The sequence below is a fragment of the Sorex fumeus genome, unplaced genomic scaffold, assembly GCF_029834395.1.
Source record: "Sorex fumeus unplaced genomic scaffold, SorFum_2.1 ptg000006l, whole genome shotgun sequence".
NCBI lineage: Eukaryota > Metazoa > Chordata > Mammalia > Eulipotyphla > Soricidae > Sorex > Sorex fumeus.
In genome coordinates, this window is record NW_026606063.1 from 58342145 (window position 1) to 58393158 (window position 51014).

The following is a 51014-nucleotide window of genomic DNA, read 5'->3' on the forward strand; positions in this document are numbered from 1 at the left end:
TCTTAGCTCATACAAAATCTGGGTTTGATTCTGTTTGCTCACTTTCTTTCTTTCTTTTCTTTCTTTCTATTTTCTCTCTCTTCCTTTCTACTTCCTTCCTTTCTCCTTCCTTTTTTCCTTCCTTCCCTTCCTTCCTCCTTTCTTCTTTCTTTCTCTTTCTATCTATCTTTCTTTCTTTCTTTCTTTTTTTCTTTCTTTCATTTTTGGGTCACACCTGGTGATGCTCAGGGATTACTCCTGGCTCTACACTCAAGAATTACTCCTGGAGGTTTCCAGGGACCATATAGGTTGTCAGGAACCATATAGGATGTCAGGAATCAAACCTGGGTCGACTGCATGCAAGGCAAGCATCCTACCTGCTCTACTATCTCTCTGGCCCACTAGGATGTATTCTTGAACCCATCTGCAGTCTATTCCTCTTGTGCTTCTGAAGGCTAATATGATTCAACTAGGTCAATCCACCTAACCTAGGACCATCCAGTGTGACCCAACTGATTGGTAGCCTCAATGGCATCTGCAAAATCGCATTTGGGGAATAAAGAAACAGATGCACATTCCCAGAGATTAAAATATGGAATCCTTTGAGTGGACATCATTCTGCTCACCATAGACCAGAGTCTGGACCTTGCCAGTGTGACTCCTGATGAATCACCCATAGGGATACTTTGCCTTTTCCCAGGTGACCCAGCTCAATTCCACCATGCTCATACTCTTCTTCCTCTGGGAGGTGCTAGAGAAGTTAGTCCTGAAGACCAGTTTTACCTGCCACAATGGCCCAGACCCATCTAAAGAATTTGCCTGCTGGAGCTGATGAGATAGTGCAGAGAATAAGGCACTTGCCTTGCTCGCAGCTGACGTGGGTTCTATACTGAGCATCTAATACGGTACCTTGAGTCCTGCCTGGCGTGACCCCTGAGCACAGAGCCAGAAGTAAGTCTTGAGCACAGCTGGGTGTGACAGGGGAAAAACTGCCTACAATGGTTGTTATTATCATCTTGCTTTTTGGGTCATACCCAGCAGTGTTCAGGGCTACCTACTTGACTCTGCGCTCAGGGATCACTCCTGGTTGGCTTTGGGAACCATATTTAGTGCTCGGGATTCAACCCGGGGTCAACCACACACAAGGCAAATGCCTAAACTGTACTACCTCTCTCTGGCCTCGCTAATTATTTTATTTATTTATTATTTTAAATTCACTACCAACATTTAAAAAATCAGTCTCTTGAAAAATCTATATTTCTACTTTGTCGATAGCACAGCAGTAGAGTGTTTGCCTTGCACGAGGCCAGCCCAGACGACCCAGGTTCGAGTCCTCGCCCCTCTCAAAGAGCCCCGCAAGCTACCAAGAGTATCTCGCCCTCACGGCAAATCCTGGCAAGCTACCCGAGATAGATATGCCAAAAACAGTAACAACAAGTCTCACAATGGAGACGTTACTCAGCCTGCTTGAGCAAATCGATGAACAACGGGAGATCAGTGACAGCGACAGTGATACTTTGTCTTGAAAAATTAGCAGCTCTAATAATCCCTAAATTCCCGGCCAGGCAGCATCTGGGTGCGCCCACCACATTCAGTCCTTTGAAGCTCTGTTCCCTAGTGTCAGCCCTTGGGACCCCGAATCTGAACCACGCGCTGTCCCAGGGCTCCAGTAACCGGGGAGGAAACCAGCAAGGACTGGGCACCCTCCCCGCCTTTGCGCCCCATCACCGCGCCACGGCTGTCACCGACGGTGCGGCCACTCATCCCAGCCCGGCGCGCAGCTGTAGGACGCGCGTCCCTGCTCTCCGCTGCCCGCGCGAGTCCCGTCGGCGCCCGGAGCCGGGGCCCGGCCGGGCTCGCCCCTCCGCCCGCCCCGGATCCGGCGCGCCCCCGGCTATCCACGTCACGGCCGCGCTCCCGCACCCGCACCCGCTCCCGGCCCGGCGCTCGCACCCGCCGCCCGCAGCATGCCCGCGGCGCCACGCCCGCAGCCCCTGGAGGAGCCGCTGCGCCAGGAGGTAAGGGGCCGCCCGACGGCCGGTGGCCGCGCGTCCACGCCAGGGTCTCGGCCCCGCGAGGTGGCCTGTCCCAGCAGAAAGGACTGCTGGGAACCAGGCCGGGTGCGAGGGACGCGCGCGATGAGCCCCCCCGGGGCTCGGTGCCCGGCGCGCTGCGCCCAGGAGTCCTTCGGGCAGGACGCACGCTCGAGCCCTGGAGCTGTCAATGCGCGCCTCGGAGGCCTGCGTGCGGCCGCTGCTGTCGCGGGGCTGGGGAGGGTCTGTCTCGTCCGGCAGCCGGGAGTCCCTGCAGCAGTTCCGAGCAGCCCCGTTTAGTTGTGGGACTCCAGTCCCGAGCTGCAGCCCCGGGCAGGGGTCCAGTCCCGTTCTGGCGCCGCGTCCCGGGGAGGCCGGAAAAGCGGGGCTCGCGTGTCCGGGGAACGCCCGGGAAGAGGCTGCAGGATGTGGGAGAGCTGAGGCTGCTCAGCTGCCTGCTCGCCCAGCTCGGTTTTCGCTTGGGCCTGAGCGTCGGAAGACGGCGAAAGTTGGAGCTGCCCAACTGTGCTTCTTGGGCCTCTTCTTTTCCTGAGCAAGAGTCCAGGGAGTGGGAAGGGAGGCGGCCCCTACGGATCTGAAGCCTCCGACTCTGATGCCGAGATCTTATCTGTGAATCTCCTGACCATTGGGCCTGTCACCTCGGGGGGATGGTAAACAACACAACTTGGGGGCAACACAGTGCTCTGGGCCCTCTGGGGATTTTCTCTGTGCTGCAGATGTATGTGAGGTTAGGAAAAGGGCCGGAGTGCATCCTTCCCCAGCAGCAGATGGTTGGACCACAGAGCACAAGGCCTTGCTGGAGTATCCTCAAAGCACCTCAACTGTGACCCCAAAAGAATGTTCCCTCCCTGTGCTGGAGAAATAGTAAGTGGATAGGGTATTGCGTAAACTCCTTTGGCTCGGATGACGCTATGAGTGGTCACACGTTAACAGATGTTCGAGGGCTCTCCGGGGGCTCTCCCTCGCCCCCGCGTTCAGCGCTCTTGAACCGCTTCCCAACCTAGGATGGTCGTTGACATGGCGCGGGCAGAGGAAGGAGGAAGGAAGGCTAAGCTGGTGGGTGATCAGTTGCCCTATATTCCGTCTCTCATCTCTCCCCAAACTTTCTCCACAACTCTCACAACTCTCTCCCCAACTCGCCCCCAACTCTCTCCCAGCTCTCTCCAACCCTCTCTCTAACTCGCTCCACAATGCTCTCCACCTCTGGCCACATGTCTCTTTCCCCCTGCCACCCTTCTTAACTCTCCTTGCCGCCACCACCTCAACCACCTCTTCTCTAACACGCCTCCCCAACCATGCCTTCCCCAACCCCAACAAGTGCAATCAACAGGTTTATCAAACCTTCCTGACCACCTGCAGTTCACAAGGGCAAAACAGCACTTATGGTGTGTGTCTCCTTTCCTTAAACCTGTAACTTAATTAACACCTTAATTCTACTTCCTAATATTTGCCATTCTGTATGGACACAGTAATAGACACATTTAGGCTTGTAGGGAGACTCCCTGAGGACATCTCACCACAGACTCAGACTACAATACTCAGACCAGATTAATCATTCCTAACCCTAGAAGGGTCCAAATCTAGTTATTACTTTTAAATCATGACAGAATTTGTCCATGGCCATGCTCTTAAATAAGTATTATGGCACTTTGGCCTGGCCCATTTCGATGCCAGGGTAGTTCACAGCTTGCCCTGGGTCCATCCAGTCCCTCATCAGGACTCTGCTTTGGGGGATCTAGGCTTAAGTAGAGAGAGCAGATATCCATGAGGTAATATTATCTGGAATCAATTAACTCCCAAGTTATCTATTTGTCTTATTAACTGTATTCCTGTGTCCATACAAAAGTTAATTGCTCTGAAGTAACTAATCATGCAAAGGACATTAAGGAGAAGAGGAAAACCATATTTACAAGTCAGCAGAGTCTGATTAGGAGACAAAGGTATTAGACAGGTTGGGGGATCAATCAACAGATCCAAGCTCCCTGTGGCCAGGGAGGAAGGGAAAACCAATGTTATCCTACAGGGCATGTGTGTGCCTCGCCTGCAGTTAACCCCGGTTCAATCCCTAGCACTTCCATATGGTCCCTTGCAGCCTGAGCACCACTAGGTGTGACCCAAAAAAGAAAAGGAAAGAAAGAAAAGAGGAAAAAAGAATGTGCTTTCCTATCTTTCTTTGGTAGGGGGCATACCCAGGGTGCTCAGGGCTTGCTCCTTGCTCTTTGCTTAGGGATTTCTTCTGGGGAGAGCATAAGAGGTGTTGGAGAGTAAGCCTGGTTTGATGACTAGCACCGTAACCTCTGTACTAGCTCTGCAACCTCCCATCCTCCACTCTTTATTGAACAGATCTGCAGCTCTCGGCAGCTGCTCATGGCCCCTGCCTCTTTTCATTGGGCTCCTGTATGCTGTTCAAGAGACCCAATCCATTGGCCTCTCGGCCTGATCTTTCCCAGAAGCTGCGACTCCTAGCAAGTTCATTCTACCATGTGCCTGATCTTAGAGGGCTATATGGAGAGCAGTTCAGGTAGTAAGAGAAGGAAGATTCTCAACCCGGAATGCTCACCCTCAGGGCTGTGCTTTCCTCTGAAAAAACAGGGGGCCTGCGATTTCCAGACTTCTGAGCAAAGAAAAAAAAATAATTAACTTGAGTCTGTTGAAGTCCTTCCATGATGAACTTACTGTTGCTTTGTCTAAAAAGAAAAATTGAAGACTGGAGAGATAGTACAGTGGGTAAATGTGTGAATTGCACACAGTTTACACAATTCAATCTCCTGCATCATATATAGTTCCCAGAGCACTACTAGCAGTGACCCCTGAGTGCAGAGCTAGGAGCAAGCCTTGACTGATTTCTGAGCACAGAGTCAGTAGGAAGTCCTAAGCATCACTGGATGTGGCCTCATTTCTCCCTCCTCCCACCCCTGCAAATAAAATTTAAAAGATAAACAAGAGAGGAATCTAAAACTCCATCATTTGGCTTTTATGCTACTTTTTGGATTTGGGGCCATACACATAGTGCTCAGGGTTTATACCTGCTCAGGGTTCTGAACTCAAGGATCACTCCTGGCTGTTCTTGGGAGACCATATGGGATGCCAGAGATCCAAGCCAGTTCATCTGTGTGCAAGGCAAGTGCCCTGCCTTCTGTACTATCTCTCTAGTCTTGAAAATGGATCATTTGATACCAGGCTTCTTCCTGCATGAGTGCTTGATGTCCTGCTCACAGGCTTAGGTATTTATGTCCCAATCTCCTTTAGAGACCTCCCCACTCCTTGGGAAATCGCATAAAAATAGGGAACCTGGTTTCAACAGGTAATCATCTCTGAATCCCAATTTTCTCAGATAATGGCATGATTGAGTCATTGAGCCATGGACCTGGATCCTTGTCCCTTTGGATTCTGTCCTCAGTACTTGGTGGTCTTTGTGACCAGTTAACCTTCTTAGAAGTTAGTTTGGAAGGGAGCACCAAATAGGATGGGAAATGCGTGATGAGAGTAGACTATAGTCCGAACAAGATTGCCACTCAATGTCTCTTGCAAACCACAGCACTCAAAAGGAGAGAGAACAAAAGGGAATGCCCTGCCACAGAGGTAGGGTGGGATGGGGGAAAGGGGGTGGGAGGGATACTGGGACTGGTGGTGGTGGCGAATGGGCACTGGTGGAGGGATGGGTATTCAATCATTGTATAACTGAAACCCAAGCACAAAAATTTGTAAGTCTACAGCTGTACCTTATGGTGTTTCACTAATAAAAATTTAAGGAAAAAAAAGAAGTTAGTTTGGAGCCAATCAAAAAGAAACTGGCTAGTTTCCTGAAATGTGTGCGTGCGTATGTGTGTGTGTATGCATCTATGCATGAGGTATTGGGGATTAATCTCTGGGTCTCATCCATACAAGGTAAATATTGTACTGATGAGTTACATTCCAGCTCTGAAATGCATTTCTAACACCCCTTTCACATATAGTTGAACCCTGAACAATAGCATAGGAAGGGGAGACTAGGGGAATCTACCCACCTCTGCTGTTGAAAATTTGCATATAGCTTTTGTGTTCGTGTGCGTGTGTGTGTGTGTGTGTGTGTGTGTGTGTGGTGTATGTGTGTGACAGTATTGGACCACACCCAGAGATGCTCAGGGATTACTCCACATTGTGTGTCCATGGATCACTCCTGGTGGTGCCGGGGATTGAATCAGGGTCAACAGCATGCAAGACAAGTGCCTTAATCCCTGTACTGTCTCTTGGGTCTTGCATATAACTTTTGATTTCCCCAGTTCACAGATTCTCATGTCCCTATAGTTGGCCATCAGAATTAGTCATTCTGCATTTGTCACACAAACTGTAACAAGTGCATGTGTGGTTGGTTAATCCCGTGAGTGTGGATTTGCTGATATGGAAGGCAACTGTGAGCATTGACAAAAGTCTGCCTGTAAGTGGTCCCACACAGTTCAGACTTGTGCTGTGCAGGGGTCAGTGATAATGTTCTAGCACCTTTTTATGGAGGGTTCTTTTGGTGCTAGTGAGATCATATCTGCTCCTTTGATGCATTCACCAACTTCTTAAACTTTGAAATAAAAACTGTTCAGATTCTCAACTTTGCTATTGGTTAGCATGGCCCAGGGATTTTTAGAAGTGCATTTAGATTGAAATACAGAAATGTGCCTGAGATTCCGATTTAATTTATCTGAATGTGGCTTGGGCAACAGGAGTTTTCAAGTACAGCCAGAGTCGAGAGCCACAGCCTCTGCCTGATCTCCTCTCGATTCCACCTGTGTTTGGGTGGACATGTTCTTATTGTAAACCTTTTCATCAGCTCTTGGATTACCATATGCTGGGATTCTTGGTCTCCTGGTGATTTGCAGAGAAATTCCTTGCAGGAGAAAAATGGCCAGAACTGAAAGGACTTGGGAGTGTGAATTAAATCGAGTGGCCAAAATTGCCACTCGCTACCTGTCTGAATGCAAGGTTCCGTCCCAATGGAAAACCAGCAGGACCGTACTACTGTTCAAGAAGGGAGACATTCATGACATTGGCAACTATCGCCCGATCTGCCTATTGTCTGTCATCTACAAGTTGTTCACTCGAGTCATCCTAAATAGGATTGGCAGAACACTAGATGAAGGATAACCATGCGAGCAAGCCAGGTTCCGCAAAGGATTCAGCACCATCGACCATATCCACACAATAATCAAACTCATTGAGGTTTCTCAGGAGTTCAAGATGCCGCTCTGTTTAACATTCATTGATTTAAAGAAGGCCTTTGATTCTGTTGAGACGGAAGCGGTCATTGAAGCCCTAGCCAATCAGGGCATTCAAGCCCAATACATCAAGATCCTCCGTGAGCTGTATTGAGGATTCACTACCAAGATCTCACCATTCTACAAAGAAATGATCGTTGATGTCAAGAGAGGGGTTCGGCAGGGTGATACCATTTCACCGAAACTCTTCAGTGCCACCCTCGAGAACATCATGTGACGACTGGAATGGGAAGGAATGGGAGTGAAGATAGATGGTTGGCAATTACACCACCTCCGCTTTGCTGATGACATTGTTTTAATAACACCAAACATCAGCCAAGCGGCACAAATGCTGGCCAACTTTGACCATGAGTGTGGAAAGGTAGGACTACAGCTGAATCTTACGAAGACAATGTTTATGAGAAACAGCCTTGTTCCTGACGCCCCATTCGCTCTCAATGGAACGACCATCTCCGAATGCAACAGCTATGTGTACCTAGGTCGAGAAGTCAACATGACAAATGACCTGGCACCTGAGCTGTGCAGGAGGAAGAGAGCGGCTTGGAACGCCTTCAAAAGCTTCGAAGAAATAGCTAAGAGGACGAAGAACCTCCGGCTCTGGGCACATCTCTTTGATTCCACTGTTCTTCCTGCATTAACATATGCCTCAGAGACCTGGGCCCTACGCAAACAGGATGAGAACGCTATTCAGGTCTCCCAAAGAAGAATAGAAAGAGCTATGCCTGGAATATCACGTTTCACTCAAATGAGAGAAAAAATCCGGAGTTCTGACATCCGTTGACGATCAAGAATCAGGGATGCTGTCTCATTTGCCAAGGTGTCTAAAATCAGATGGGCTGGTCACGTAATGAGATTTAAAGACGACCGCTGGACTAGAGCTGTTACTGACTGGATTCCACGGGATGTCAAAAGACCGCGTGGCCGCCCACCTACCAGATGGTCAGACTTCTTTGTCAAGATCATGAACGATAGGTTTGAGGCTCTTCATGTTCCCAGAGCGAACAGATGCCATTGGGCTACACTAGCACGCGACGGGGACAAATGGAGATGTTACTGGCGCCCGCTCGAGCAAATCGACGACTAACGGGAAGTTAAGTGATTAAGTGATTAAGTGGCCAAAGTTGCAAAGCTCAAAGAACAGGGAGCAAGAGAAAAACAGTGACCTGGGTTGGGGGTGGGAAAAGAATTTTGTTGGGGCAGGAGATGCTAGTGTCACTGTCAATGTCACTGTCCCTGTCCTCCCGTTGTTCATCGGTTTGCTGGAGCAGGCCCAGTAACGTCTCCATTGTGACAATTGTTACTGTGTTTGGCATATCGAATATGTCACAGATGGTTTGTAAACTATTTGACAGCAGTAAAAGGTTTCTGAACAGCACTGTGGCCAAAAACGTATTCAAAATCAATATGATAATAGATCTAAAGTGTTTCTGGAATCACTCACCTGTGTTGCATTTCTTGGGTCCAAGGGGCCACAAGTGGGAAGATTTTTAAGAAGCTCTGACTTAGGTTGCACGTTCCCCGTGAAAGGACAGCTTGAAGTGCCCACGTCCATTTGGGGCATTCATTCATCATCGACTGCAAACACAGCTGTGAATTTCAAGGGAAGCATGGGGGCATACCTGTCTCAAGCATTTGGTGGCCGAGAACTGTTCCTTTCCTTGAGCAGCCCACCGCAATGGACAGACAAGGGACCGGGGGAACAGGACACAGGCTGGTCGGTAGACATTTTCTCTCTCCTCCAGGCATAGTCCAATCTCTCCCTTATGGCACAATCATAGTTGTAGTTTTGGTTGTAGTTCCAGTCATCAGAGTTCTATCATCCTAGTCTCCTCATAGACCTCAAAGTCCTCTTTTAGGCCTTATCTTCCTAGTCAGCTCTTTCCCCTTAAAGCATAGTTATATGGAAATCATGAACGGTGGGGGTACATATGGGGGGGTTGAACATTGTCATAAAAAACACTCCTTCAGGGGAAGTTCCAGGAGATTAACTCAAGGACAGAATCTCATCTGAGAGTTCAGCACTCCAGATTATTAGGAGATCCACTCCAGGGCGGGATTCCATCTTGGGTGTATTGCGTTCTTCTTTCCACAGCTAGTAATTCATTTAAACAATCATAGTAAATTTACTTCTTATAATATTTCTAGTCATTTTGTATGAACATCACTGTATCACTGTCATCCTGTTGTTTATCGATTTATTTGAGCGGGCGCCAGTAACATCTCTATTCCTCCCAGCCTTGAGATTTTAGCAGCCTCTCCTTGCTCATCTTTCCCAATGATTGGAGGCTCTTTTAGGGTCAGGGGAATGAGACCTGTTATTGTTACTGTTTTTGGCATATCGAATATGCCAAGGGGAGCTTGCCAGGCTATGCCCATGTGGGCAGGATACTCTCGGTCGCTTGCCGGGCTCTCCAAGATATACATATCTATTTCTCTCTATGATTTGTTGCCTAATGTCTGAACACCATCAAATATGGTGTGGTAATTATGTAAAATGAGTAGAAAGTGTCTTATGATGTGTCTTATGATGGCTTATGGGTGTGACCCCTGGGTCGCCGGAGACTGGGGGAAGCAGGCAGAGGATCTCTGTTCCCGGGTTCCATTGAGCCTAGAGTCTAAGGTCACAAAGTTCCACATTACCTGGGTTCTATGGGACTTCATTCATGCATGAAGCTCAGCCTGAGCATCCTGAAAGCAGCTGTAGTGTGGTGGCGGTTGGGCAGTGGAAGTCGGCTGCTGGGGCTGGGTCCCTTGGGGCAGGGAGGGCTCTCACCCACCCCACTCTGGGGTGCCTCAAGTGAAAACAGCCTGGCATGAAGTTGTATGAACATAGTAATAGTTATATTAAGCTTAAAGGGTGGCTCTTCCTTGGGACATCTCACTATACATTCTAGACCATAGTCCTCAGGCCAGGTTAGTCTTCCCTAACCCCAGCAGGGTCCTTATTCAGTTACTTCTTTTTGGGTCATGACAGAATTTGTTCCGTGACCATGCTCTTATATTTATGGTGCTTAGCTTGTCCCCTTTCAATGCCAGGGTAGCTTACACCTTTCCCTGGGCCCATCCAGTCCCTTTGTTGGGACCCTCCTTTTGGGGGTGTTAGGAAGTAAGGTTAACTAAGGTTTAAGTCAGGTAAATATGATGGGTGTTCAGGAGTAAGTATTATTTGGAGTCAGTTAACTCCCATGTTACAAAAGCATAGCATCAACTGTCTTCCTGTGTCTATACAAAACGCACATTGCTAAATAAACCATGCAGATGACATAAAGGAAATAGAAAAGCAATACAGGATTATTAGTGCTTGATGGAATTGGGCGTGCCTCAGGGGCACTGTTGTGGGAGTAACTCCATAAACCTAAGTTCCCTGTGGGAAGAACGTAGACAATCCAATGTTGTCCAACACACAGCCACAAATTCTTGCCATGCCTGGATACATTCCTCCTTTGAAATGTGCCTTTGCCACTACAGACATCAGGGGTTGTCTGTTTTTCCAACACTGAGATCATTGACCATGATATTTGCTTTGGCCAACGAGATATTAGCAAATGTGACACAATCAAAAGCATTTGTTCTTGACCTCCTGATGCTATTACTTTTGTATGTTTTTTGTTTGTTTGGGGGCCACATAAGGTGTGTTCTCTGGGAATCACTCCTGGTAGTCAGGGGACCATATAGGGTGCCGATGATCAAACCCAAGTGAGCCAGTATAAGGCAGGCGCCCTTCCTGCTCTACTATTCTCTGGCCCATCGCCGCACCCAAGTGCAATGCAATACACATGGCTGAGACATCTGAGTCAGATTGGTCGTCATGCAAGACCAGAAGGGCACTGTCAAACCCACAGAATAAGTGAAACAATGTATTTTTTTGTTTGTTTGGAGGCCAGACCTGGCAATATTCAGGTGTAACTCCTAGCTATGCACTCAAAACTTACTCCTGTCAGTGCTTGGGGGACCATATGGAATGCTGGGGATTGATCCCGGGTTGGCCACATGCAAGGCAAGTGTGCTACATGCTGTAATTTTGTTCTAGCCTCAACAAAGAGTGCTTGTTTAGGTTACTAAGCTTTAGAGTGGGTGGCAAAAGCTTATGGAAATAGTCTGACATTACATGATGTTGTAATCTTTGAAGAGAAGCTAGAAGTTCAAATTTAAAACAAAATTTTAAAGTTAACTTTTATAAGGTAGTTCACATAAATTGATTGCATTCAATATTTTGACACCAATCCCACCACCATTACAAACCTTTCCACCACCACTATTTCAAATTTTCCCACTACTATTCAAAGCTGCCTGGCACAGGCAGATGATAGATGATTTATTTTCTATTACTTATTATGAATATCATGAGAGGTTGTGTGGCTGCAAAAGCAGCAGCTTGCTCTCCTGGAATTGTTAATGATTGGGGTGCAGAGATATCTCTGTAGGGAGTTAGTCCATTTTGAGATATAGGATTAAGGATTAAGGCCATTGATTGCTTAAATGGGGTCCGGAGGCACTTTGTAGGAGTGACAGCCGGGACCCCAAAGGGATGCTGGGACAGGAAGGGATGGGCCATTCCCACCACCATGTCACCTGGAGTCTTCAGTTCCTAGTCCAACGTACCTGGGATTTTCTTCTGGAAGTTTATGGCCACCAGGGGTTCATTTGGAGTGAGTGGGGAGAGGCTATCTGCTCCATCTGGGATGCCCCGTGAAGTCGGCTCGGTGTGGGGTCTGGGATTCAATTGTGAGTCCAGAAGTTCAAATTTTTTTGTGTAAGTTTCCGTTTTGAAAAAAAATTGGAATAAATAGCCAGCATTCATAAAACACTCTCTTGGCCAAACAAAACTCATCTTCCCTTCCCTTGGCTTGGGGGTTTTTCATCTTCCTGCACTAGGGAAGGACATGGACTATGTGAACTAAGCCAAATTAACCTCCATTCTTTCACCCACTTGCCATGATGGCAAGCTTATCCTCACAAGTTGTTTCTTCATGGAATGCCCATAATATACTTCACAGTCTGCTTTTCCTAAGTGACTTTCTGTATGAAAAAAGAAACTACTGGTATTGCCATACTTCACGTAGAATGTGGAATGTAAGTAGGGCCCCTTCTCTCTGGAAGTATTACTCTTGGTTTTGGGTGAGCATGGCATAGAGGTGGGGCAGGTGGGACAATGGACAGTGAGTCCTCCAGTTTGGGCCAGTGAAGAAGCTTCTGTATTATGAAAGCAGTGGACAAAGTTGCAGAGAGAAATGGGGGAGATTGTGGAGTCCCTCCAAATACTAAGCTGGGGATTTTACACTTCATTGTGTGGGCACTCCAGGCTGTGATGTCATTAGAAAATTTTGAGTGTGAGTTGCTTGGGGAAGTCACTTGTCCCTGTACCCCAAGAAAGCAAAGAAGGGAGGCAAGAGAGGCAGCCAGAAATAGAGCATTTGTAGTCATGGAGGGAGACATTGATATGGGGAAGAATTAAACTTAAAACTTGTGATGCCTTTTCTTTATCTTGTTATGGTTAATCATGTTATTGCTCATGGATGCCTCACTGAGACATGGTTTTTTCAAACCACACCTGTCAACAACTTCATCTTCTAAGTTCTTGTTGACTAACTTAAAGGTAAGATCTCTGAAGGGAATTTAGGATTATCTATCCTCATAGGATAGTGGGCAATTTGCTTGGGGAAGAAGTTTTCCTGCTCCCCACTGAGAACATCTGTAATAGATCTGCTTTATCCTCCTTTCAGAGGGTTCTGCCCCCGCACTCCTCAAGGACTTTCTTTTTTTTAATATATTTTGTTCTTTTTGGGTCACACCCGGTGATGCACAGGGGTCACTTCTGGCCCTGCACTCAGGAATTACCCCTGTCAGTGCTCGGGGGAACATATGAGATGCTGAGAATCGAACCCCAGTCAGTGTGTGCAAGGCGAACACCCTAACTGCTGTGCTATCGTTCAAACCCCAAAGGACTTCTAAGTCACTCACCTTCCTTGAAATGACGGCTTGCAAAGTAGGGCAGGCAGGGGAAGAAAACAAAAATAATAAATACTTTTTTTTTTACTTTAAAAATTACTATGGTTTAGGAAGTTACAAGGGCTGGAGCGATAGTACAGCGGGTAGGGCATTTGCCTTGCATGCGGCCAACCCAGCCGACCTGGGTTCAATTCCTCTGCCCCTCTCAGAGAGCCGAGCAAGCTACTGAGAGTATCTCTCCCACAAGGCAAAGCCTGCCAAGCTCCCCTTGACGAATTCAATATGCTAAACACAGTAACAACAAATCTCACAATGGAGACATTACTGGACCCCCTCAAGCAAATCGATGAACAATGGGAGGACAGTGCTACAGTGCTACAGGAAGTTACAATAGTGTTAAAGTTTATGAGATCAAGATAGAAAATTTCTACACCCCCCACCAAAGTGCCTCGGACCCTACACTTTTCCATGAATTTCTTTAGTCTGTTATTTTTTTCAGAATTATTTTTTATTTACTTAAAAAGCTTTTTGTTGTTGTTGTTGAATTACCGCGAGATAGCCCATTACAAAGCTGTTCATGATTGGGTTTCAGTCATACAGTGTTCCAACACCCATGCCTCCAATAGTGTACATTTCTCAGCATCAATGTTATTAAGATTTGTTGCCTCCTACTTTGAACCCCATCAAGTGTGGTGTGGTACTATTGGAGTATGGGTAGGGTGTGTCCTGTGAAGTGTCGTGCACACTAATGCAGCCACGCAGTACAGGAATGGGTTTATTTGTGGGTGAGGCTGAGCCCGAGCGTGCGGAGAGATGTCGCGAGCATGGCAGCAATTAAATTCTGAAGGTTTTTGGCTGCCTGGGCTGGGTCCCTTGGGGCTGATAGTGGTCTCACCCAACCCCCTCCAGGGTGCCCCGAGTGAAACAGCCTGGTACAGGGTCTGGCAGCATGGTTATGGCAAGCGTCATGTTAGGCTCCCTTCCAGGAGAGAACATGCATTCTGAAAGGTGGCCAATGATGATATTATCTGGTGTCATCCAGAGGTGGCTTATGGGTGTGATTGCTGAGTTGCTGGAGACAGGGGAATACGGGAAGCGGATCTCCATTCCTGGTCTCGTAGAACCCAGAGTTCTCAGTCACAAAGTCCCACATGCCCTGGTTTTCTGGGGGATTCACTTAGAGGTGAGGCTTGGCCCGAGCATGTGGAGAGTGGCTGTGAGCATGGTGGTGGTTGAGTTTTAGAGGTTTTTGTCTGCTGGGGCTGGGGATTTTATTATTTTAAATATTTATGTATCTCTAAACAGGAGACATGCCTTGAAAAGTTAGTTTTAAAGTCATGGAAAAAAAGGCTTTTAAAAAAAGAGCCCTTAGGGGATGGGAGGGTGGGAGGGATACTGGGACCTGTGGTGGTGGAAAATGGGAACTGGTGGAGGGATGGGCATTTGATCATTGTATAATTGAAGCCTAAGCACAAAAATTTGTAAGTCTACAACTTTACCTCATGGTGTTTCACTAATAAAAATTTTAAAAAAAAAGAAGAAAGAAAGTAGATAAAGGGTCAAACATGATTACCTTTCAGTATATGTATTGTAAACCATAATGACCCAAAGTAGAGAGAGAGTAAGAAAGAAATTGCCATAGAGGCAGGGGCAGGGGGTGGGCTTGGATGGGGGTAGTGGGAGGGATACTTGGGGACATTGTGGTGGAAAATGCACACTGGTGAAGGAGTGGGTGTTGGATCCTTGTATGACTGTAACTCAATCAATAAAGATTTGTAACTTTAAAAAAATAAATAAAAAATTAAAAAGAGCCCTTAAAATTCCTCTGACTATTCATCAAGTACAAAAAATGCAAATTTGTCTTTTTATATTTGTGTATATGGCAGATATATAAATACACACATACCCTTGTACGTACAGATTCATTCATATATATTATTCAGTGATTTCTTTTTTTCTTTTTTTGAGGGACAGGGCTCTGTCCCTGGTTGGGGCCACACCTGGCAGTGCTCAGTAATTACTCCTGACTCTATGCTCAGGAATCACTCCTGGCGGCGCTACCTGGGCTGGCCACATACACGGCAAGCATTTCACTCTTTGTGTTACCTGTCTCGCCTGTGTTTTCTCCTCTGAAAACCTGTATTTTAATTAAGAATGTTCAGTGGGCTTGAGTGATAGCACAGTGGTAGGGCATTTGCCTTGCAAGCAGTCAACATGGCCGACCCGAGTTCGTTTCCTCCGCCCCTCTTGGAGAGCCCGGCAAGCTACTGAGAGTATCTTGCCCTCATGGCAAAGCCTGGCAAGCTACCCGTGATGTATTCCATATGCTAAACACAGTAACAATGGTCACAATGGAGACGTTACTGGGCCCGCTCGAGCAAATCGATGAACAACGGAAGGACTGTGACAGTGACAGTGAAGAATGTTCAGTACGCCGTGGCCCGTCGCCACTGCAGGATTCCCATTGCCGGGAACACATCTGGATGAGGACTTAGGATTCTTCTAGCTAGAACAGGGACGAGGGAGAGGCAAAAGGAGGCATCCTTGCACACTGGAGACAGGCTTCCAAGACTTCTTAAGACTAAGTGTTCTTTCTGCTCTGACTTTGTTCTCCCCTTCCTCTCTCTCCACTGCCGACAGGACCTTCTCCTGGCAGCTGCCTATGTTTCCGATGCCCAGTACAACAGAAATGTGCCCTTTGAAACATCTCCTCAGGCCATCAGGTGAGTGAGAAACCTGTCCTATACAGCCTTTCACACTTAATATTCTTAAAGTTAGCTGTGAAGATATTTCGTTTCTCCATTGGGAGCTATCTAGGTTTTAGCCCTGTGCTTTGCATAAAATAAAATGCCTTAAACTGGTTTGGAAGCCGGGGCAGCAGCTGAAAAGGCTGGCATGTAGGCCTTGCATGTGTGAAGCCCCCAATTTGAGCCCCAACATGTATGGCTCTCCCATACATGTGTGATTCTGTTGGCTTCCAGCGGCATAGGCCCAAAAACTGAACCATCAGGCCTGCATCAGCGGTCAGACCTTGGGAGTAGCTCCTGGGCCCCTTAAACACTGCTTGGGACACCCTGTACCAACTCCCCGCCGACTGGCTAGGCTACCATCCATGTAATGAGCTCTCTACATGAGCCACTGCCCACAGCCCTCTCAGTGCTCTCACTGTCACCCCCACCCTGTGAGGAGGTACTAATCCTAGCTTGGCACCCTTAAGAGAATGTGTTCATTTTTTTTAATTAAAAAATTAACCACCATAAATTACAAAGCTATTCATGATTGGGTTTCAGGCCTACAATGTTTCAACACTAATCTTTTTACCAGTGTCCACTTCCCTCCACCAATGCCCCCCATTTGCTGCTCACCCACCAGTCTGCTTTTATAAGAGGCACCTGTGTGTGTGTATGTGTGTGCACGTGTGTGTATTGTGGTTTACAGTACTGTTGCTGGTAGGATTTCATGCATTAACACTTGATCACTCTAGATGTTGCCCCTCGCTGTCCTAGTTTTCCCCTCCCTCCATTGTTCCTCCCTGCCCTAAATGGACCTTCCTCTCCCCCTTCATTGAGTGGCATGTTTCCTACTGAGTACTAGTTCTCATGCTCTTTGGTCCCATTACCCTTGGGTATGAAGATATTCTTAATGTTTTTCTATCAGTGTTGTGCTTGGTACCCAGTAGTACCATCTATTAGTGTTCTGTACTACATGCTCAGTTAACATCTGCCCCTTGCTGCCTAGTATCTAAAGGACAGTCGCCAAAGCCTAACCTGTGTGGTGTTTTTTTTTTATATATACTATTGCTATTCTTTTGTTGCCATTGGGAGGGAGAGGTTCCCAAGAGCCCAGAGGATTCTTGGCCAACTAGGTCAGTGTTTCAATGCCAGGGCCTGAGGATGTGGTGTTGCTTGGGGGCTGTGGTGGCAGAGATGACCTACACTAGCCTGATGGTGCTTGGTGGCCTCCAGGGCTATGCCCAGCAGTGTTTGGGGATAATATGTGGTACCGGGGATTGAACCAGGATTGGCCTCATGCAGGACAAGTATCTTAACCTCTGTATTATCTCTGTGGGCCTGATGTTACTAACCTAATGGTAAGTTTGAGTGCTGCTGTCCCCTGCTAAGCACTACTGTTATTTTTCCCTCTTTAGACATTATTATTTGTATAACCACTGGATGATGCGAGTGACCACATATGTCTTTATCTGTGTGAACCTTTCTCTTGCTCTGTTTGAGGAGCCCGCACTGTTTCCACTCCCTTTCTTGGTAAGTTTCAAGCCTAGAATGTCTATGCAGATTTCATCATGGATGGTGAATCAGCCTTACTATTCAGATTTCAGGAAAGGTGGATTTGGGGGTATTTTTATGTGCGAGTGGACTAAGCTGACTAGCTAGGTTGGGTTTCAAAAACACTTTGTTAGTGGCCTGTAGACCACTTTGTTAGTGGCATTGTGGAGTGTGATTTCAGAACTTAACCACCATTCCTGCTTTTCCCTAGTTAAAGTTATTGGAGTATTTACTGGTCCCAACCACTCATCTTAGTGATCTAGTTAAAGACAAGTTAACCAGCTGCTGAAGACCAGTTGTTTGAATAACAACTTAATAATCAGTTCACATGTATCATGCTAAGTGAAATGAGTCAGAAAGAGAGGGACAGACATAAAAGGATTGAACTCATTTGTGGAGTATAAAGTTACATAATAGGAGACTAACACCTAAGGACAGTTAAAATAAGGGTCAGGAGGACTGCCCCACAGCTTGATGGCCAATCTCATGCGCTGGGGGAAAAGGTAGCTGGGATGGAGAGAGGAACACTAAATAAATGATGGTTGGAGGGATCGCTCAGAATAGTAGATGCATGTTGAAAGTAGACTATGGACCAAACATGATGGCTGCTTTTTACCTGTATTGCAAACCATAACACCCAAAAGGACACAGAGGCAGGAGGTGGGAAGGGGTGGGGGTGGGGGGAGGGATACTGGGAACATTGGGGGTGGGGAATGGGCACTGGTGGAGGGGTGGGTACTTGAAAATTGTTTAACTGAAACGCAATCATGAAAGTCTATAAGTCTGTAAATGTACCTCATGATGATTCATTAAAATAAAAAATAAAAAAATTAATCAATTCACATGAATTCTCTACTTGATCCCACCCTCTCCTTTCAGAGTCCCTGTTGCCAAAACTTTGTGGCTTTCAGAGTTACTATCTGGTATAGTTACTATCTGGTATTCAAACAGGTCAAGTTTATCAACCCCAGCTACAAAGAGGAAGCTTTTTATTATCTGGTAAAAAGCCTAAGTGACTTAGGCTTCTCCCAGTGGGTGTGAATATCCAGAAGCAAAGGACTCCAAGTGCAAACACCACTAACCTTGGTTTTCCTGGCACTTGCCAATGCATAGATCATCAGATGCCTCCACCCTAAGTCAGCACAGGATAACTTGACAGAAAGAAGTGTGCCGACTGGGGAACCAGCCAGTTGTGGCCATAGGAACAGGCTCACTGTGGCATGGATCAGTAAAGCCTTTGAGTAGAAATCCTGTAGGCCAGAGACTGGGAAGAAGCCACAGAATGGACCATTCACACACTGCCTGGGAATGAACAAATGTAGCTTTGGGGGTTAATGTCCAGTTAGGGAAACTGACCTCTAGATGTCGCTTTTGAATCCGAGTGTAAGGAGTCTGAGTTTATAGAAAGGGCCTTTCCTTAATATTCTGGGTCCTCTGCCTAGTCATCCTTCCTTTCCCAGCAGTCCCTGCCAATACGTGCAGGGGAGTTGCTGGCTTAGGGGGCAGGTTGCCTTTTGAAAGGAAGAAACCACGCCAGGAGCTGGAGCAATAGTACAGCGGGTAGAGTGTTTGCCTTACACACGGTTGACCCAGGTTTGATCCCTGCATCTCATATAGTTCCCCGCCCCTCCCAGCTCAAGCACCCAAGCACTGCCAGGAGTTATTCCTAAGTGCAAAGCCAGAAGTAACCCCTGAGCATCGCCAGGTGCAATTCAAAAAGCCAAAAATAAATAAATAAATAAATAAATAAATAAAAGAAAGAAAAAAAAGAAACCATGCCAGCCAGTCAAGGAGTTGTCTGTAACTTGCAGTAAAATTAAAGGCCATCACTGATTCTCATGGGGCCCGTAGGGGAAGGGTGGGACCGAGTGGCACCAGTGTGCCATGTGGCAGACACCCAGTGTCTGTGTTCTATGTGCAGGCCACCTCCATGGTAGAAGTGCTCTGTCTGACTGCATTCTTCGGGAGACTTTTACACTTTGCCAAGGTCACACCACAAAAGGTATTCTGGAAGGACACCAAGAACATCTGCATCCTGGTCACCATTGCGGTGAGTGCTGTCCCGAGTCTGTAGGGGCGTGTGGTCAAAGGCAGCAGCGGAGGGGAAAGGGGGTCTCCACTGGAGCTGGTTCAAGGAACACCGGCAGCCATAGCCGAGCAGGTATACCACCAGCACTGCAGACGGCAAATCACAGCAGAAGAACAAGTAAGGCCAGGGAGAACAGCGTAAATATTTCACTGGATTATTTTTTGCTTTTGGGGGAGCCATACCTGGTGGTGTGTAGGAACTCCTGACTCTTTGCCTGGAGGGGTCGGGGAGGTCACATCAGACCAATCTCAGGGGATCACAGGCTCTGCCAGAGTTGGAAAGGACAGTGTGAATTCTTTTTCTTGTTTTGGGGTAACCCTCAGTGGTGCTCAGGGCTTAATCCTGGCTCTGTGCCTGGTGAGGACAGAGCCAGGTGGGACTCGGTGACCTTATATGTTACCTGCAGGGGGCCAGCTTTGGGAAGCTGCTGGGGACACCCAAGAGTGCAAACAGCAGCTGATGTGTCCAGCCCCACACTCAAGATCCGGCCAGTGTCCAGCCCCAGGGTCAGTGTCTGACCCTGGTTTCTTCCAGTGTCCGGCTCCGGGATCAGTATCTGACCTGGTTCCTTCCAGTGTCCGGCTCTGGGGTCAGTGTCTGACCCTTGTTACTTCCAGTGTCTGCCTCCAGGGTCAGGCAGTGTCTGACCACCCACTTCCCTTCCAAGTGTTGGTCTGGAGGTCATTCTCTCAGCTGCTGCCCTTCCAGCTGTCTGTGCTTTCCCTGGCATGCCAGGCTTTGTGGGAGCTTCAGGGACCCCTGCGGGTGGCGCGGATGGGCCAGTGGTACTGTGGTGGGGGTGTCTCTCTGACTCTGGTCTCTGGACCCGCTATGCTGGCTATTTCCACATCTAGATCGTAGCTTGCTCCGGTGGGCCCACCTCACCCATTGTTCCCATGCCTTCCTTTCCTGTGGCTCTCACTGTGCCCCCGCATGCTTCCTCTCCTCAGACTTCCTGTGCAAGTTGCTCTACACCCCAGTTCCCTCTTCTCATCCTTGGACCATGGGCCCATCGCTTGGTCTCTGTTGTGGGTGCCTGTCTCTGCTCTAGGCTCATCTGCTCCCCAGATGAGCTCCAGGGACCTGAACTCTGTTTCCTGGGACCTTGCTAGATGCTACTCATCAGTGCTTTTCCCTTCCTACTCACTCTTCCTCCCATTACTAATGAAGCTTTTGTGTGATTGAGGGGTTGGGGGCACACCTGGTGGTGTTCAGGGCTTGCTCCTGACTCTGCTCAGGGATCACACCTGGTGGGGGCTCAGAGGGACCATATGCAGTGCTGAGGATAGAGCTGGGATTGGTCACATGTCAGCCCAGCTCCTTGCCCACTGTACTATCTCTCCAGCCCTGTCTGGTGGGGCTTCTTTTGCCTGAACTTATGTCCCTGGGCTCTTATGTCCCTTGCTCTAAATATTTGTTCTAACTCATCCCTACATGTCTGCTGAACCCTCAGAATCCACAGAGTACCTGTCCTTCTCTTACTTTTAGAAACATCTTCACCTTCTATGATTAAAAGCGTCATTTGCCAATTTCATGTAAAAGGTAAATGAACCCTTTTGCAATTCCATCCTTAGTACCCTATATGATCCCCACAAATTCCACCAGGAATGATCCCTGAGCACAGCTGGGTATGGCCCCCAAACAACAGCAGCAACAACAATAACAAAATCTTAAAAAAACAAACAACAACAAAAATCAAATAAACAGCTCCCACAGACTTGCTCCGTCTAGGCTGCCAAACAAACTTCATTAGTTTGGCTTCAGTCCTGTGCTCGATGTCCTGTTCTTCCCTTTTCACACCTGGCAGTGCTCAGGGCTTTCTTCTGACTCTGCACTCAAGGTAAGAGTCACCTGGCGAGACCAGGGGACCATGTATGGTGCTGTGGACGGAACCCACATCAACCATGTTCAAGGAAAACCTGCCTTAACACTGGTCTCTCGGGCTGTGGCTTGTTTTAGAATATACTGGGTTCTTTGCCTTGTCTTCAGGTGGGCACCAACCTGATAATAATAACAAGCTAGTAGGAATTTCTGTATTTTCTTTATTCTCACCTCTCTTGAGAGGCTGGCTGTAGCGATAGCTCAGCGGGTAGGGCATTTGCCTTGCACGCGATCGACCTGGGTTCAATTCCTCTGTCCCTCTCAAAGAGCCCGGCAAGCTACCAAGAGTATCCTGCCCACATGGCAGAGCCTGGCAAGCTCCCAGTGACATATTCGATATGCCTAAAACAATAACAACAAGTCTCACAATGGAGACATGACTGGTACCCACTCGAGCAAATCAATGAACAACAGGAGGACAGTGCTACAGTGCCACAGTGCTTGAGAGGCTAGATGGAGTCTTCTTCAATGTTTTCCATGCCTCAACTCCTTTTCTTCTGAGAAATGGTTGAGAGTCTCCAGGTCTATGTAATATCCATGAAGATCAAAGAATTACAGATCATACATAAAAAACTTCTTCCAAAATGAAGTTTTGGCTACATGACCCCAGGTGGAGTCACGGCCTGCAGGTTAAGAAGTTAGTGGCTCTGGGACTGGAGCAATAGCACAGAGGGTAGGGCATTTGCCTTGCACTGGCCGACCTGGGTTCAATTTCCAGCATCCCATATGGTCCTCTGAGCACCACCAGGAGTGACTCCTGAGTGCAGAGCCTGGAGTAACCCCTGTGCATCGCCGGGTGTGACCCAAAAACTAATATATAAATAAAGATTTAAAAAAAAAAAAGAAGAAGAAGTTAGCGGCTCTGCAGCCACTTAATAGTCTTCCTATCTAGTTGAAGACATGGTGAATCAGGACTTGGTCTGGGAGTACTGCACAGTCAGGACTCCGAGGTGAGGCAGAGCTCTGCTGGAGTTCTGCTTTCAGCTGCATCCCTCTGAGCTGTGTGACCAGGGGCTGAACACTCACCCTCTCTGTGCCTCAAGAATCTCCTTGGAAATCCCACCTCCACTTTGGGGTGTGAGATTTGATTGAACTATTGTTGAAATGAATAATTTTTTGTACTCCACAGCTCATAGCAGATACACAAACAGCCGCTTCTCTGTGTGTCAGAGTTTAAAATGAATCAGGCAATTGGGGAGACTTGTTTCTCACATGATGTTCACATGAACCTCTGGAATCAGGTTCAGACACGCCCACGATCCCTGGCTGTCCCTGGGTAGAGCAGCACTGACATGGCCCTCCTGTGTGCCTCACAGTTGACCCTGGTGGACCTGATTATCTATGGATCCCTGGAAGCCATCAACATCCACAGCATCCGCTGGTCCAGGGCCCTGAGGCCCGTCTTCCTGATTAACTGTCCCGAGAGTCGCCAGGTGAGGACTCTGGCCCTTTGCTTTGGCAGAAGGTCCTTGGGCTTCTGGCGCATACAAAGGACCCGTGTCTTCACAGATTCGCAGAGCTTTCCGAAGCATCCGGAAGACCCTGCCCGACATCCTTTATGTCTTCCTCTTGTTCATGTTCAGTATGCTCATTTTCTCCCTGATGGCCCTGAAGCTCTTTGGGGACAGGTAAGCTCACTGCTGTGCACGTTTCTGTGTCCAGGACCCCGGCCTTCCCTGTCTGACCTGTGCCCAGACCCTCTCCTTGTATGGACATCCCAGGAGTGCGCTTGGGAAGCTGGAAGCACAGTTTCATATGTGTGTGTGTGTGTGTGTGTGTGTGTGTGTGTGTGTGTGTATGTTTGGTTCCTCTCCAGGGGCCTTAAGACGGTAGAGGGATCGCGCTACTTTACCAACATCCTGGAGATCGCCTTTGAGCTCTACGTGCTGGTCACCACTGCCAACAGCCCGGATGTGATGTAAGGTGCCACCCAACTCACCATTGAGGGCTGCCATTCACTTGAGTTCATTTTGTACAAACCAGCTATTTTCTACTGCGAGTAAGCAGGGCTGAGAGAGGGAAAGGAGTAATACTCTGCTAAATCTTTTTTATGGTGAATTTATTTTTATTTATTTTTTGGTTTCTTTTTGGGAAGGGCCACACCTGGTGATTCTCAGAGGTTACTCCTGGCTCTGCTTCCAGGAATTACTCCTGGTGGGGCTCCATATGGGATGCCTGGGATCCTATCTGGGTTGGCTGTGTACAAAGCCAATGCCCTACCCACTATACTATCACCGCTGTACTATTTATAGACCCCTTTTATGTTTAATTTTTTTCTTGGTAACATTGTTGAAGAACACAGAGGCACTCACAATAGCCCACCTCCTCTAAGCAGGACAGGCCAGGAATGCAGACCAGGGATATCATGCATGACAGAGTGTATGAGGTGGGTAGGTTTGCTCCCCAGTCTAGGTAAAGTAAAATGTGATAATCTTTTATTTATATTTATGTTTTTATTTATTTATTTATCTTTGCATTCTGGGTCACACCCGGTGATGCTCAGGGGTTACTCCTGGCTCTGCACTCAGGAATCACTCCTGGCGGTGCTTGGGGGACCATTGGGAGGCTGGGAATCAAACCCGGGTTGACCGTGTGCAAGGCAAACACCCTACCTGCTGTGCTATCATTCCAGCCCCTATTCGTGTTTTTAAACTTTAAATACTATGATTTATAGAGTCACTCATAATACAGTTGGTTTAGGGGTGCAAAAAGTGTTCAACACCAGTCTCACCACCAATGTGACTTTCCCTCCACCAATGTCCACAGTTTCTCACCCACCAAGCTTGCTTCCTTAGTAAGGACAAAATAATTTGTTTTATATTTCTTCTTACAAAAAACATCTCACAGTGGTGTTACTAAAGCCATTGTCTGAGGATTGGTTTTCTGAGCTGTTAGGTGCTAGTTGATTCTTCTGGTTTATTGTTTTCACTCATTGAGCTTAGTGAGCTTCTATAGAACTTTCCCATCTAATTTGCTGTGCCCCTACCGGGCAGTCAGTATCATGAAATTATGAGGTGCCTCCTCCAATCCCAAGAAAGCTACAGAAATTTCATCCTGGAGACGAGGCTTTCCTCAGATGATTCGGTGGCAGCAAGATTAGTCCAGAATACATCTTTAAAACAAAAAGCAATAGGAGAACGACAGCTTTCATAATGTCTTGATTGTAAATACTTCAGCAGCCAGATTTCTATTCTGGGATTTTTTTTTTTTGCATCTTAAATGTATGCACTATGGACCTAAGATATGGAAAACCATGAAACTTAACTTTTCTTTCTGGTAGGATGCCTGCCTATGATGCCAATTGGTGGTACTCTCTGTACTTTATCACCTACATCATCATCAACACCTACATCTTCATGTCTGTCTTTCTGGCTGTGGTCTACAACAACTACAGGAAGCACTTAAAGGTAATCCGTGAGAGTGGGATTAGGGTGGGGGACAGGTGCCTGCATTGGGTTATAGTGTCTGGGAGACTACTAAGTGCTTCTGACAGGTCTTTGCAAATGTCCTTTTGCTTTCTGGGGGTGCATCTGTGGACATGCTTGCTGCCTTGTTCTCTTCTGCTGGTCTGCAAAGCTCTGAGTAATGTGTGCACCAGCGGCCCTTGCTTTGCTCCTTGCTTTCAGTACCTCACACAGATGGTGACTCCTTGAGATATTTCTCTAACTGCTCTTTGCAGGAAAGGAAAATTGGTTGTAGCCAGGCTTCCCAGGTCCCCGACCTTTCATCACATAAATATCAGGAAGGAGATAGATAGTGAAAGCTGTACAAATGGGTGAGGAGGGCCTGGGGAGATTCTCAGAACTTTCAGTTTCTTCTCCTGCTCCCAGCCCTTGCCCTGCCCCCCACTGGAAACAGCAACCAGTTTCCACTCACTGGCCCTCCCCATTTCTCCCAGGTCTGGAAAATTCCAGCAGATGTGGGGTGGGGGACGATGTGGACTTTTCAGCCTGGAATCTTTTGGGATACCTCAGCCCTCTCAGCTGCCCTGGGCATGCCCCTTTTTGGGGTGTCTTCTGTTCTGTGCAATTCGGTTCACAGAGAAATGTTTCTTCCTAGGATAAATTTCCTCATGAACAAACCTAGCTTTGGGCCTTTAACCCTTTTGGTTCTGTTGCTCTTGGGCGAGATGGCTCCTATCAGATGCAGTAGGGTTCCCTGGGTGGTTTAGGTGAAGTGGGGAAGAGAGAGGTGAAGACCTCGAGAAAAGCATCTGTTGCTTCCCTCTTTGCCCCCCTCAGTCACCTGGGAAGAGCCTGGACAATCTAGGACTGATGGGAGTCTGTTCTGAGCCTTCCTGTGGTACAGATTTCACATCTCACCAGCCCTGAGAGGCAATTGTCAAACTGCACCTGGTTTCTACTTGGTCTTCCTGGCTTGGGAAATGGCCCCCAACACCTAATTTCTCTGGGAGCTGTGGAACTTAGAGTGGAGTGAAGAAGCACCCTTTGCAGAAAAGGGAAATCGGCCCTAAGTCTTCTTCAGACTTTGTAGGTCTGTGACCTTTCCTCACCTAAACGGGTATCGGGAAGGAGACAGATAGTGAAGGCCTTGCACCTGGTAACTTCAGCTGGCCTTTGTCTTCCCTCTGGAAAGGACAAGGATGCCCCCAAGATCCTGGTCTCTCTCACTACAGGGCAGAACCATGATGTTCCCTTGCTGCCTCTGCATCAGTGGTCTTTGTACTCCCTAAACTGTGTGTCCACAGTGATGACAGAGATACAGTTCAGAATGTTCCAGAGTGCTCAGTGTGGCCAAGTAACCGGCGAGGAGGCAATTCTGATATGGTCTGTCTCTGTTGTAACCAGAGAAATGGCAGTGCAGCAACCCCCTTCTGTCTCCTTTTGTTTCTTTATTTTAATTTGGTTGGGGGCCACTTCTGAATGGGTAGTCTGCAGTACTCGTGGGCATCAGGGCCACACTTAGTACTGAGGGGGCCCTGTAGTGTGGGGAATTGAACCCAGGACCTCGCACTGAGAAGGCAAATACTCCATCACTGAGAGGCACTTCCTCCCACCTTCACAACCTGGTTCCTCCTTCTGGAAGAATCACAGCAGGGCAGATGGTGGCTCTAGGCAGCCTCTGACTTCTCTTCCCCAAAGCCTCTCCATTGAGTTTGGACTCTAATGGCCAATCTGTTCTCTCTCTCCTCTCTCTCCTCTCTCCCTCTCTCCTTGTCCCTCCTCTCTCCCTCTCTCCTTCTCTCTTTTCTCTCTCTCCCTCTCCCTCTCTCCCTCTCTTTTCTCTCCTTCCCTCTCTCCCCTCTCTCCCTCTCTCTCTCCTTCCCTCTCTCCCCTCTCTCCCTCTCCCTCTCTCTCTCCCTCCCTCTCTCCCCTCTTTCCCTCTTCTCTCTCTCCCTCTCTCTCTATGTCTCTATCTCCCCCTCTCTCCCTCTCTCCCTCTCCTCTGTTGCCCCCCCTACTCAGTCAGTGGCAGAGCTTGATTTCTTCTTTTCTGGATTGCCCCCCTTGGGCAGAGCTGAGTCTGGTCTGCGCATTGCTGCTTTCTCTCACCACTCCCACTGACTCTGGGTAAGCTGGGATGGGGCTGAGTTGGGTGGAGCGGGGAGGGACATACCCCATGCTCAGCAGAGCCTGCAGCACTTTCTCTTTGGCCCTTTCAAGACTTTGCAATGTCAGGGGACAAAGATGAGGTTTCTCTGAAACATTGTTCTCAAGCAACCACAATTCTGTTGCGTGCGTGCGTGTGTGCACGTGTGTGTGCGTTTGTGCGTGTGTGTATTTCAAGAATGAGATTCGCACACTGGCCTTCCTGAAGCGCCACAAGATGTTGGAAGCGTTCAGCATTCTGAAAGTCAGCGTGGGTGCAGAGTTTGTGGTTCCCGAGACCCGCTGGAGGCAGCTGGTCAAGCTTGTGGCACCTGACACCAGCAGCTCCCACCTGGAGCTACTTCTCCAGATCTGTGATGAAGACCAGAAGGGATACGTGGGTAAGGACCCCCCTGACCTTTCTCTTCTCTGAATGTCCTAAAAAAAAAAGAGTGTGGACTGGGGGCAAATACTCTGAAATGAACAGGTAGGGGCTGCCAAGCTGGGAGCAGTGGTGGCTAGTTGCAGGCCTTGCATGCACCTGACTCCAGGCTGATCCCCGGCACCACATGGTCCCCACACATCATTATGTATACCCTAGAAGTCCCCAGGCACTGCCTGGGTGGCCTAGGTAACTCCCAGCCGTTTTGCATCCTCAGGCCTTCGAGTTGAACCAGGGTCCTCCTGGTTGGCCACGATGCAGTGGTACCTGGAGCCTCTCCTGTGCTCTAAGAATTGCTGGGACAGTGCCCCCCTCACCCCAAAGAGAAAAGCATCAATAAGAAGAGTGACTGATTTCTGACAGGATACTGTCAGGGCAGGGATTGATGTGCTCCCTTATCTTGTGGGTTTTCCCTGGGAGCTCCAGTTGCCCCACACCCTACTCTGTTCATGTTAGCACCAAAGGTGTGCCTCAGTTGTCCCAGTCAGAGTGAGCAAGGGGGATTGCACCCTGTAGGGGAGGGTCGCCCACTCTTGCACCCTAGGCTGCAAAAACAGGTTCTGCCTATCCTCCCCCCGCACCCCCTGCTACCTGACCTGGAATAAGGGTTTGAAAAATGACGAGATGGATTCAAATGATTGCTAACATAACATTATAAATGTTTTAGGTCTCTATTCAGAAGTTTGCTGATGTTTTTCTGTGACCAAAAACTAATGTGCTAAAATTTGGTTTTGGTACAGTTTGCTTCGTTCTATGTCGGATTGCAGGAACCAATCGATAGCATTGTCAGAACTTACTGTACTGGTTTTTCATATTCTTGAATATGTTTGTAGAAAATTAAAATATATGTGGGTCCCCCCCCGCCGTTGGCCACAATAAACTGGGGCCAGGGGCTTCTGTGCAGTGAGGGGACTTTCCTATGTACAGAGTCACCCTAAAACCCTTGCCAAGGCTGGGAGATAGTTGAGGTGGTCAAGCACATTTCCAGGATGCTCAGAGCCCTGGAACCACATGCTCTACCCTAGCACTGTAGGGTGGAGTCCTGGTGGCGGTGTGCACAGCTGAGTAGGCAGAGCAGTGCTGAGAGAGCCCCATATGGGGAAGAGGAGAAGAAAAAGGCCCTGGCATTCTGCATCTGGGATTCCGTGTGTGGGAGGTCATCCAAAGAAGGGATAAGCCACATTTTAATGAAGGTCTACATTCCATTCAGATTTGAAGGTGAAAGTTTTAAGTAGCTAGATTTTTGTGCTGGGTTTGATAGCTGCCATTACTAATGGTACTTGTCATGTGTGAGGTATTGAGGAGAATCCAAGGTTTAAAATCAGACAGTGTAAAAGCCTGCAATATGGTTCTAGCCTATGTTTAGTTTGTGGGTGGCTGAGGGCAAAGACCAGCCCACAGGAGAAGGAGGGCTGGGACATTCCATTGTTTTGGTCACTTTGGAGGCAAAATCATTTTTATTTTTGTGCAAACCCTGGGTAAAATCAGGTAAAAGATATTATCATCCATTTTTAACCCTAAATTGCCAAACAATGTAACGTTAGTTTCCTTTAATGGTTTTTTTACCCTTTACTGTTTGTTTGTCTGGTGGTTAGTTTGAGGAAGCAGCTATCAGTGCTCAGGGCTTACTCCTGGCTTAGTGCTCAAGGATCACTCCTAGCAGGGCTCAGGAGACCAAATGGGGTGCCTGGAATTGAACCCAGGTTGGCCGACTGCAAGGCATGTGCCTTAACCTCAGTGCTATATCTCCAGATCTAATTTTCAATTCTTTTTTAAAGTTTTTAATTAGATAAAAATACTAATGACATTATGAATGTTAGAATTCCTCATTCCCCTGTGTGTGTGCGTGTTTGCACGCACACGTGAACACGCATGCATGTGTGAGGTTCTGTTGTGGTTAAGCTCTATGACAAAGAATCACAGGCCAACAATATCATTGAGTAATACTTCAAATGTCAGAAATGAATAACTAAAACTTTCAGGTCTTCAAAACAAATTAGAGTATAAAAGTACCATTCAAGTGAATATTTTATCGTCACTTGTATCACTTGTCAACCTGTTGATCTTCGATTTGCTTGAACAGGGTCAGTAGCATCTCCATTCGCCCCTGTCGTATGGTAGTGTAGCCCAATGGCATCTGCATTCAATTAAAAATATTCTTCATCTATTTAAGAAGAATATTTTATTCTTGTATGTAATTTATACTTATGGGGGCCAGACTTTGTAAGTCGGTCTTTTACTTAAAGATGTTATCTACAAGGCATCTCTGTCAAGGAGAAAATAATTTTAGGGCCAGGGCACATGACAAGGTTTTGTTTCAGTAATTTTGGGAGGAAGTCTGCTCTTATAACAAGCAATTTGTGCTTGGTGCAGGTGAGGGGTAGCAGTGCCTCTGGCATTTTTATTTTTCCCTTCATCAGCATTTATGAGTTTTTGAGGCTCACTGGAATTCTGTGAGTACCAAATTGTTCAATTGAAAAGATAAAGTAACCGTGATAGAGCCCAGAATTATGAACAGAGAATGTGGAACTGGCAGCGTGTTCTACCAGGCTCAGCTAACTGAACCATAGAACAAAGAGGGACCTCTGTCTAGTGGAGTATATAAAGTGTTACTGGAACCTTGGCATTTCTCTGCCACTGTTAATGGAATATTTAAATTTACAAACATCCATGCAATCTGATAGCTTCCTCTGTTTCCAGGAATTGCCCCTTGGCTCTGAAATTGTGCATTCCCCACTGGTCTGCATCTAGTTAGGCACATTAGGCTCCCAGAGGGCACATGCCTCTCTTAGGATGGAAAAGGTCCATGCTGCCTCATAGAAGATGGCAGGGATGCATGTGGACCCACCAGTATGGCCAGTTTTGTAATTGGCCAGCCCAGCTAGACTGGATTAGCTTAGCGGAAGACTGGGCTAGCTTAGCAGCCGACCTGGCCACTTTCACTGCCTCACACAGACAAGTGTGCATAGGTAGAGGAAATTCATGCATAAACAGGTTTGGGAACCAGACCAGTGATCCACATCCACCTGCCCCACAGGGAAGAGGTACACAGAGCAGAGACTTGCCTGGTATCCTCGATATCCTGCAGAAATATGGTGTGTCTAAGGTAGCCCACAAAGGGCACATTCTACTTGGATTGAGGATGATGAACATATTATGAATTTGAGTGAGTCTTTGAAAGCTGAGTTAAGAGGCAGATCAGAGGGCAGGATGAAAATGGAAGAGTGGCAGTTGTATTTACCTTGGTGATTGTGTGGTGAGGAAGGAAGCACTTTTTCTTCAAAACTGGAAGGATAAAGTTGACATTGACATCAGCTGATGATAAGAAACACATTTTAGAAAATATGTGGAGAAAAGGACCTCTTGTACACTATTGATTGAAATGTGAACTGGTGCCACCATTATGGAAAGAGTATGAAGAGTCCTGGAACTATCACAAATAGAAATTCCAAGGCAGCTAGAAGAGAGAGCTAAGGCTCTTGTCTTGCATCCTGCCTACATTAGTTTAATCCCTGGCACTGCCTATGGTCCCATAAGTACATCTAGGGGTCACTCCTAACCCTCTCCCACCCCCAAAACATTATATTTGATATGGTTATTTTACTTGTGGGTGTTTATATCAAGGACATGAAAATTTGAAGAGATTAATGTACCTTGTATTGAGTGACTATTTACAATAGTCAAGAGTTGGAACCAACCTTAGTATATAGTGGCAGATGCTTGGATAGAGAAGTTGCAGAATACATACATCATGAATACAACTTGGCTATAAGAAAAGTCCTGCCAGTTACAATCATAAAGAGGGATTGAGAGGATATTTTCAGTGAGATAAGTCAGTTGGAGAAAGAAAAACACCATATGATTTCCCTTATATTTCCTACATAAAGAAAATCAATGAAAGAGCCAAGTAAAATAAGATTTAACTTTCAGACTATGAGACCAAGTTAGTGGTTGCCAAGAGGAAAGGGGAATAAATCAGAGAAAAGGGAACAATTGAATGTGAAGGAGGGAATTGGACTCTTAGTGGGAAGCCCAATACATGAATAGATGATATACAGATATTTATTTATGATGATGCACTCCAGAAAGTGCCATCATGTTCAAGTGCAATGTTGCTTCAATAATGTCTGGAAAAGCAACAATGGCTCCCGTGAGGAAGAAATCAGAGTGGATGGTATTGACATTGACAAATCAGCGCAATCTCATGCTTGAGTTGACTGAGGGTCTGTGTGAAGCTGGGTGGGCTGCTCAGCCCCTCCGGCTCCTTAGCCATGCCCCTTTACCCTCAGGCTCACCGGTGACATGCAAACCCATGCAGCCGTGATATCTTGACTTTGCCCTTTGGGCCTTTGTGTCATGCATGACCCTTGGGGCTATGGGTCTTGGTGTCGTTGCAGACAAAATGAACTTTGTCCGTTTGGCTGACCTCCTCAACATCCAGGTGGTCACCATCAGCATCAGGACACACCCGCTGGAAACCTGGATTCCCCGGGTGTACCAGTCATCTGCAAGCCTCTGGATCCAGAAGATGGTTCGACACAGGCAAGTGGGATGGGATTAATTTTCTTCCAGGCTGCTTTTAAAAACAGAAGAATCCAATTATGCCGTTGAACTGAATGTGTTTAATTCACTGAAGGGATAAACCAACCTGCTCACCACTTTTCGTGTTTCTTAGTGAGGCACTGAAAGGGTTCTGGGCAACTTATACTAGACCTTAGACAAAAGGAAAGGTTTCTACATTTTGTTTCCTTCTGTGATGTTCTCAAATACCCTCAGGGAACACAGCTTAGACCTGTTCCCTGAGCCAAAGAAGTTGAGCACTCTGAATTCTGGAGGTTAAAGCCCCATTATAGTCAATAGAAGTTTTGTTACCAGTTTTTGTATATGCATATTTTATTTACATAAAAGTAGTTGACAATAGTTCATTAAGGTAAAGGTAAAGGCCCTCCAGTTGATCGTCGATTTGCTCAAGCGGGCCCAGTAATGTCTCCATTGGAGACTTTGTTGTTACTGTGTTTGGCATATCGAATACTCTCAGTAGCTTGCCGGGCTCTCTGAGAGGGGCGGAGGAATCGAACTCGGGTCAGCCATGTTAGCTGCTTGTAAGGCGAACGCCCTACCGCTGTGCTATCGCTCCATCAGTTCATTACAGATCATATTCAAACACCAATCTCACCACCAAGCACCTTTCCACCACAAAATGAGGGAAGTGTATGAAGGTTGTATTTCATTCTGGAGCCATTTAAGCCCGAATATAAGAGAATACAAGCAAGAATGTTAAAACCAAACAAATATGTGCTACTTTTGATAACTGAGTGAGATAGAGTGTAAGAGGTTGCATGACCATGAATGCAGCCACGTGCTCCAGGAAATTCTGCGGCACTCTCTTTTGGGAGCTTTGATTTATAGTATTTGCATCTTGGCCATTGATGATATTACATGGTGCCAGGGGCAATTTGTGGGTGTGACTGCCAAGCTACTGGGAAACTGGGGAGCTGGGGGAAGGAGGCCCAGTCCCGATCTGAGCAGGCTTGGAGATCTCAGTCACGAGTTCCCACATGCCTGGATTTTTCTACCAGTCTGCTCTTGAGTAAGGTTCATCCCATCTTGGGTGAGGCTCATCCCCTCTTGGATAGAAGTTTTGTTAAATATGACCCTGTGACTCTTTAAAATATATGATAAGAATGAGAGCAGAGTAGTTTCCAAGAGGAAAGGATTAGACTGTTACTGTACTGTTATGCAGGTTGACTTAATTATTTTACTTTCAAACCAATGATTTCCAGAGTCATTTTTGCTTGGAAGTTTTTAGCACGTGAGACCGGTATACACCTCTCATGAGGGGCTCGGAATCTTATTTTCTTTGAATTTTTGATGTTTTACAAGAGAGAGTGATTCAGGAGTTCTTAAAAATAACTCAACCTATGTAGGCAAACATTCCTTTTAGCTTCCCATAGTTTATCAATAGAGTTCTTCATTGTCATGGCCCCTTTCTGCAGATTCCAGTTACAGATATGCATCATGAGTAGCTGTACAAGGGACTCAGAGCTGGACCTTTAGCTTAATGGGGGAATAGTGAGTTAGAGCCCATTGTCTGTCTTCTTCACAGATACACACACACACACACACACACACACACACACACACACACACACAGGATTCTGTGGAGCACAAGTGACAGGGCCACCTCCTCCTTAAAGGACTGAGTCAGGCTATCATATTTTTCCCCCACTCATTTTCACATCAACATTGGGTGAGGAGGATGGACATACCAATCTCTGGGTAGCTTGGGTGTATCAGAGATGAAAAGATTTCAGAGACTCTCTTGGTTGAGGAGGTTAATTTTCTAGGAATAAGTTTCAGAGCTGTAGAGGCCCTGTGCCACCCCTAAGCCTCCTTGCCCCTTGCCCCTCTGTTTTGCTTAAGCCCTTGAAGGGGGACCTGGGAAAACCACAGCCCTCCTGCCCCGGGGAGAAAGGCTGCCACAGCTGAAGGGATACAGGTGTTTTCTCACACCCTGATCTTTCTTTATATGGGGAGAGTGTGAGTGTGTGAGAGTGTGTGAGAGTGTGAAAATATGTGTGTAGAGTATTATGAGTGTGTATGAGTGTGTGTGAGTATGAATGATGAAAGTGTGAGAATTTGTGTTGTGTGTGAGAGTGTTTGAGAATGAGAGTGTATGGGGAGTTGTGAGGTTATGTGAGTTTGAGGATAAGAGCATGACTGAATATGTACGCACAAGTGTTTATGTGTGAGAGTGAGAGCGGAAGTGTGCTTAATGAGTGTGTGAGAATGAGTGCATTTTTAACAGTATGTCTGAGAATGAGAGAGAGAGAGAGAAAGAGAGAGAGACAGAGAGAGAATGTGTGTGTGTGTGTGTGTGTGTGTGTGTGTGTGTGTGTGTGTGAAGAGTGCTGAGGTGTTAGGAAAGGCATTATCTCACATTCATTCACCCCATAGCTGGGATGCAAAATGGAGCTGTTAGGCTCTGAACATGTTCCTTCACTGACATACCTAATGCCAGGGTCCCTTCTTTTCTCTCACCTCAGGATTTTTGTCTGGGTATATGACGTCATCATTCTTATAAATGCCATATTCATTGCTCTGGATGAGAAAAATCCCCTCATTTCCTATGCTGAATGGCTCTTCCTTGCTCTCTATGTGATTGAGATTCTCCTGAAACTCTACACGTACGAACCCAAAGCCTACTTGGGAAGGAAGCAGTTCTGGAATTGGTGAGCACATGTGGTCTGAGAGGGGCCAGAGACCCTGGGTAGAGAAGGAGCTGGGCCTCCACTCACAGTCTGGGGCATATTTATTTATAGTTTTCCAAGCCTTCTCCCTCCCTTCCTCCTTCCCTCTTCCCTCCCTCCCTCCCTGTTTCTCTCTTACCTTGCTCCCTCTCCCTCTTTCTCCTTCCTTCCTTCCTTCCTTCCTTCCTTCCTTCCTTCCTTCCTTCCTTCCTTTCTTTCTTTCTTCCTTTCTTCACTGGCAATGCTCAGGAATCACTCCTGGTGGGACCAAACTTCATGGTGTGAGAACCTTTCCCACTGTACTATCCCACTGGCTCCTGAGGCATCTTAAAATGGCAGAATCCTAGGGGCTGGGAGCCTCTGGCTCCATAAAAGTTGCTCCTCAAGATGTCTGTTTGAGCTCTCTGGTTAGAACCAGAATCACAATCCTGTATCTTGGATTTGGAATGTCTCATAGAACATCGGACCCAATGAGGTGCTGCCTCCCAGAGGTTCGCTGGCCTTCTCGCTGTGATTGCATTGAGCAATCACAGTTGTTTCCACAAACCCATGTTAAGCCTCACAGACCCCCTGGTCATCGCTTCTCCAAAAGGTTGAGCCACAAATTGGGCGTGTGCCTGGACCTCAGAGGCTGCTCGTGAGCTCTTCTGTACACTAAAGGGACTCTCGTGGCATCCTCTTATCCAGGCCCAGCCTCCCCATTTTATATCTTTGCTCTCATGTTGCAGACTTACCTGTTCATCTCCAGTGTCCCTGAGCCGGGCATTGGGGTTCCAAAGGAATAGGCAGGCTTGAGTCAGTCATGGACCCTGTTCTCACCCCAGGAAATGCTCTAGGCTGGGCATGTGGCCGAAGGAGATTGAATTGGTTTGTCTTATGCTTTGACCTCATTATCAGAAAGGAAAGCATATGATGAATTTCTTCTTGAACCGAAACGTTACAATGCACCTAGTGAGACTAGCGTTGGGAAAGACAATGTGGTGTGTTCTGAACAGGTGACGGGTATTCTTGGCTGTGATTGGGAAGACAGTGAGTCTATGAATGAGCTTGTTGCCAACGTCCCCTTGAATGGCTCACTGGTGCAGCCTAGGAAGGCTCACTGGAGCAGTCAAATAGCGATTGTCCTGTCCAATGGAACTTGATGGAACTTGATGGAAGCTCCTTTTACATGTGGAGCGCAGCTTGCCTGGACACCTCAGTGGAGGTTTGCTCTTACCAGCTGTGCCCAGCACTGGACAGGCCTTTCTCCCGATGCCCTGCTGATGCGCTTCTGTGCCAGCAGGTTTGACATGCTGATCATCTTCGCTGCGCTGCTGGCCACGGTGGTCAACACCTCCATTCAGTCAGGTGAGTTCCACCTCCCACTCCCGACCCAGTGCACTTGCTGCGTCTCTACCGGCAGTGTCTTGGTCAGAGTGGTGCAGAGGGTCAGTGGCAATGGTCTGTGTGCCTGGAAGGAAGGTGATTTCGCTTTTTGCTGACGTGCCACCCACCCGTGTCCATCACACCAAATATAGCCCGATTCCCCAGTGCCGCTGAAAGAGAGAGAAACTGCCTCTGCCGCTGACCCTGAGGGGGGCAGGATGGCCTGAGCACTTGTCTCACTCACTCTCTCTCTGTTGCATTGAGCAATCACAGTTGTTTCTACACACCCACGTTAGGCCTCACAGACCCCCGGTCATTGCTTCTCCTCACTGACTCTTGCGCTCACATCTCTGACCTCAGTCCATCCTGGGCCCCCAGCCAGGCTCCAGCCCTGGCAGCCCCCTGCACCAGCTCCTGCAACCTCTCTTCCCTCTGGCCTCCTCTGATTACCCCAGGGCACACACCTTCCAGTTTGGGCTGCACCTGAGTAAGGGCGTGGGGGAAGCACTACCAAGGTGGGCCTGCAGCTTGGGAGGGGGATGGGTGGTCTTCAGCCTCCGCCGGCACCTACTGTTCCTTAGCTGGGGGGCTGCAGGTACTCATCTGCCCATGGGGCTGACTTAGCTTCCTTATGCAGGGAGGGGCGTTGTGGGGAGACACTCAAGGATGCTCCCACCCCCCAATGCATTGTCCTCCAGTTCCTGAAAAGGAGCTACGTCTTTCCCAGGAGCTCAGTGTGTTCTCACCACCTGGCAGGGCCCCTGACTCTGTTCTTTTTCTAGCCAGAAAATACAACAGCCAGCAGATCCTGGACATCGTCCTGATACTGAGGGTCCTGCGTCTCCTGAGGGTCATTGTCAGCATTCAGAGGTGAGCAAGAAGTGCTGGGGAGTGGCCGGGCCTGGTTGTAATCTCTGACCACTTGGAGATGCCTAGACTCAGGGGTTCTCCTGGCTCATCCCTAGGATCCTGTTCCTCAACCCTATGGGTCAACCTGAGTGACCCAGGCCAACCCTTCTTAAATCCTCCATCCCCTCTCCATAGAGGAATCTGTGTTCTGTAGTTTTCTGAGATGACAGTGGTGTGTAGGAGTCCTACCACCTCCACTTTGCCTCTTGAATTCTGTATGTTTTAGATTCCGGGTTATCGTGACCACCTTGATTAACATTGGCCCCACGATGCTGACTTTTGGGGGACTTGTCTTGGTAAGTAGCTGCTCGGATGGCATGTGAGGAAAGTGGAGAGCTGTTCACTCTTAGTAGCTCTCAGTGATGATGATTAGGAGTGTGTATGTGTGTGTGTGTGGGGGGGAGGTCCATAAGTAAATGAGAAGCACTGGTCTCTAGCTATTCTTAGACAAACCAGGCTTCTAGAAAGACCAAACACCTGTCAGTCAGGGGTCACTGGTTGCTGTCCTCAATACCCAACATCAGAGGGTTCAACCATCTTCACTTGTTTAGCACCTTGAATAGTGGCTTGGCATTGGCCTCTGCCCCTCCCCATCCCCACCTCTGATGAGACACACAGTCTTTTTTTTTTTTTAACGGGACATGGGGATGCACACCCAGTAGTTCTCAGGGGTAACTCCTGGCTCTGTGCTTAGGAATTATTCCTGGCAGTGCTCGAGAACCATATGGGATGCTAGGGTTTGAACTCCAGATGACTGTGTGCAAGGCAAATGCCCTACCCGCTGTACCATCTAACTGTCCCCTGGCAAAACACATTATAACCTTCTTCCCTTTAGTTCTTCACAGCAGACAATCATTTGACCATGTATTCTTTTTCTTTTTTAAATACATGGTTCAAGTTTCAGTCCATTATGCTTTTTTATAGATTTTTTTGGAGAGGCTGGAATCACACACGACAGTGCTCAGGGGTTACCCCTTGCTCTGTGCTTAGGAATTACTCCTGGCAGTATTAGAGGACCCTATAGGATGTTGGGGATCAAATCTGGGATGACTGGGTGCAAGGCAAATGCCCTACAAACGCTCTGTCTATCTATCTATATCTATCTATCTATCTATCTATCTATCTATCTATCTATCTATCTATCCATCCCTATCAAACGCCCAGTACTATCGCTCTGGCCCACAGTCCTGTATTATTCTGTAGCACTACACTGTCCTCCTGTTGTTCATCTATTTTCTCGAGCGGGCACGAGTAACATCTCCACTGTGAGACTTGTTGTTACTGTTTTTGGCATATCGAATACATCACGGGTAGCTTGCCAGGCTTTGCCGTGTGGGCGGGATACTCTCGGTAGCTTGCCGGGCTCTCTGAGAGGGGCAGAGGAATCAAACCTGGGTCAGACGTGTGCAAGGCAAACACCCTACTCACTGTGCTATTGCTCCAGCCCTACATTATTCTATTGGTTTGAACTTTACATGATTTGCAGGAGGGTTTTTTCCTATTAGGGTAAAAGGACTTGGTAAATTGTATGAAGAATAATTCCTTTGCCTTTTCTATCACTTGTTTTTTTTTTTTGTTTTATTTTTCCCCCTACATAAAGATCTGTGGGCTGGACAGAGAGTCCAGAGGTTAAGACATTTAACTAGCACTTGAATGACTTTGATTTGATATTGGGCCCAACATAAGGTTCCCCTGAGTCCTGTCAGGAGTGATCCCTGAGCATATAGAGTCAGCAGTAAGTCCTGAGCACCACAGGGTGTGACCCCAAAACAAACAAAAAGATTTGTAGTGGTTGTTGGCCATGTATTTATGGTTTCTTTGGCTGATCTTATGCTTTATGGTGGGCTGGAGCGATAGCACAGAGGGTAGGGCGTTTGCCTTGCACACAGCCAACATGGCCGACCTGAGTTCGATTCCTCCACCCCTCTCGGAGAGCCCAGCAAGCTACCGAGAGTATCTCCTCGCCTGCACAGCAAAGCCTGGCAAGCTACCCGTGACATACTCAACATGCTAAACACAGTAACAACAAAGTCTCACGATGGAGACGTTACTGGGCCCGCTGGAGCAAATCGATGAACAATGGGAGGACAGTGACAGTGACAGTAATGCTTTATGGTCTTTAGCTTTTGTGTCAGCCACTTGTATCTTGTAGCTTTTGTGTCAGGCACTTGTATTTCCAGTTATCCTGTATGGTTTATGTTTTATATATTCTGAACTCTTTGCTCACTTTGGGATTTCTTTTGATATGGGGTAAACATCCAGTGTTACTGGCGCTGGAGCAATAGTGCAATGGATAGGGTCGGGTCACCTTGCACGCGGCTGACCCGGGTTTGATTCCCAACATCCCATATGTTCCCCCAAGCACCATCAGGAGTAATTCCTGAGTGCACGAGCCAGGAGTAACCCCTGTGCATCGCTGGGTGTGAACCCCCCCCCCAAAAAAAAATCCAATGTTACTGATCGTTCTCACAGCAACAGGTTTTAGAGAGTTTAGCCTACTAACTTGCAGTTTCGCTCCCCACTTTGTGAATGGCCCCTGGGAGGGTGCAGGTGTGACTCTGTTGGTTATGTTCTTGGCCTCCCTGCAGAGGGGTCCCCCGCGGGCTTCTCTGCCCCCTCATCCTGATGCTGCTGGAACTGTGGCTGGGGAGGACACCCCCTTCCCCACTCCAGAGTACCTGTCCCTGGTGCAGGTCAGCATCCTGTGTCTGGTCTGTGTCCCTGTCCTCATGACTCTCATGCCCTACATCCTGGTACCCTCTGACTGGCACTACCCACCCAGATGGTATACTATGTGTTCGCCATCATCGGAATGGAGGTGTTCCATGGCAAAGTTCGCTTCTTGGGCCCCAACCTCACCACTCCTGGGGCTCTGCTGTGTGGGAACCCGGCACTGAAGGACTCAGAGTTCGCCCGCAATGGCTACTGTAAGAACAACTTCAATGACCTCGCCACAGCCCTTGTCACGCTCCTGGAGCTCACAGTGGTCAACCAGTGGCACAGTATCCTTTCCCAAGGTGCGGGTGGGCAGGGGGTACGCCCTGCAGGGTGGTGTTTGGCTGGGACCACCCTATCCTGCCCGGCACTGCTTCCTTAGCTGCCCAGTCCTCGCAGACGGCTTTGCCCGTGTGACCCACCAGGCAGCCAGACTCTATTTCATCGGCTTCCATGTCGTGGTCGTCATCCTGATTGTCAAGTGAGTTCCCTCCCGCCACTTCGTGCCTCTGTCTCTCACTGTCTCTCACTGTTCTGGGTCCAAGGTGGAGGGGAGTTTCCAAGAAAGGCACGGTGGCACACGGGACTCCATTCCCTTGGCCAGCCCATGGCGACAGACGGATGAAGGACTAGGGGAACGGAGAAATTGGGAAACTGGACCTCAGGCTTACCGGTAGTCAGTTTATTTCTCTCTCCTTCCCAGCGTAGCTCGATCTCTCCCTCACAACACAATCATAGTCATAGTTTTGGTCGTAGTCCCAGTCATCAGAGTTCCATCATCCTAGTCTCCTTGTAAACCTCAAAGTTCTCTTCTAGTCCTTCTCTTTCTAGTAGTCCAGTCCCTTCTTTCTCCCCTTACAGCATAGTTATATAGAAATCATGAAGGGTGGGGTACACATAGGTGGGATTGAACACTGTCATAACAAACAGAGGTAAAGCCACTCCTTCAGGGGAAGTTCTAGGGGATTAACTCAAGACAAAACCTCAACTGAGGGTTCAGCACTCCAGATTATTAGGAGATCCGCTCAAGGGCAGGATTCCATCTTGGGTGTATTGCTTTATTTTTTCCACAGGTAGTAATCCATTTAAACAGTCATAGTAAATTTATTTCTTAAAATATTTCTAGTCATTTTGTATGAATAAAGTAAGAGATATATTAAGCTTAAAGGGTGGCTCTTCCTGGGGACATCTCACTATATATTCCAGACCATAATCCTCAGGCCAGGTTAGTGTTTCCTAACCCCAGCAGAGTCCTTATTCAGCTACTTCTTTTTGGGTCATGGCAGAGTTTGTCCCATGACCATGCTCTTATTGTACTTATGGTGCTTAGCTTGTCCCATTTTTTATGCTAGGGTAGCTTACAGCTTGCCCTGGGTCCATCCAGTCCCTTCATTGGGACCCTCCTTTTGGGGGTGTTAGGAAGTAAGGACAACTGAGGTTTAAGTCAGGTAAATATGATAGAGGCCCAGGAGTAAATATTATTTGGAATCAATAAACTTCCATGTTACAAAAACATCAGCATCAACTGTCTTCCTCTGTCTATACAAAAAAGGACATTCCTAAACCATGCAAGTGACATAAAGGAAAGAGAAAAGCAATATAGGACTATTATTTCTTGATGGAACTGGGTGTGCCTCAGGGGCACTGTTGTGGGAGTAACTCAATAAACCTAAGCTCCCTGTGGAAGGAAAGGATAATCCAATGTTGTCCAATAGAGGGTGTGTCTGCCCAGGCCACGAGGGGCCTCAGTGTGTGTCATCGGGTCTGTGGGTGCACACAGCAAGACCTGAGAGGTTAGGAGGAGGATTCTGGGGTTCTTACAGTCTCCCATCTGTCTGCCCCTCCTCCCCACTCTGCATCCTGAGAGTCCTGGAGAGCCACAGGTGGTCCCCTGGGTTCTTTTCATGTTCTGTCCCAGGTGGAAGGGCCTGTGCCCCCACCCCAAGTACTTGCCATGGCTCCAGGTCATCTTGCTCCCACTCCCGGAGTCCATGTTCCCCCCTGGAACTGCTGTGACATCTTGTTACTGCCGGGGGTGGGTTCCTTCCCGCTTAGCAATTTTTTTCTGTGTGTGGTGGAAGGGTGGGCCATGCTGAGCTGTGATCTGGGACTGCTCCTGACTCTGCTCAGGGGTTCCTCACAGCAGTGCCAGGAATAGAATAGAATGGGGGGGGGGGTCACCTTAGCCCCTGTGCCTCTTTCTGGCTCCCACTGGGAATCTGATTCTTGCTCTTGCTCCTTCCAGGGCCTGAGTTGGAGGCTCTGCATTCCAGGTTGACTCCCTCGCAGAATTTGGGTCCTGCAGTTCTGGGGTGACAGCCTAGCCCCCCCAGCTTTCCCCAGGGCTGCTTTTGTCACCTGGGTCTCAACATCTTTTGAAGGAGTGCTGAAAAGGAGCTCCTAGGCAGCCCCAGCCACACAGCCTGTCTGCTGTAGCTTGAAGGGGCTGCAGAGATGGGACATGTGGGAAAGTGTCCTCAGAGGGTCTCAAAGAGGCTGCCCCAGTGCCAGACAGGCCAAGCAGCAGAGACGATGTCCCTGCTCCTCTCCTCTAGGGAGGGGGGGGGGAAGAGTGTGTGTGTGTGTGTGTGTGTGTGTGTGTGTGTGTGTGTGAGAGAGAGAGAGAGAGAGAGAGAGACAGAGACAGAGACAGAGACAGAGAGACAGAGAGAGACAGAGAGAGGAGAGGAGAAGAGAGAGGAGAGAGAAAGAGAGGAGAAAGGGAGAGAGAGTGTGGGTGCATGTGTGCTCACATGTGTGGATGTATGTACACACATGGGAGTGTGTGTATATGTGTGCATGAGTGTAAATATATGTGTGCATGTATGTATGTGAGCGTGCCTATGTGTATATCTGTGTGTGCATGCATGTAAGCACACACATCTGTGTGCATGTGTGTGTGTGTGCTTGTCTGTGTGTCCATGAGTGTGTGTGTGTGCTACAGCCTGACTCCATCCTGTCCCTATTAGGTCAGAGTGTTGAGGGGCTCCAGGTTTTTTCACTGTGCCGACTAAGTAAGGATGAGTTAACTTGAGTGGGCTCCCACCTGCTCCCATGGGCCCCCTGACTCCTGGAGAAAGCTGCAGGGTGCAATCCTATGTCTGCCTGCTGGGTGCTGAGCTGGAGTGGGGGGTGAGCTGGGCTGGGCTGCAAAGGGGGGACTGCAAATGAGGACACGCTGTCTTAGGGGGGGTCAAGGGGGCTAGCTGCCCACCTCTTTGGGAGAATTTTCCCCCTGGTGTCCAAGCACCAAGATTCTTCCCTCTGCTGCCCTGGTGGGCAGGGACACTCCAGCATCTGCTCAGAGGTGATAAATTCAGAGCTGTCAGGGAGTGTCCAGTGCTAGCACTGATTCAGCCTGTGTCCCCTAAAATAAAATGCCTTTCCCTTTATGGGTCACTGTTCACGTGTCATGTGGGGAAGAATGTTTTTCCAAATGCTCCAGACAACTTGCTGTCCCATCTTCCCTCCATGTAGCATTCTCCTTGCCACAGTCCACGGTCTTTTGGAGCTTGGCTAGGACTGGACCCGGCTTCTCCACCCATGGGGCTACAGTGGACTTGCTCTCCCGCCCCTTCCCTTGGATTTCTCAGCAGTTTTATGTATTCTGGTTCAGGGCTCACTTCACCAACCATGCTGAGGGCTTCCTCATGGCTCTGTGTTCACGCATCACTCCTAGCAGGCATTGGGCACTCTCTGGGGCTCTGGAGGTGGAATGTGGGTTGGCTATGTGCAAGGCGGGTATCTTACCCCCTGTGCTCTCTCTGGCTTCTCAGCATTTTTATAGCATTCATCTTGGAGGCGTTTTTCGTGGCATATTCACTGGAAAAAAGTGAAGTAGAAACTGCTATAGAAAAGAAGATCCAAGAGCTAGGAGTGGGAGTCCAAGAGTGAGTAGTGGGGTCTCCTGATATCATCCCCAGACATTTGGCAGTGGAACAGGCACCAGTGGTCCTGAAGGTCCCTTCCTGAGAGTCCCAGCTGGTCCTGTGAACTGACCTTGAATGCCCCTCACCCATTGTATGAGCGTTGTGGGCCTGGCTGAGCACACACGGTAACACATGGTACCTTGGGGGCATGTCTGGGAGACCCACGAGGTGAGGAGCATGGCTGAGAGCCTAAGACTATCCTGTCCCCCCCCCTCCCTCCTTGAAGGGACGAGGACAACGATGGGGCCCTCATTGCCAACATGGACGTAAAGGACAATGGCTTCAGTAGGGATGATGGAGACAGCCAGAGGAAGGCCTTGAAAGGCTTATACTTCAGGATTGCATCTAAGAGTAAGTGCTGACACAACGGGAAACTCCCTCCAATCTGTAGCAGGCGAGATGTTTCCAGAAGGTGAATCTGCATTGGCTAACCATGGCTCAGGACAGCCCTCTCTCGCCTCCCTTCACACTAGCCTGCTTTTTCTCTTGCCCCTGCCTCTCTTCCTTCCCGCCAGGACCGCTAGATTTGTGCTCTTCAGCCTGCTCTTGAATTGGCTCTGCTACCCTGGCCTGTCTACCCTGGGACCTTTGCACGTGCCCTGCCCCCTCGGCTCACCTCCTCCCACTCCTGCCACTAGGGTGCCTCCTGTTTCATGTCCAGACGGCACCTCCTCGGGAAAACCCTCCCTCCTCCCCTAGTGCCCTGCTTCCCTGAGATGAGGTGCCCATGCATGAAGCCCTGCTCTCTTCTGCCAGCACACTCAGCTGCACATGCCTTGTGGAGGGTGGAGAACCTGGCAGACAGGAGTGTGTGGGGATTTCTGTCTTGTTCTTTGTTGTCTCCGAGGGCTTCACACGCCCTGAAAACCTGCTCACTTATTTCTTTCACTGTTTTTTTTTGGGGGGGAGGAGGCGGGGTGCTCCCAAGAGGTGCTCAGAAGGACCTGGGCCCCACTGATGATTCTCAGCCACCAGGCTGGTAGTAAAACACCAGGACCTGGGGGTGCAAGGCTGCTTTGGGTGTCAGGAGCTGAATCTGAACTCTCTTTGTTGAATGACACGAATCCAGCCAGCCCGACTGCAGCAGCAGCAGCTGACAGGTGCCTGCTGGGCTGAGGAGCACACGCAGATGGGGTCAGGGGTCTGCTCCTGCCACCCACCCTGAGGCAGAACCTTCTCCCAGGTCTGCTCTCCCATGGCTGGGCAGCTTTGTGGGCACAGCAGGAGTCCGCTGAGTCTGCTGTGACTGTCCAGTCTTCCCTTCATGCTCGGGGCAGCAGCCTCCACTGGCTGCCCTCTCCCCCCTCCTCACCCCCACCCCGACCCGCGACTTCACGCACACCCTTCCCTCCTTTCCAGAGTACAGAACTGCAGATGCTTTGCTGCAGCGGATGTTTGAGTGTGAGATTGCTCCTGAGGATGAAGCCCCTGCCTTGGATGAGCCTGACCGTCTTGGCCGGCGACAACTACCTCCAGAGCCCCCAACTCTGAGCGCTTGACGTGGAGCCTGAAGGACCCATGACTGGAAGACAGGGAAGCTGCCACCCTGGCTTCTGTCGAGACTCTTGTCCCTGCCCAGTTCTCTTCTGTGTCTCAGCAGCCAGCTCCTTGTGTGTGCCAGGCCAGGTCCATGGTCCAGGGCCTGATCCCACGTGGAAGAAAGGGAGGAATGAGATGACTCAGACCTCCTCAGTGAGATCCACGTGCTCCTCATCTATTTTTCTGTGGTATTTTGCTCTTCTGTTAAGAGACTTCCGTGTGACCACGTAAGAGAGAAATGGGTGTGAGACACGGACCCATACTGGTGGCGTGCGTGCTTGCGCTGCTGCTGCTCTGGGATGCAGCGCTTATTCAGGATGAAGAAAGCTGTGTAGGTGGATTGAAAGTTCGGGGAAAATTGATGCTTTGTCTTGGGGAAAACTCCATGCGTCTTGGGTGAAATGAGTTATAGCAAGATTTTGAGTGCAGTCCCTCTCGGAAGAAATTTCCCCTTTACCAGAAATCTCCCAGAAAAGCAACAATCTCTTTCTTCTAAGAAATTACAAGGAATTCCAATTCTTTTTATTTCGAATGTTTCAGTGTGGCAAAATGCACTTAAAATGGACCATCAGGGGCTGGAGCACTAGTGCAAATGGGAAGGATGGTTCCCTTACATGGGGATGACCTGGGCTTGATCCCTGGCATCACATAGGGTTCCTCAAGCCCTGCCAGGGGTGATCCCTGAGTGCAGAACTAGGAGTAAGCCCCCAGCACAGTTGGGCCTGCTCCCCCCTCCAAACAAACAAAATCCCCAAATGGATCATCTTCATCCCAAGTGTGCAGCTCCATGGTGTTAAATGTGTGACAGATCCCTGGACTTTGCATCATCCCTGGCCGAGGGGTGACCACTAAACTGTTGCCTCCTCCTCTGGGCCTGACAACCACTGCTCAACTATGTGTTTCTGAATTTGACACTTCTGGAAGCTAATTGTCCCTTGATGAGAGTAGGCCTTTCCAGAAGGGTCCAGGTCCATGGCTTTAGGCCCCACCCCAGCAGGGGGACCCAAAGGAACAGTCCCTGATGGGGGCTGTGTGAGCCTGCATCAGGGCGTGTCCTGCCTCTGGTGGCAGCTGAGGCAGGCCTGAGAGGGGCTTCTCGACTGCACAGGGCGGCCTGTGGCACGTCACCGCGCCATGGTCTGGGTCTGTATTTCCGTTTCGGACTCCTCGCCTGTGACCTGGGAACGCACAGCTCCTTCTCATGCAGCAACAGGAGGAGGGCGAGAGTGGGTGGAGGGCTGGCTCAGCTTGCTCTGCTCGCTCTGCTCTGCCTCCCTTATGGGGGATGAGTTGAGTGAGCCTGGTGTCAGCCACCGGTGTTGGAGTTACATCGCCGCGTTGATTCCCAGAGGTGGGGCTTCTTTACCTTCTCTTTACTAAAATGCTGTCAAGTGTCCTAGGTAATTCTATATGTTCAGTGCTAATAACAATGTAAACCTCTGTGTGTGTGTGTGTGTGTGTGTGTGAGATGGGGGGGCGGGATTTGGTGGGGGGAGAGAGACAAAGACAGAAAGAGGACAGAGGGATAGAGGAAGAGGGAAAGAGATAAAAGAGAGGGAGAGAAATGAGGGAGAGAGAGAGAGAGGGCAAGAGAGGAGGGAGGGGAGGGAAAGGAGGAGAGAGGAGGGGAAAGTGGGGGAAGAGGGAGAGAGGGGAGAGGGAGGCTCCCTGCCCTTGAGCAGGGCAGCTCAGAATCGCATCCGTGCGACACCCTCACGGCCAGCAGGGGGACCCCTGCCCCCACCGCTCAGCCTCAGAGGAAGGGCAGCCAAGAGTTTCAGTGAACTAATCACCTCCGTGTTTTGACCTAAATCTGAGCTCAAGTTCACAGCTGGCACGATGCCCCTCAGCATCCACAAGTGGATACGCTGTGTTTAGAAGAAGGCTGCTAGGGTTTACCAGACAAAGGAACGACAAAAGTAAAGTGACTGCTTGGTCTGAGGGGGCTTGCCTAGTGCTGGCAAGGATCAGGTGTTACTCAAGCAGCACCCTAGGCATAGCCGGGCCAGATGGGGAAGGCATGGTCAGAGGGGCAAAGCCGTGGTCAGCTTTGACATGGAGGATGTGTGGGGTGTGTTAGGGGCTGAAGACCCAGTTAGAGCAAAGGGGCTGAAAGCGAAAGCCAAGCGTCTTCCTTCCAAGCTGAAGGCATCCCCAGCTGCCTTTCACAGCGCCTTTATCTTCCTTGCTCTTGATTTCCTGTATAAACAGACATCTTAGAGCGGAAAACAAAACCCCCGCAAATCTGGGCTTTGCTTATCAGTGCTTGGTTGTTTAGACACTTGGAATAAATTTAACATGGGTTTGTGTAATGAGCTTTGGACCCTGGATCATTTTCAACGTCTTCCCAAATTGAGGATGTATGTAATTACTTATGTGGATTGCATTATTTGCAAAATAAAATCATTTTGAAATCCTTTTTGTTTATGTTGTGGACACCTTTGTTATTTATATTGTGAATACTGTTTTTCATAGTAAAAAAAAAAGTGAAACGAATTGTCTCTAAACAGGCGTTGGTTAAATAAATGGTGGTACATTTAAGGACATGATATACAGCTAAACAGTAATTTCAGATGGAAGGATGGGCCAGAGAACTGTAGAAGGTGATGTCATCAGGGTCCTTGATACACAGGTTGACTGGGTTAACATGGTGAGAGCGCCCCCTGCAGGCTTGCAGAGCGGAGGGGGCGGGGCTCTGTATCAGGCTGCTGAGCCACCTTCCTCTTGAACAAGAGCCCCCAAATCAGAACGACATAAAAGAGTCCTTTCTACAACAGGGATAATTATTACCCTGGGGACCTAAACGGAATTAACTGAAATTTTTTTCAAGAGATCACCAGGCTTCCACATATTCAAACAATCATGGCAGAAACAGGGAAAAATTAGACAACTTAATAATTAGCAATGAGTTCTGAATATTTATACTCGTACTATTTTAACTAGTACTGATTTTAATAACACTGTAGCACTGTCCTCCTGTTGTTCATTGATTTGCTGGAGAGGGCACTAGTAACATCTTAGAACAAATTGTGAGACTTGTTGTTACTGTTTTTGGCATATCGAATATGTCACTCACTGGGAGCTTGCCAGGCTTTGCAGTGCAGGCAAGATACTCTTGGTAGCTTGTCAGTCTCTCCAAGAGGGGCAGAGAAATTGAACCCAGGTCGGCCGTGTGCAAGACAAACGCTCTACCCGCTGTGCTATAATTTTGTTTTATTATATCTCAATCAAGGATGGGGTTTGAAGATAATCCAATTAAAAACAAGGTCTTCATACAACAGAAATGCCTATACATGGGTAATAAATTGGGACAAGTATTTGTGCCTCATATACAAAGGACTCCTACAAATTAACCTGAAAATTAGAATGAAAAGTGGACAAACATGTAAATATGTTTCTTTTGTTGTGGTGGTGCCAAGAGCTACATCTTGGTACTAGGTGATAAAGATGGTACAGGGGATCCAACCCAGAGTCTTACAAGTCCAAACACTGAGCCACAGACCAAGGCCCCCTGTGAGAATATTTATAGATGGGGGCTACACCCAGCAGTGCTCAGGGCCATGCTTGGTGGTCCTGGGGGACCATATGAGATGTCAAACAGGGTCACGATTGCACTGCCTGCTGGGCAAGCGCCTTAACCTTTGTATATCTCTGCCATTCTCCCAATCCAGAAGACAATGCAAATGAAGATCATCTTTACAATTTATTCTCTGCAAAGGAAATACCTTTTTAACTGAAGCTTTGCCTTTTTTGTTGGTTTTGTTTTGGTTTTGGGGCCACCTCCGGGGATGCTCAGGAGTTACTCCTGGATCTGCACTCAGAGATGACTCCTGGCGGTGCTCAGGGAACCACATGGGATATCAGGAATCTAACCTGGGTCAGAAATATGCCAGCAAATGCCCTACCTGCGGTACTATCACTCTGGTTCCCAATTCTGCTTTCTAACCTGAGAGAGTGGAAGTGTTTAGAATTATGACCCCCACAATGGCACCACCCCACAGGACTGTTTACAAATATAAGAGAACCTTAAATGTGCTCATCTTTGACCCAATCACTCCTAGGAATTCATGTTACAGATGAGAGCCATTAACAAAAAGATACATGTATATATGTACATACATATGTATGTACATATATATGTGGGCTGGAGCGACAGCACAGCGGTAGGGCGTTTGCCTTGCATGCAGCCAACATGGCCGACCCGAGTTCGATTCCTCCGCCCCTCTCGGAGAGCCCGGCAAGCTACCGAGAGTATCTCGCCCGCATGGCAGAGCCTGGCAAGCTGTCCGTGATGTATTCGATATTCCAAGCACAGTAGCAACAAAGCCTGTCTTCGAAAACTCTCGAAATCATTTGCCAATGTGGCTTGGCGCAAGCCTCAGGCAACTGCAAGCAAACATCCAAGTTTGCAAAGCAGTGCAGGGAAGCGATAAAGGAAGACCTCAAAGAGAGAAGAGCAGCAGTGCTGGCAGATACAGCAGGAGCCGAGAAAAGCATTCACAATGCCCACCTGTCCTTCGCCAATTACAAGACCAAGATGACTGCCCTCCGGTGTCCTGATGGATCTATCACATCTTCCAGAAGGGCAATGGAGATTATCCATGACTTCTACTCGGATCTCTTAGATAGCCACATCCACCTGCCCACATACCAAATTCCGCAGGATGTATATGTCATTCCCAATGTTCTCCCTTCCGAAATCTGACATGCCATTTTGTCGGTAAAGAAGCAAACAGCACCGGGCCGGCCCAGACAAGGTCAGTCCCGAACACCTGAAGAACCTGCCATCAGTACTCATCAATACACTGGTGTGGCTTTTCACATGCAACCTGTCTGAATGCAAGGTTCCATCCCAATGGAAAACCAGCAGGACTGTACTACTGTATAAGAAGGGAGACATCCATGACATTGGCAACTACTGCCCGATCTACCTGTTGTCTGTCATCTACAAGCTGTTCACTCGAGTCATCCTGAATAGGATTGGCAGAACACTAGATGAAGGACAACCACACGAGCATGTGGTTCTTTCAGGGTCAGGGGAATGAGACCCATTGTATTTACTGGTTTTTGGCATATCAGATACGCCGCGGATAGCTTGCCAGGCTCTGCCGTGTGGGCGGGATACTCTCGGTAGCTTGCCAGGCTCTCCGAGAGGGATAGAGGCTTTTGGGGCGGCCTCTATTCGTCCTTGCAGGTGTTCTCATGGTTCAAATCATATCTGAACCCTATCAAATATGGTGCGGTAATCCTGGAAGATGAGGGCAAGGTAGGGTGGGGCTCCTGATTTTAATCCCTTCATCTGAAGTTGGTGGGAGCAGGCAGAGGATCTCTGTTCCCAGGTCCGTTGAGCCTAGAGTCCAAGGTCTCAGAGTTCCGCTGACCTGGTTCTGTGGGGTTTCACTTGTGCGTGAGTCTTGACCCGAGCATCCGGAAAGTGTCCTGGAGTGTGGCAGCGATGAGTAACAGGATGTCAAGTGATCAAGTGATTAGATTTCTCAAGAGCTGAGAATTTTCCTTGTAATGGTACTTTTGAAAAACCAAGAGCCTTAAGGTTTATTATCCCTATGTTTTCCAGGGACAGCAATAGAGAATAGTTACAGTAAAGAACAGGCAAATTTTATTTTTAAAAACTTAATATCTTTTTATTTGGGGAATTTAAATTACATATATACAGAAAACCCTAAAATTTGGGAGAAAAAAAGCTGTCTTGTCCCTTTGTTTTTCTGCTTAATGTTTAAAAAGTAAAAAGGTGATTTTTGAAAAAAATTATTTGTTGATTTTTAGGCCATACCTCGTTGTACTCAGGGCTTATTCTGGCCTGTATTTAGGTATTAC

General features: G+C 48.2%; 1 protein-coding gene across 1 annotated transcript; it reads left to right on the plus strand.

Moving 5' to 3' along the window:
• Positions 1 to 1931: 1931 nt before the first annotated feature.
• LOC130037339 (two pore calcium channel protein 1-like) lies at positions 1932 to 45139 on the plus strand. Its single transcript, XM_056129144.1, has 19 exons — positions 1932 to 1997; positions 15869 to 15951; positions 17376 to 17490; positions 19433 to 19561; positions 22798 to 22914; positions 22991 to 23109; positions 23298 to 23399; positions 24762 to 24888; positions 27230 to 27431; positions 31870 to 32014; positions 34519 to 34704; positions 36005 to 36069; positions 36870 to 36957; positions 37223 to 37292; positions 39779 to 39998; positions 40102 to 40192; positions 43488 to 43601; positions 43867 to 43991; positions 45000 to 45139. Exons 1-19 carry the CDS (start codon positions 1947 to 1949, stop codon positions 45137 to 45139), a joined length of 2289 nt encoding a protein of 762 aa, XP_055985119.1. The 5' UTR covers positions 1932 to 1946.
• Positions 45140 to 51014: the final 5875 nt, after the last annotated feature.

Excerpts from the sequence above, each read along its gene's own strand:
- LOC130037339 (XM_056129144.1), top strand. The coding sequence starts at position 1,947 with ATGCCCGCGGCGCCACGCCCGCAGCCCCTGGAGGAGCCGCTGCGCCAG. Across the intron at positions 15,952-17,375 it reads ACATCTCCTCAGGCCATCAG|ACATTATTATTTGTATAACC; the intron begins GTGAGTGAGAAA and ends TTCCCTCTTTAG. Across the intron at positions 43,992-44,999 it reads CTTCAGGATTGCATCTAAGA|AGTACAGAACTGCAGATGCT; the intron begins GTAAGTGCTGAC and ends CCTCCTTTCCAG.